At 43.2% G+C, this 72,089-nt stretch overlaps 3 protein-coding genes, 1 long non-coding RNA gene and 2 pseudogenes across 5 annotated transcripts; 2 read left to right on the top strand and 4 right to left on the bottom strand.

Moving 5' to 3' along the window:
• Positions 1 to 1,462: 1,462 nt before the first annotated feature.
• On the bottom strand, positions 1,463 to 5,496 carry LOC129861144 (vesicular inhibitory amino acid transporter-like). The gene is made up of 2 exons (XM_055932307.1): positions 4,505 to 5,496; positions 1,463 to 3,551 (listed from the first exon to the last, which is right to left on the bottom strand). Exons 1-2 carry the CDS (start codon positions 4,901 to 4,903, stop codon positions 2,364 to 2,366), a joined length of 1,587 nt encoding a protein of 528 aa, XP_055788282.1. The 5' UTR covers positions 4,904 to 5,496; the 3' UTR covers positions 1,463 to 2,363.
• A 5,259-nt stretch (positions 5,497 to 10,755) lies between these two features.
• Positions 10,756 to 11,427, top strand: LOC129861145 (actin-related protein 5-like; annotated as a pseudogene).
• Positions 11,428 to 11,761: 334 nt separating this feature from the next.
• Positions 11,762 to 13,469, top strand: LOC129861147 (actin-related protein 5-like; annotated as a pseudogene).
• A 71-nt stretch (positions 13,470 to 13,540) lies between these two features.
• On the bottom strand, positions 13,541 to 15,016 carry LOC129861148 (uncharacterized). Of its 2 annotated transcripts, XR_008760514.1 has the most exons (3): positions 14,121 to 14,962; positions 13,848 to 13,946; positions 13,541 to 13,752 (listed from the first exon to the last, which is right to left on the bottom strand). It is a non-coding gene; the product is annotated as an uncharacterized LOC129861148 (long non-coding RNA). The 2 variants fall into 2 exon arrangements; XR_008760513.1 differs by having other exon boundaries at positions 13,848 to 15,016.
• A 21,805-nt stretch (positions 15,017 to 36,821) lies between these two features.
• Positions 36,822 to 39,738, bottom strand: LOC129861493 (B-cell receptor CD22-like). The gene has a single exon (XM_055932875.1). The coding sequence runs from the start codon at positions 39,546 to 39,548 to the stop codon at positions 37,797 to 37,799; it is 1,752 nt and encodes a 583-aa protein (XP_055788850.1). The 5' UTR covers positions 39,549 to 39,738; the 3' UTR covers positions 36,822 to 37,796.
• A 3,696-nt stretch (positions 39,739 to 43,434) lies between these two features.
• LOC129861149 (NADH dehydrogenase [ubiquinone] 1 alpha subcomplex subunit 4-like 2) lies at positions 43,435 to 45,820 on the bottom strand. Its single transcript, XM_055932308.1, has 4 exons — positions 45,507 to 45,820; positions 44,399 to 44,484; positions 44,019 to 44,079; positions 43,435 to 43,816 (listed from the first exon to the last, which is right to left on the bottom strand). The coding sequence occupies exons 1-4, from the start codon at positions 45,546 to 45,548 to the stop codon at positions 43,760 to 43,762; spliced, it is 246 nt and encodes an 81-aa protein (XP_055788283.1). The 5' UTR covers positions 45,549 to 45,820; the 3' UTR covers positions 43,435 to 43,759.
• Between the last annotated feature and the right edge of the window lie 26,269 nt (positions 45,821 to 72,089).

The following is a 72,089-nucleotide window of genomic DNA, read 5'->3' on the forward strand; positions in this document are numbered from 1 at the left end:
CAAGTGGCTCAGGTAGTGCAGTTCATCCAGGATGGCACATCAATGCGAGCTGTGGCAAAAAGGTTTGCTGTGTCTGTCAGCGTAGTGTTCCAGAGCATGGAGGCTCTACCAGGAGACAGGCCAGTACATCAGGAGACGTGGAGGAGGCCGTAGGAGGGCAACAACCCAGCAGCAGGACCGCTACCTCCGCCTTTGTGCCAGGAGGTGCACTGCCAGAGCCCTGCAAAATGACCTCCAGCAGGCCACAAATGTGCATGTGTCTGCTCAAACGGTCAGAAACAGACTCCATGAGGGTGGTATGAGGGCCCGACGTCCACAGGTGGGGGTTGTGCTTACAGCCCAACACCGTGCAGGACGTTTGGCATTTGCCAGAGAACACCAAGATTGGCATATTCGCCACTGGCGCTCTGTGCTCTTCACAGATGAAAGCAGGTTCACACTGAGCACATGAGCACATGTGACAGACGTGACAGAGTCTGGAGACGCCGTGGAGAACGTTCTGCTGCCTGCAACATCCTCCAGCATGACCGGTTTGGCGGTGGGTCAGTCATGGTGTGGGGTGGCATTTCTTTGTGGGGCCGCACAGCCCTCCATGTGCTCGCCAGAGGTAGCCTGACTGCCATTAGGTACCGAGATGAGATCCTCAGACCCCTTGTGAGACCATATGCTGACACATGCACATTTGTGGCCTGCTGGAGGTCATTTTGCAGGGCTCTGGCAGTGCACCTCCTTGCACAAAGGCGGAGGTAGCGGTCCTGCTGCTGGGTTGTTGCCCTCCTACGGCCTCCTCCACGTCTCCTGATGTACTGGCCTGTCTCCTGGTAGCGCCTCCATGCTCTGGACACTACGCTGACAGACACAGCAAACAGCTGCCACAGCTCGCATTGATGTGCCATCCTGGATGAACTGCACTACCATCTCATGCTACCACTAGAGTGAGAGCACCGCCTGCATTCAAAAGTGACCAAAACATCAGCCAGGAAGCATAGGAACTGAGAAGTGGTCTGTGGTCACCACCTGCAGAATCACTCCTTTTTTGGGGGTGTCTTGCTAATTGCCTATAATTTCCACCTTTTGTCTATTCCATTTGCACAACAGCATGTGAAATTTATTGTCAATCAGTGTTGCTTCCTAAGTGGACAGTTTGATTTCATAGAAGTGTGATTGACTTGGAGTTACATTGTGTTGTTTAAGTGTTCCCTTTATTTTTTTGAGCAGTGTATATTATTTTTACCTTTATTTTGACAGTGCTCATATGTCTCTTGGGCTGGCTATATAATTAAGTTAGTTGGGAATTAGAATGTATGAGGAGTCTAAATTTATAGGCAGATAATTCGCATGTGCAGGTGAGGTGAGTAAATCTATGATAATTTGCATAATACTACACACCACATCCGCATTCCTCATCCAGATTTCTGCTTCCATTTTAGTGAAAGACCCCCAAACAACCACTGACTATATATTCATCCATAAAAACCTACATTTTATTCACCCATAGATTATTTTTTTCGCACATACATGAGCATTCACAAATTCCAGATAGACATTTAATCCTTGGACAAAGATATGAATATAATGCATAAAATATTCGATTTTTTATCTATTAATTCAACACATATTCGTTTCTTACACAACATGATTAATTCCATGAAAGCACAATTAATACGTTCAACAGGTAGGGAGACTATACAGAAGACAGATGGTTTCATATAAACACATAGGAGCCACTTGCTTGCACTGCAATAATTCACTTAATCCATAATGACACGTGAAACACCAAAAACCAAATGTGTCGACAAGGAGTACGGTTGAAAACGAATCGAAATTTTCTGATTAAACCACTATATGAGTTCCTTGTATGTTTACCCTATAGCACCATCCAACGTGGGTGCCCGGAGCGTGATTTCTCTGGTATGTCGACAGAACCTGCATGAGATTATCTAATTCTAAAGCAGCTCGATAATAAAACACTCATTTACGTATTTAAAAAAAAAAAATCTTCATAAGGAAACCAATTATCAATGCAGATATCAAGACATCCACACACTAAGTTAGGCCTTATATACAGCTCATTTTCACATGCCTGACTTTGCCTGATCAGACCATGCATCATATTCAACGCTTCAGAGATGATCCATTTTCAAAGGACACTGCATTGCCCACTTCCTAATTAACATAACATTTCATTACTAAATACTGTACACTATGATTGTAAAGTCTATTATTGCACATTATCACGAAGGCAAAAAACAAAGTACACAATTACACAGTCTCCCTTTTGCTCGGTGAATCAGTCTGTCATTCAGCGCCAATGATCGATGAGATTATGACCTATGGGCTACAGAGGTAGAATGTATACATTCTTATTCCTCGACTCCATATTTGAATGCCTCAATGAGCCCCTCTACCGAGTGAATAAACCCAGAAATGCTGCATATGCCTCCTATAACGAATATGGCGACGTCGAAGAACACGTGGTGCCATAAGAGTTTCCTCCACATCAGTTTTAGATGAAAGAGAGCCGGGAGAAGGAAGCACAACCCGGCGCCGGTAAGACTCCCGGTTAGGCCCATGAGGAGTGCGAAGTGCGGGACAAAGATGGCCATGATCAACGTGAACACCACCAGGAGGCACCGGAGGCCCAGTCCCCAGGACTTAATCCGTCCTCCCGGCCCATAACAGTCAGGGAAAATAGCGCGCCCTCCATCCTGGAAAAATGACTTCTCCAGGACCTCTACAGCAGCGAAGAACGGCAGCGGATACGAAAGCAAGGCCTTGGCCACCAGGAACAGGTTGACCACCGCTCTGATGGTGGACGGCAGGTTGTCCGTAATAACCTCTTTGGTGGCATCTGCCCAAGTCAAGTAGGCCACCAGAGCGAACAGGCCCTTCAGAACGCAGGCTCCGATGTGGGTCCAGTCCATCATGCAGTGGAACTCCTTTGGCCTCTGCATGTTCCCCTCCAGCGAGGGCAGGAAGATCTGGGACGTGTAGCTGAAGACGATGATGCCGATGGAGATGGGAAACTTCTTGACATCGATATAGAACTTGACTTTGTCCCAGGCCCAGTCTCGGGCTCTGGAGAGGCAGTAGGCTATCACCATGATGTTGATGACAAAGTGCGCGATGGTGCAGAGTAAGCTGAACTTGGACACCGCCTTGAGGCTCTTGAGGAACGCGCAAGGCAGGAGGGCAGCCGTGGCGACTACAGACCAGGCCTTCTGCGAGACCGGCAGATTGGGGAAGCTGTTAACCATCAGGTTGCCGCTGACCACCACGTACAGGATACAGGTCATGACCAACTCAATGATCTGAGCAACGTTAACTATATGTCCGCCCAGAGACGGAAACCGTGGCTGGCAGCACGCGTTGGCGATGTCCACGTAGGAGTCCCTCACGCGCACCAGAATTCCATCCTCATTCTCTTCATACAGACACGCAATAAGAATCTTTCCGGTGTAACAACATACAACGGCGGCAAATATGATAAGAAAGAGTCCGAGGTATCCTCCGTGAAGAATGGCGTATGGTAACCCAAGGACGAACATCCCCTGTGGATACACAAGCACAGTTGAGTCGTAATGGAAATGGTCTTATCGAAGTGGCATGCCTCCCCACACCACACATGCAATAAATGAATCATATTTAAAGTTGCATAATAATAGCAAACGACATTCACATTTTCATAATCATACATGTGTGAAACCCCACATTTAACAACTGGTGTTGAGAGAAAAAAAAGCATGGGCAGGCCTCTGTTCATCTGTCAGGTGACTAGCGTCCCGGCACAGAATCTAATATTTCTAAGACATTTCCTCATCAATATTGGAGTTATTGTGTACAATCCACTGTAATAATAACATATACAATTTAGGAGACGCTGATATCCAAATCGACTTAGACATTCATGTATGACATTTTAATGTATGATCGGGTGGTCCCGGGAATCGAACATAATACCCTGGGTTACAAGCTCCATGCTCTACCAACTACAAAGGACCACTGTGAAATGTTATCAAGAATAACGATGTAGGCCTAATGGTGCCTGAGGCTAATCCAAACCATTTTAGCCTTGATTCATTCCAGACGGAGAGGCAACCGGGGGTCTGTTTTTTGCTGATAAGAAATAGGCTTGCATAATCTTGCATAAATCCCTATTTTCCTCTAAAATCTCAAATTATTATTATACACATGCTTAAAATTAAATAGACATTCTCTTCTGATTAAATGAAGGCACAGATATGCAGTTTTTATAAATAAAATATTTAGTACACACTTGTTCTAAACTAAGGATTGTGAAATATGAAACCATACAATAAGCCTATTCAAAGTCTATTTTTACATGTCAATTAAAACATTTCTAAAGTCATTTTAAGGTCTGTTTCAGTATTTTTGTAGGATGCAAATCGGTGTCCCTGAATGGGCGTATATTGCAAGCCTATCTTGACAATAGGCTTACATTGACATAGTGCCAATATGTTTGTGTTTCTTTGATTATTTCTACCTGAATGGCATTGGTGACGTTCCACCCCGCATCCCAAGTGGTAATTTTGGGTTTGTCCTCTAATGCCAACTCGTTACACGCCCCAGTGTTCTTGAGGGAGGAAGAGGATGGTGGACCGGTTCCGTCTCTCTGGTAGTGGCTGTCCCCCACCATCAACTCGTCTCCTCCGTCCATATCTCCCCCTTCTTCGTCACCCTGCATGATGTCCATCTGCATCCCCTGCCTGTAGTCAAAATCCAAGTCATCGCAGTCCACGAACCCCAGACCCTCTTCATCCGTAGCGGCCTGGAAGCCCAGCCTGGCAAACACTCCGCTTACCTTGGCCTGAGACTTATTGGACACTGTGTTGGCCGCATTGGTCAGCTTGTTGCCGATCTTGTGTCGAATTAAGTGAGCCATTGTTGTTAAATAAATGTGAATCTTCAGATATCAATTGGATCAAATATAGTTATTAGTTATTTTGGCTGTTGCTGCTGTGAGAGAAAGATAACCATGCCTGTTGCCAATACGTTTTGACGTTTCTCTTAACGGCTGTCCAACCGTTACATCCACATAGGCTCTCCTTAAAATCCCGTCTTTTGGTCTTGATTATCCATGTCACTCTCAAACCCCTCCTGACACTTTCTTGGCTTCAGAAGAAATTATGCAAAACAACTCCTCAAGTTGGTTCTTCTAAACTGCTGAATGTGATCGAATGTCCCTGTTTGTGACCTCTCCATTAAGTAGTCCGTTTTGGTTCGGATGTTGCAGTCAACTGTGGCGCAGCTGTGACAAGTGCAAACCACGAGCGATGGAATCTGTGTGTCACAGTCGGACTAAGCACGTATACTGCCAATGCAATGACTTGCTCAGCAGGCAAAAACCTCTCATGGTTCTGAAGCGGGGGTGTGTGAGAGCGCGTGTGTGAGAGCGAGAGAGACGCAGCCTACGACATAAGTATGACCCCCTTACTGGCGCAAATTCTCTGCAGTAGCCTAAGACCAAGGACAAAATTGTCAATTTATTCCGTTTAGCAAATTGCTTTGAGATTTTAGAGGGAGAAAGAGGTGTAGTATTTCGTTACCAGAGGCATGGATGCTAGCTCTTACGCTTTATTTATACAAACATATGTGTGCTTTATTCGATTAAGATCATTTTGCATATTGAATTAGACCTAATTCTATTTTTTATTTTTGATCGATCATTTGTTCCAATATTTTTCGTTAGGATATGATGACACTAAACATATTCAAGTCGTGTTGATCTGGCAGATGTATTATCAGTTTCATGAAGGTGTAGTTTATAATTGCAGACGCATATGTTCGCTGAAAAATGTGATTTAGACTGCCTACCATTCATAGGCCTATACCAATGTTTTTGTCTTTGTCTTTTTATTGCTAATGCAAAACTACATCGAGGTGTAAAATGGATAAATAAATATTACATATTTGAAGATCAAAATCGTAGCTCGAACCTAGCTGTGACATCAATAGCATATTATTTTGATTATTTCCGTTTGTTTTTTTAGTTTATTCGCTATAAGAATTAGGAGACAACGTTTTGTTTTATAGGCCCTTTGAGTATAGCCAACAATTACTCTTTTTTAAATTTGGTATAATATATATCAAAACAATCTTTAAAAAAATATATTCTTGTCTAATTTTTTCCCCGATTATTTTAATTGATTCGCGTATCTCTGTAGCCTAAGTCAATTTTTGTTCATGGGAGCAAATTCTTTAAATTCAGGTGATAAATTAGAGACCACAACCCGCATGCATCTTCATGAGAAATTCTACTAATTTCAGCATTGCAGAACCTGGGACAGCGACTGGAATTTGCGCATATTGGCTATAACCTTCAGTAACTGCCAAGTCATTTTTTTTAAATGTCCTCTGTTGTTTGACAAGCTATTTCCAACGTAGATCTATCTACACAACATTAGCAAATTCCTCATGATTAGATCAACTATACATCTGGCATGGAAACCAAACGTAGGCCTAAATAGTATAACATCTCATGTTGGTTGTCCTTGAAACGGCATGGCATTCTAGTCCTCATTAAACACATGCCCGTGTCATGTGCGTCTGCTTTAGAACTCCCAAATTACGATATGACATTCAAGAGCAGGAATGTGTTCGAAAATGCAGAAGAAAAAAAACACGGTAACATTTGATGCCTCCAACTGTAATCCCTAAGATGATAAGAGTCACCGTATCCTTTCTCTTCTAATCGGTTCCGACATGTCACGACGCATTTTAGTATTACTGTCATCAGGTTTTGGTGCCTGCGCATGCAAGGCATTTCTAACATTTCCTTCTGTCGGAATACATTATGAACATTAAAGGAAAGGCAGAAATACAGTTGACTCTTTTCACAGAGTGAGAATAGCACATGGACAGTGATGATAAATTAATTACAGAATAATGTATGTTAAATTGTGCATTGGTCGAAGACTAAATGAGACAAAAACGTGAAAGACGACGAGCACTCAACATTTTGCATCAACCCAGAGATAGAAAGTTCCTATATTTTCATGCTGGGCTTAGGTTGCTTTGCCAGCTGCCATTTGTGTTGAGGCATGCACAGTGTGTATGTATGTATGTATGTATGTATGTATGTGTGCTTGCATGCGTGTGTGTGTGAGGACAGTGAGGAAAGAATGTTCCCGGGAGAGTCCTTGGGGCATCTCAGTGACTAAACCTCCCTCCCCCATCGTGTGCAAAACCCTGGTCTTGGACAGAGGATAGGCTGCAAATGTTACACAAACACACACACATGCCCCCCTCCAAACTGGATTAAAATGAACAGCACTGCACCTTCATCATGAAACAGGGTTTTGAATTCCAGTGAAATGTACTTACTAATCTTCTGGACACAAAAATATGTTGTTCTCTATCTGTATTTGCACATTTGTAGCTTCATAAGAAATAGATTTTCAGACATATTATTGAGATGGCATCAAATTGCTTGCTGTGGTGACCAATTTAACTTTGGGTTACAGAGGCAAAGATTTATTCAGCAAAGATGAAAGAGGAATGTCTGAAGGGGGAGAGATACTGAAGGCCTATAACCTGCTAACATGCACCAACTGGGGGCAATAGACTCAGATAGTTGCCATGGCCACAATAATTGGTTGGCAAGACTCAAAGGAACACAGGTTGTCTGTCTGAAAGCCCCACTGGATGAAAAGGGAAGCCGCTCAAGCCAATCTAGAGCCCTAACAATGGGGAAGGGATCTAAGAAAATATAGCATCCTCGATTGAGAAAAAAACTGAGCATTTTATTTTAGAATTGAGAAATGTAATCTGCTGCTTATACTAAATGGTCCACAAGGACATGCAATTTACATAGGAATAGATAAATAAACAGACAATTTTGAAATCTTTCCTTGGATCCCCTATGAAACATGAACACAACTTACACATACAGACACTACACACCCAGGGATTCATGCAAAGTGACAGGTGCACAAACACATTAATAACTCTATGGCCCAAAAATATCTGTTATGCTTACAGGGCTTAAGACTGAAGAGAGTGGTAGTGACAGTCTCTGTGTGTGAGGGGGCGGGGTAGTGTTTAGGGGTTGCAGGGCGTTTGGTTTGCTGCTGTGGCTCTGGTATCAGGCAGTCTAGTGGTTAAAAGTCTTGGGCCAGTAACTAAAAGGTCGCTGGTTTGAATCCCGAGCCAACTAGTTGAAAAATCTGTCAATATGCCCTTGAGCAAGGCACTTAACCCTAGTTGCTCTGGTAAGAGCATCTGCTAAATTACTCAAATGTAAATATCAGAGGCAGCAGTAGGAATCTCAATGCAAACCTCCGCCTATTATGTAAACGGTGTTCCCTTCCCCTCATTCATTTATGTCACTGATAGTTGGAAGTTCTCTTTTTATTTCACCAGTCCTGCATGCAAAGATTCAAACTGACATTTCACCATTTAATCTCATGATCAGCACAGAGAGAGCTGCAGCAGGAAAGATGAGTCTTTTAGGTACTGGCAATCATAACATTGCTATTCTACTACCACAACTAAATTATAAGAATGATAATATTAACAGAGTAGTAACATGACAATAACCCAATAAATGTCTTAAGAGTCTTGCAGGAACACTTGAATATGGCAGCTGATGACAAGCTAATTAGGATCTCTCTACCCTGCTTCTACAAAATGGAGGAGCTACATCAAGGCAGTCCCAAAGCGCTTGTAGCCTAATTGTTTCTCTGTGGCTCATCACGGTATGACATGCACAACAAGCAAAGGTTCCCAGTGTTAGGGACAGAGGTACAATGTCACGTCTTGCCTTCTGGGAGCCTATGTGGGAGATGACCTAGATCTGCTTATTAACATTAGAGGTCCCCTGACTAGAGCTTTGTGCCTGAGCAGTGAACTGTGCCTCTGATTCAATGACACAGCATCAAGCTACAACATTCCCTGCTCCCAAATCTGTGCTAACCCGCCAATCAAGTCCCTGGACTGAAATAAATATGGAATGTATCCACCATTTGTTTGATTACACAGGGCATATGCCTGTTATCTCTAAATTAAAGTATTTTATGATGCATGAATGATCTGATTTGTAAGACACTTGAGCTTAATTCTGTGGTTTTGTAACAATGGTGGCACAGAAAATGCATAGGTGAATGCCAAGTACTCCTCTTATTGACTAGCTCATGATACACTATTGCTGAAAGGATGCAGCATGGAGGGCCCTGTGTTTTGGACAATCATGTCACATGACCTGGATTTGAACCTTTATTTAAACCTTTTCCATCAAACTGTCATTATTTATTTTTATGTCAGATGTTCCAGCACCACCCTCAGACAATTATTGCTTTAATTTTTGGTGTAATTCAAATTTCTGGAAAAAGCTTAAAATAAAAGGTTAAAGGTGAAATAAGCAGATATTGCTCTGCAATTTCCTGGTTGCTAACTTTCTAAAAGTTCACCTAATGTCAGTTTGTGACAAAAACCAATACATTGTGTAGACAATCATTGTACCATCTAAACCACTGTGAAATATATTTTCAATAACCAAAAATATTGTATTTTTCAGCTGTTTGAAGTTGGGTGTACAAAACTGAAAGTAAAAGACACAAAAACAAAACAGGAAGCATAGATATAGTGCACGTCAGAGGAGGCTGGTGGGATGAGCTATAGGAACATGGGCTCAATGTAATAGCTGGAATGGAATAAATGGAATGGTATCAAACATATGGAAACCACGTTTGGCTCCGTTCCATTTATTCCACTCCAGCCATTACAATGAGCCCACCCTCCTATAGATCCTCCCACCAGCCTCCACTGGCACACATAGAACAGATCTACCACTTCTTAGATTTACTTTCAATGAGTGACAGATCTATAACTCACATTTCTATGTGAATTTGGTTGTGGCGCCCAGAAAGTTTTAAAATCTAGGTCATGTGACATGGTAGCCCAAAACACAGGACCATAAATGGTGTTTCTGGTTATGGGCTGATACTCATATCAGAAGCGAAGAATGATAGATAATCTTCATTTGACCCCTTACTGACAGAGTGATAGGGGACAGACCGTTTGGTGGTGGAGTGTCTATTGAGTGTCAAAGGCACCCTATATATCACCAGCTGAGACTCCACTTTGCCCAGTCAATTGACAGCGATACTGTAAGTGTCAGACCAGAATAAATCTAGGCCTTTTCAGATATAGGGGTTGATAGGGATAGGATATCATATAACCATAATAATAGATTGATAGGAGTAGCTCACCATTTCTGCCTGGACTTAATTCAGAATGCCCAAAATATTAATTCATGCTTTGTTTGATGCATATTCATCTCAAATGCATGAGACCAGCTTTCATTGCCCCCTCTGTTGGCAAACACTCATTCATGGATGTGGTCTTTAATGCATTAGTCCTACTTTAAAAGGGTTCTGGGTATTACAGTAGGTTATCACACCCAGTCTGTACTAACATTAATATGTTCGTTGAAGAAATAAAAAATATTGTAGATAAAGCCATGCATCCGTATAAAAACAAAAATGGTAGTAAATGACACCGACAGATGCCGCCAGTAAATAGACTACAGAATGTATAAATACATAGTCCTAAAACAATAGTTGTTAGGGGATCTACTATAATAGAGGATGTAATATATACATATTTTAACATTGAACTACCTTCTCCTTAATAAAATTATTGTTACCTTGTAAAAATGTTCTGAGCATCCCGGAACTTTTGGATGCTCACACAAGCCTTCGAGTCGCCTGTATTTTGTAGTAACACCCTTTCAAAATGACTTCCAAAACAGACACAACTTGCAAAATATTTTAATTTCAAGACTACAAATCATCTCCCGACATTATTGTTTAAATTGCTGCCGAATGCTTACAATCAACACCGGTCCCGATGGTAATAGATAACGGCTATTTTCAAAGGAGGGCCGGTTGGGTTGAGCATGCAAAGGGGACTAACTACAGTAGGCGCTCCGCGGCTTCTGTTCAAATCATTGGCGGCGGGGAGCAGAGGGACAGCGCGCAGTGAATCCCAAATCCGTAATGACATCTCCAACCTCGAGCCCTTGCAATGGCTACTGAAAAGCCAGTTCGACCGAAATGTGGTTGTAAACTTCGAGATACAGGAGCTGATGTTCCATTCAGCCACCTCGGAGTTGGCGCTGATGTGAGGTGTTTATGTTGTTCCACATTTTCTTTGTTGCTTGTTCTGTTGACTGTTGTGCCTTCTCACTCTTGAAAACAATTTACGCGGACAAAGGTAGCTAACTAGATAGTTGTCCGTTCAGGCACATCTGATGTGGTTTCTCTCCCCCTGTTTCAGGGCAGTGTTGAACATCCGATAGTTCTCACAGAGGCGCCCTGCAACCCGCTGCACAGTCGACAGATGGTGTTAGTGCTGCTCTTTGAGTGCTACAGAGTCGCCAATGCAGTGGTGGGTGACTCAAGTTAAAGTCACCCAGTAAAATACTACTTCAGTAAAAGTCTAAAAGTATTTGGCTTTAAATATACTTAAGTATCAAAAGTAAAAGTATAAATAATTTAAAATGCCTTATAAAGCAAACCAGACAGCATCATTTTTTTTTTCTTTAAATTTGTTTTTACAGATAGCCAGGGGCATGCTCTAACTCACAGACATAATTTACAAACAAAGCAGGTGTTGAGTGAGTCCACCAGATCAGAGGCCGTAGGGATGACCAGGGATGTTCTCTTGATAAGTGTGTGAATGCACAACGCATCACCGGGGGCAAACTACCTGCCCTCCAGGACACCTACACCACCCGATGTCACAGGAAGGCCATAAAGATCATCAAGGACAACAACCACCCAAGCCACTGCCTGTTCACCCCGCTATCATCCAGAAGGCGAGGTCAGTACAGGTGCATCAAAGCAGGGACCGAGAGACTGAAAAACAGCTTCTATCTCAAGGCCATCAGACTGTTAATTAAACAGCCACCACTAACATTGAGTGGCTGCTGCCAACATACTGACTCAACTCCAGCCACTTTAATAATGGGAATTGATGGAAATTATGTAAAAATGTACCACTAGCCACTTTAAACAATGCCACTTAATATAATGTTTACATACCCTACATTACTCATCTCATATGTATATACTGTACTCTATATCATCTACTGCATCTTGCCATCTTTATGTAATACATGTATCACTAGCCACTTTAAACTATGCCACTTTATGTTTACATACCCTACATTACTCATCTCATATGTATATACTGTACTCTATACCATCTACTGCATCTTGCCTATGCCGTTCTGTACCATCACTCATTCATATATCTTTATGTACATATTCTTTATCCCTTTACACTTGTGTGTATAAGGTAGTAGTTGTGGAATTGTTAGGTTAGATTACTTGTTGGTTATTACTGCATTGTCGGAACTAGAAGCACAAGCATTTCGCTACACTCGCATTAACATCTGCTAACCATGTGTATGTGACAAATAAAATTTGATTTGATTTACACAATTTTCCTGTCCTGCTAAGCTTTCAAAATGGAGCGAGTACATTTGGGTGTCAAGGAAAATGTATGGAGTAAAAAGTAGAAGTTGTCAAAAATATAAATAGTAAACTAAAGTACAGATACCACAAAAAACGACGTAAGTATTTTTACTTAAGCACTTAACACCACTGCCCTCATGTATCCTATGGGGTGGATAGCCTGTACAGCGTATATTACAACACCCCCCCCCCCCCACACACACACACACACGGGCATTGTCATGTCCTCCAGCTACCACTGCGCTCACATACTACCTGTTATCAATGGAAGGTAGACACAGTAATATGAGGTTTTAGGTTACTCCACTCATACTCAACCAGGTAGCCAGATCTGTCTATTATTTTGCCAAATCCTCTAGTTTGTTTTCATGCTAGAGGAGTCGAGAAAAGAACCAACAGATGTCACTGCTATCTCACCAGATGTAACATGCTGTCCTCTGGTGTTTCCCCAGGCAGGATGCGTGTGAACGTGGGCGGGAGCCAGGCGGTGTCCTACCTCCAGCGTCTGTTCCAGCTGAAGTACACTGGTCACCTGGCGGCCGTCACCCTCTGCCTCAGAGAGCTGCTCCACAAACACAGCTACACAACCACAGACTACCACCAAGGTCTGCCTGCCATGGGGCCAGAGAGATGTATTGAGATTGTATGAAACAGTATGTGGTGCTTTGCTTTATATGTGATTCATTGCCTGACTCTCCTTCAGAGCTGGAGAAGTGGCGCAGTGCAGAGTTCTATGAGCAGGAGGTGCACCGCATGTAGCTGCCCTTCTCTGCCAAGGTTCTGGGCGGCGTGGTGATTGTGGAGGAGATGCAGGAGAGACGCGCCCAGCAGCTACGCATGCTGCAGGAGATAAACGCCTGGCGCAGGGAGGAGATGCTGCAGCAGGACCAAGAGCGTCTGGAGAAACTATTGGCCCCGCAGGCAAGAACCATTATCTTTTAACCACTTCGTCAACCATGACCCTTAACTGCTGTGCTATTCCACGGTCTAGGAATTACGCAGTCCAATTTCTCACTTAAAATGTACTCCTAACAAAAACATTGATTTCAAAGTTTAATAAACCGTACAACCCTATGCACAGGGACTATGTTTAACAATTTACACTGAACATTTTACAAAAACACATTTACTGGAAAACTATGCAGATGCAAAGTTTGGTAACATAATTTCGTTAAAATCTCCCTCAGTTTTTTTGTGTCCACGTTTTCCAAAAGCTCTTACATATCTGCTCCAAATTAGGATTCAATAATTCCTGCAGAAAGAATGGGGTGTCAGCTATGGCATGACACAATGACTTTGAAAAAATATCTGTTGGTTATTGAACTAAAGTAAGTGAGGTGGACTTACCGCAATTCCATTACCAGGTGTATCACGGGTCCCTGATCTGTACTCCACAGATATGCATAATTATGGATATGAATGTCATTCTCTTCATAGTGATGTATCCTGAATAGGTACACAAGGGAAAAAATATGCAATATCCAATTTGCATATTTGGGTATTATTGTACACAATGACTTATTTTAATGAGCTCTGTCCCCAAATAAAACCAAATTTGGTTGGTCAGGACCTAATAGCAGTTTGTTTCACAATTTTGAACATTAAAGTATGTAACAGTACTCTTCTTGCGTTGTGTACAATCAATCCTCGACACGAATTCCAACGTGTTGCACCAGTCATGGAGATTTATTCTGGTAGGAACAGCACAAAATTGCACGTCATGCAATGCACGGCTCACCATCCAACTCTGCACTCACGCACGCTGGTTTGGTGCTTGTTCACTGGGGCATGTAGTTACCAAAATAATACAATTACAATATACAATATAATATCTTTAACAATGTACCTGGTAGGAACAGCACAAAATTGCACGTCATGCAATGCACGGCTCACCATCCAACTCTGCACTCACGCACTGTACAAAATATATGAACCCCCCCCCACCACACAGTAAGTTGCTAGCTAGTACTGGCGGGAATTCTTTACAACCAAAATGCACAACCAATATTCTCCAAAAAACACTGCATCTTATGTGTGATGTTCGAATAACATTTACAAACAAATGTATATAAATTGTACACTTAAATCATCACTTGGGAGTATAAAAATCACTTTTGATGTACAGTGCTTTGCAACCAACAACTTACCGCTGGTTTGGTGCTTGTTCACTGGGACGATTCTAACTGAAACATCCTCCCTCGTAAGCAAACTACGCAAACCAGCCAATAAGATGCCATGTTGAGTAGGTGAAGGCAAGACAAAACTAACACCAAAAACCCATTGGCTTAACAATAAAGTGGCAAGGGGAATCACCAATAAAACCCTGTTACAAGTACAGCACATTATTCAACGGGTGGGTCTAATCCTGAATGCTGATTAGTTAAAAGCACATTTCAGCCGGTGTCTATTCCACAAATTACCACCGGCTAAATCTATGACGTTAAAATGCCTATTCATTCTGTTCCATTTGACTGCGCAATCCACTGTCTCGGTAACCCAGGCAGGGAAGTTATAAACTTGATCTCCACTATAAAAAAGAGACATTATCTCATATTTCTTTTCGACTAACATTTAGTTTTCAACAACAGAGATTTGTATAAACCCGTCTGTCTCTCCGACATTTGTAACATTGTTTCAATTTTCCTCCAACTGTCCCATAGTAATGAACGTGTAATGGTCGAGAGTCAGGACGAGAGAGAGGCAGGCAGCGTTTCTCAGCCATTAGAAATCATGAATCGGCTGGCATCATTTTTATGGATATATACAAAGAAATGTCAATTGGAAAAAGGTGAAACGAAGTGCAGCTAGTTTGCATTCTTTCCAGCTTCATTTTGAAATCGTTGTGTTAGCTGTGTTGTTTGCTAGCCCCTCTGAACAAGTGTCCTAATGAGAGAGCACATTTTCTATGCCAAGCGAAATCGTGCCTCATTAGCTCATTGTTATGGATGTATCCAAATGTCACTAGAAAACAGCTTAGAAAACAGCTTAACAAATGCAGCTACTGTTGTTATTCTGTCTGCACTGTTTGGCGTGACTGTAAATTAGCAGTAGTTGGCTAGCAAGCAAGGGAATAGAATGGAACATTTAGAATGAATGACTGGGTCGCGTCCATAGATACGGAACAAAAAGACTGAACGACTGGGTCGTCAAAAAGACTAAACGCTGGAATGCGCTTTTAACTAATCACCTTTTAGGATTAGACCCCAGCATTCAGGATTAGACCCCACGTTGTATAATGTGTATTATAAATTGGGTGTTTCCAGCCCTGAATGCTGATTGTCTGACAGCCGTGATATATTTAAAAAAATTAGGCCTGAGGGGGTGTGGTATATTGGCCAAGGGCTGTTCTTCGCACGACCCACTGCGGAGTGTCTGGATACAGCCCTTAGCCGTGGTATATTGGCCATATACCACAAACCCCCAGGTGCCTTATTGCTATTATAAACTGGTTACTAACTGAATGTGTTTTGTCATACCCGTGGTATACGTTTTGATATTTTTTATTTGACCTTTATTTAACTAGGCAAGTCAGTTAAGAACAAATTCTTATTTTCAATGACGGCCTAGGAACAGTGGGTTAACTGACTTGTTCAGAGGCAGAACGACAGATTTTTACCTTGTCAGCTTGGGGATTCGATCTTGCAACCATTCGGTTACTATTCCAACGCTCTAACCACTAGGCTACCCTGCAGCCCCAATATACCACGGCTGTCACCCAATCAGCATTCAGGCCTTGAACCACCCAGTTTATAACAGACCGTATGACAAAACATTTATTTGTACTGCTCTAATTATGTTGGTAACCAGTTTATAATAGCAATAAGGCACCTCTGGGGTTTGTGGTATATGGCCAATATACCACGGCTAAGGGCTGTGTCCCCTTAGCCGTGGTATATTGGCCATATACCATACCCCCTTGTGCCTTATTGCTATTATAAACGTATAATTCTATCCAAGATGGCGTAGCAGTCAGACGTCTTTGTCCTTCGTCTTGTCGTGTCCCATGTATATATCTTTTTATATATTTTTCTTTGTATATATTTATTCTAAACCTCAACTTCAAAATAGTCTCCTGCAACCCGCCTCACCCAATGTGGTGTGGATCTGTTTTTTCTAAAGTATTTTTATTTACCTCGGAACCGCAATCCCCCAACAGAATGCTAGCCAGCTCACTAGCTACTAGCTAGTAGTCAGCTAACCACTGCTAGCGGTCATCAGTTATCCTTTAGCTCGGAAAGCTCTCGCCAGTTTGTACAACGCGACTCAAATTAGAAGCAAGCACCAATTAGCCTGGAGCTAGCCCACGCTAGGCCCATTCTCCCAGCTAGCTGAAGAGGCCCACCAGCCACACCTTGTGCTACAATACCCGGACCCCTTCTACTGCCGGTACACGGCACGGAACCCCGCCGATCCTTCACGACTGGACTACCGACGTAATCTGCTCGAGGGGGTACTCAACTGGCCCCTACGTCGCGACGTCCCCTGAATGCCCATCTGCAAGCCCGCTAGCTGCGGCCCGCTAGCTGTCTAGAGCATATTGGACTGTTATCTGAATAGATCCATTGGCCAATTTCTTGGGCCGCTATACCTATTTTGCCAATTGGACTTGGACCCCTCTGCTACTCGGAACCCTACTTATCCATCACCACTGGTCTATCAACGTCACCACATGCGGAGCCTAAAACAGACTTTCCTCCATCGCGACGTCCCTCTAAGGCCCTTCTGCTAGCTTGCTAGCCCCGGCCTGCTAACTGTCTGAATCAGTGTGTCTCCAGCCAGCCCAACCACTCACTGGACCCCTATGATCACTCGGCTATGCATGCCTCTCCCTAATATCAATATGCCTTTTCCATTACTGTCCTGGTTAGTGATTGTTTTATTTCACTGTAGAGCCTCTAGCTCTGCTCAATATGCCTTAACCAACCATTTAGTTCCATCTCCCACATATGCGGTGACATCACCTGGTTTAAACGTCTCTAGAGGCAATCTCTCTCATCATCACTCAATGCCTAGGTTTACCTCCAATGTACTCACATCCGACCACCTTTGTCTGTTCATTATGTATTGAATCTATTCTATCGCGCCAAGAAACCTGCTCTTTTTACTCTGTTCCGAATGTACTAGACGACCAGTTCTGATAGCCTTTAGCCGTACCCTTATCCTACTCTGTTCCTCTGGTGATGTAGAGGTTAAACCAGGCCCTGCAGTGCCTAGCTCCACTCCTACTCCCCAGGTGCTCTCATTTGTTGACTTCTGTAACCGTAAAAGCATTGGTTTCATGCATGTTAACATTAGAAGCCTCCTCCCTAAGTTTGTTTTATTTACTGCTTTAGCACACTGCCAACTTGGATGTCCTAGCCTTGTGTGAATCCTGGCTTAGGAAGACCACCAAAAACGCAGAAAATTCCATCCCTAACTATAACATTTTCCGACAAGATAGAACTGCCAAACGGGGCGGTGTTGCAATCTACTGCAGAGTTCTGTTTTACTATCCAGGTCTGTACCCAAACAATTCGAGCTTCTACTTTTAAAAATCCACCTTTGCAGAAAAAAGTTTCTCACCATTGCCGCTTGCAATAGACCACCCTCTGCCTTCAGTTGTGCCCTGGACACCATATGTGAATTGATTGCCCCCCATCTATCTTCAGAGCTCTTGCTGCTAGGTGACCTAAACCGGGACATGCTTAATAACACCCCGGCCATCCTACAATCAAAGCTTGATGCCCTCAATCTCACACAAATGATCAATGAACCCACCAGGTACAACCCCAAATCCTTAAACACGGGCACCTTCATAGATATCATCCTAACCAACTTGCCCTCCAAATACACCTCTGCTGTTTTCAACCAAGATCTCAGCGATCACTGCCATATTGCCTGCATCCGTAATGGGTCTGCGGTCAAACAACCAACCCTCATCACTGTCAAATGCTCCCTAAAACACTTCAGGGAGCAGGCCTTTCTAAGCTACCTGGCCTGGGTATCCTGGAAGGATATTGACCTCATCCTGTCAGTAGAGGATGCCTGGTTATTCTTTAAAAGTGCCTTCCTCACCATCTTAAATAAGCATGCCCTGTTCAAAAAATTCAGAATCAGGAACAGATATAGCCCTTGGTTCTTTCCAGATCTGACTGCCCTTGACCAGCACAAAAACATCCTGTGGCGTACTGCATTAGCATCGAATAGCCCCCGTGATATGCAACTTTTCAAGGAAGTTAGGAACCAAAATACACAGGCAGTTAGGAAAACTAAGGCTAGCTTTTTCAAGCAGATATTTGCATCCTGTAGCACAAACTCAAAAAAGTTCTGGGATACTGTAAAGTCCATGGAGAATAAGAGCACCTCCTCCCAGCTGCGCACTGCACTGAGGCTAGGAAACACTGTCACCACCGATAAATCCACTATAATTGAGAATTTCAATAAGCCTTTTTCTACGGCTGGCCATGCTTTCCACCGGGCTACCTCGATCAACAGCCCTCCACCCCCCACAGCAACTCGCCCAAGCCTCCCCCATATCTCCTTCACCCAAATCCAGATCAAATCAAAATAAAATTTTATTTGTCACATACACATGGTTAGCAGATGTTAATGCGAGTGTAGCGAAACGCTTGTGCTTCTAGCTCCGACAATGCAGTAATAACCAACGAGTAATCTAACCTAACAATTTCACAACAGCTACCTTATACACACACGTGTAAAGGGATAAAGAATATGTACAAAAAGATATATGAATGAGTGATGGTACAGAACGGCATAGGCAAGATGCAGTAGATGGTATCGAGTACAGTATATACATATGAGATGAGTAATGTAGGGTATGTAAACATTATATTAAGTGGCATTGTTTAAAGTGGCTAGTGATACATTTTTTTACATTTATGGCAGCAGCCACTCAATGTTAGTGGTGGCTGTTTAATTAACAGTCTGATGGCCTTGAGATAGAAGCTGTTTTTCAGTCTCTCGGTCCCTGCTTTGATGCACCTGTACTGACCTCACCTTCTGGATGATAGCGGGGTGAACAGGCAGTGGCTTGGATGGTTGTTGACCTTGATGATCTTTATGGCCTTCCTGTGACGTCGGGTGGTGTAGGTGTCCTGGAGGGCAGGTAGTTTGCCCCCGGTGATGCGTTGTGCAGACCTCACTACCCTCTGGAGAGCCTTATGGTTGTGGGCGGAGCAGTTTCCGTACCAGGCGGTGATACAGCCCGACAGGATGCTCTCGATTGTGCATCTGTAAAAGTTTGTGAGTGCTTTTGGTGACAAGCCTAATTTCTTCAGCCTCCTGAGGTTGAAGAGGCGCTGCTGCGCCTTCTTCACCACGCTGTCTGTGTGGGTGGACCAATTCAGTTTGTCCGTGATGTGTACGCCGAGGAACTTAAAACTTTCTACCCTCTTCACCACTGTCCCGTCAATGTGGATAGGGGGTGCTCCCTCTGCTGTTTCCTGAAGTCCACGATCATCTCCTTTGTTTTGTTGACGTTGAGTGTGAGGTTATTTCCCTGACACCACACTCCGAGGGCCCTCACCTCCTCCCTGTAGTCCGTCTCGTTGTTGTTGGTAATCAAGCCTACCACTGTAGTGTCGTCTGCAAACTTGATGATTGAGTTGGAGGCGTGCATGGCCACGCAGTCGTGGGTGAACAGGGAGTACAGGAGAGGGCTCAGAACGCACCCTTGTCGGGCCCCAGTGTTGAGGATCAGCAGGGTGGAAATGTTGTTACCTACCCTCACCACCTGGGGGCGGCCCGTCAGGAAGTCCAGTACCCAGTTGCACAGGGCGGGGTCGAGACCCAGGGTCTCGAGCTTGATGACGAGTTTGGAGGGTACCATGGTGTTAAACGCTGAGCTGTAGTCAATGAACAGCATTCTCACATAGGTATTCCTCCTGTCCAGATGGGTTAGGGCAGTGTGCAGTGTGGTTGTGATTGCGTCGTCTGTGGACCTCTTGGGGCGGTAAGCAAATTGTAGTGGGTCTAGGATGTCAGGTAGGGTGGAGGTGGTATGGTCCTTGACTAGTCTCTCAAAGCACTTCATGATGACGGAAGTGAGTGCTACGGGGCGGTAATCGTTTAGCTCAGTTACCTTAGCTTTCTTGGGAACAGGAACAATTGTGGCCCTCTTGAAGCATGTGGGAACAGCAGACTGCAATAAGGATTGATTGAATTGACTGAATAGATAGCTGATGTTCTGAAAGAGCTGCAAAATCTGGACCCTTACAAATCAGCCGGGATAGACAATCTGGACTCTCTTTCTAAAATTATCTGCCGAAATTGTTGCAACCCCTATTTACTAGCCGGTTCAACCTCTCTTTTGTATTGCCTGCCGACTCTCTTCTCTGTATACATTAATGATGTCGCTCTTGCTGCTGGTAACTCTCTGATCCGCCTCTACGCAGATGACACCATTCTGTATACCTCTGGCCCTTCTTTGGACACTGTGTTAACTAACCTTCAGACGAACTTCAATGCCATTCAACTCTCCTTCCGTGGCCTCCAACTGCTCTTAAATGCAAGTAAAACTAAATGCATGCTCTTCAACCGATTGCTGCCCGCACCTGCCCGCCCATCCAGCATCACTACTCTGGACGGTTCTGACTTAGAATATGTGGACAACTACAAATACCTAGGTGTCTGGTTAGACTGTAAACTCTCCTTCCAGACCCACATTAAACACCTTCAATCCAAAATTAAATCTAGAATCGGGTTCCTATTTCGCAACAAAGCATCCTTCGCTCATGTTGCCAAACATACCCTCGTATAACTGACCATCCTAGCGATCCTCGACTTCGGCGATGTCATTTACACTCTACTCAACAAATTGGATGCAGTCTATCACAGTGTCCTCCGTTTTGTCACCAAAGCCCCATATACTACCCACCACTGCAACCTGTACGCTCTCGTTGGCTGGCCCTCGCTTTATACTCGTCACCAAACCCACTGGCTCCAGGTCATCTACAAGTCTCTGCTAGGTAAAGCCCCGCCTTATCTCAGATCACTGGTCACCGTAGCAGCACCCACCTGTAGCATGCGCTCCAGCAGGTATATCTCACTGGTCACCCCCAAAGCCAATTGTCACGCCCTGGCCTTAGTATTCTTTGTTTTCTTTATTATTTTAGTTAGGTCAGGGTGTGACATGGGGAATGTTTGTGTTTTGTTGGTTTTGGGTGTTTTTTATGGTAAAGGGGTTGTTGTGTAGTATATGGGTTTGTGTGGAGTTCAGGTGTCTAGCGTTGTCTATGTATGTTTAGTTGTCTAGGAGAGTCTATGGTTACCTGAATGAGTTCCCAATTAGAGACAGCTGATTTCGGTTGTCTCTGATTGGGAGCCTTATTTAGGGTAGCCATAGGCTCTCATTGGTTGTGGGTAATTGTCTATGTAAAACGTTTGTAGCCTGTGTGTGTATGTGCACAACGTTATTTAGCTTCACGGTCGTTTTCTTGTTTTGGTTTGTATTAAGTGTTTCGTGTTTATTTTTCGTCATCTTTTAAAATAAAAGGAGATGGCTTATTTTCCAAGTGCTGCGTATTGGTCCGTCAATCCTCCACACGATCGTGACAGAATTACCCACCATAGGACCAAGCGGCATGGAAAGCGGCAACAGGACCTACCTACACAGGATTCATGGACATGGGAGGAGATACTGGATGGTAAGGGGCCGTGGGCTCAACCGGGAGAATATCGCCTTCCTCGTGAAGAGCTGGAGGCAGCTAAAGCCGAGAGGAGGCGATATGAGGAGGCAGCACGGAGACAAGGCTGGAGACCCGTGAGTACAACCCAAAAATTTCTTGGGGGGGGCCTTAAAGGGAGCGTGGCGAAGTCAGGTAGGAAACCTGCGCCTACTCCCTGTACTTACCGTGGAGAGCGGGAGTACGGGCAGACACCGTGTTACGCAGTTGAGCGCACGGTGTCTCCTGTACGCGTGCATAGCCCGGTTCGGTACATTTCAGCTCCACGTATCGGCCGGGCTAGACTGAGCGTTGAGCCGTATGTCATGAAGCCGGCCCAACGCATCTGGTCACCAGTGCGTCTCCTCGGGCCGGCGTACATGGCACCAGCCTTACGCATGGTGTCCCCGGTTCGCCTACATAGGCCGGTGCGGGTTATTCCACCTCCCCGCACTGGTCAGGCGACGGGGAGCATACAACCAGGTAAGGTTGGGCAGGCTCGGCGTTCAAGGGAGCCAGTACGCCTGCACGGTCCGGTATTTCCGGCGCCACCTCCCCGCCCCAACCCAGTACCACCAGTGCCTCCTCCACGCACTAGCTATATGGTGCGTGTCTCCAGCCCTTTACCACCAGTGTCTAAACCACGCACCAAGCCTCCTGTGTGTCCCCAGAGTCCTGTGCGTCCTGTTGCTGCTCCCCGCACTAGCCCTGAGATGCGTGTCCCCAGCCCGGTGCCACCAGTCCCGGCACCACGCACCAGGCCTACAGTGCGCCTCAGCCGGCAGGAGTCTACCGTCTGCACAGCGATGACTGAACTGCCCGTCTCCCCAGCGCCATCTGAGCCATCCGTCTCCCCAGCGCCATCTGAGCCATCCGTCTCCCCAGCGCCATCTGAGCCATCCGTCTGCAATGAGCCTGCAAAGCCGCCCGTCTGCCATGAGCCTGCAAAGCCGCCCGTCTGCCATGAGCCTACTGAGCCGTCCGCCAGACAGGAGCCGCTAGAGCCGCCAGCCAGACAGGAGCCGCTAGAGCCGTCCGTCAGACAGGATCTGCCAGAGCCGCCAACCAGACAGGATCTGCCAGAGCCGCCAACCAGACAGGATCTGCCAGAGCCGCCAATCAGACAGGAGCAGCCAGATCAGTCAGCCAGCCATGAGCAGCCAGATCCGTCAGCCAGCCATGAGCAGCCAGATCCGTCAGCTAGCCATGAGCAGCCAGATCCGTCAGCTAGCCATGAGCAGCCAGATCCGTCAGCTAGCCATGAGCAGCCAGATCCGTCAGCTAGCCATGAGCAGCCAGATCCGTCAGCTAGCCATGAGCAGCCAGATCCGTCAGCTAGCCATGAGCAGCCAGATCCGTCAGCTAGCCATGAGCAGCCAGATCCGTCAGCTAGCCATGAGCAGCCAGATCCGTCAGCCAGCCATGAGCAGCCAGATCCGTCAGCCAGCCATGAGCAGCCAGATCCGTCAGCCAGCCATGAGCAGCCAGATCCGTCAGCCAGCCATGAGCAGCCAGATCCGTCAGCTAGCCATGAGCAGCCAGATCCGTCAGCCAGCCATGAGCAGCCAGATCCGTCAGCTAGCCATGGGCCGTCCCTCAGTCCGGAGCTGCAGTCCCTCAGTCCGGAGCTGCCATTCCTCAGTCCGGAGCTGCCATTCCTCAGTCCGGAGCTGCCCCTTACCCTGGTGCTGCCCCTTACCCTGGTGCTGCCCCTTACCCTGGTGCTGCCCCTTACCCTGGTGCTGCCCCTTACCCTGGTACTGCCCCTTACCCTGGTACTGCCCCTTACCCTGGTGCTGCCCCTTACCCTGGTACTGCCCCTTACCCTGGTACTGCCCCTTAGTCCGGAACTGCCCCTTAATGCAGTGTGGTTAATGTGGAGGGGGGTCATCTGGAGGAAGCTAAGGAGGCGGTTAGGGACTGTGGTGACGTGGGGACCACGACCAGAGCCGGAGCCGCCACCATGGATGGAAGCCCACCCAGACCCTCCCCTAGACTGTGTAATGGTGCGCCCGGAGTTCGCACCTTAAGGGGGGGGTTATGTCACGCCCTGGCCTTAGTATTCTTTGTTTTCTTTATTATTTTAGTTAGGTCAGGGTGTGACATGGGGAATGTTTGTGTTTTGTTGGTTTTGGGTGTTTTTTATGGTAAAGGGGTTGTTGTGTAGTATATGGGTTTGTGTGGAGTTCAGGTGTCTAGCGTTGTCTATGTATGTTTAGTTGTCTAGGAGAGTCTATGGTTACCTGAATGAGTTCCCAATTAGAGACAGCTGATTTCGGTTGTCTCTGATTGGGAGCCTTATTTAGGGTAGCCATAGGCTCTCATTGGTTGTGGGTAATTGTCTATGTAAAACGTTTGTAGCCTGTGTGTGTATGTGCACAACGTTATTTAGCTTCACGGTCGTTTTCTTGTTTTGGTTTGTATTAAGTGTTTCGTGTTTATTTTTCGTCATCTTTTAAAATAAAAGGAGATGGCTTATTTTCCAAGTGCTGCGTATTGGTCCGTCAATCCTCCACACGATCGTGACACCAATTCCTACTTTGGCCACCTTTCCTTCCAGTTCTCTGCTGCCAATGACTGGAACGAACTGCAAAAAAAAAAAAAAAAAAATCACTGAAGCTAGAGACTCATATCTCCCTAAGTAGCTTTAAGCACCAGCTATCAGAGCAGCTCACAGATCACTGCACCTGTACATAGCCCATCTGTAAATAGCCCATCCAACTACCTCATCCACATACTGTATTTATTTATCTTGCTCCTTTGCACCCCAGTAGCTCTACTTGCACATCTACCATTCCAGTGTTTAATTGCTATATTGTAATTACTTTGCCACCATGGCCTATTTATTGCCTTACCTCTTATCCTACCTCATTTGCACATACTGTATATAAACTTTCTACTGTATGTTTGTTTAGTCCATGTGTAACTCTGTGTTGTTGTGTGTCGAACTGCTTTGCTTTATCTTGGCCATTTCGCAGTTGCAAATGAGAACTTGTTCTCAACTAGCTTACCTGGTTAAATAAAGGTGAAAAAAATAAATAGATTATCTACCCGACATTATACAGTGCATTCGGAAAAGATTCAGACCCCTTGACTTTAAAATTATTTTGTAGATTGATAAGGGAAACAATCTACACACAATACCTCATAGTGACAAAGCAAAAACAGGTTTTTATAAATTTGATTGAAGATGAAAAATAGATACCTTATTTACATACAGTACCAGTCAAAGGTTTGGACACACCTACTCATTCAAGGGTCTATCTTTATTTTTATTGTTGTCTACATTGTATAACAATAGTGAAGACATCAAAACTATGAAATAACACATATGGAATCATGTATTAACCATAAAGTGTTAAACAAATCAAAATATATTTTATATTTGAGATTCTTCAAATAGCCACCCTTTGCACACTCTTGGCATTCTCTCAACCAGCTTCATGAGGTAGTCACCTGGAATGCATTTTAATTAACAGGTGTGCCTTCTTAAAAGTTCATTTGTGGAATTTCTTTCTTTTATACGTTTGAGCCGATCAGTTGTGTTGTGACGAGGTATAGAGAAGATAGCCCTATTTGGTAAAAGACCAAGTTCATATGTCAAGAACAGCTCAAATAAGCAAAGAGAAACAACAGTCCATCATTACTTTAAGACAAATTTCAAGAACTTTGAAAGTTTCTTCAAGTGTAGTCAAAGAAAACATCAAGCGCTATGATGAAACTGGCTCCCATGAGGACCGCCACAGGAATGGAAGACCCTCTGCTGCAGAGGATAAGTTTATTACAGTTATCAGCCTCAGAAATTGCAGCCCAAGTAAATGCTTCAGAGTTCAAATAACAAACACATCTCAACATCAACTGTTCAGAGGATACTGTGTGAAATCAGGCCTTCATGGTCGAATTGCTGCGAAAAAACCACTTCTAAAGGACACCAATAAGAAAAATAGACTTGCCAAGACTTGGGCCAAGAAACATGCACGATGGACATTAGACCGGTGGAAATCTGTCCTTTGGTCTGATGAGTCCAAATTAGATTTTTGGTTCCAACCACCGTGTCTTTGTGAGACAAAGTAGGTGAACGGATGATCTCCGCATGTGTGGTTCCCACCGTGAAGCATTGAGGAGGAGGTGGGATGGTGTAGGGGTGCTTTCTTGGTGACACTGTCAGTGATGTATTTAGAATTCAAGGCACACTTAACCAGCATAGCTACCACAGCATTCTGCAGCGATACGCCATCCCATCTGGTTTGCGCTTAGTGGGACGATCATTTGTTTTTGAACAGGACAATGACCCAACACACCTCCAAGCTCTGTAAGGGCTATTTGACATAGAGTGATGAGTGATGCATCAGATGACCTGGCCTCCACAATCACCCGACTTCAACCCAATTAAGATGGTTTGGGATGAGTTGGACCGCAGAGTGAAGGAAAAGCAACCAAGCTTCGTGGCTGTAATCACTGCCAAAGGTGTTTCAACAAAGTACTGAGTAAAGGGTCTGAATACTTATGTAAATTGCATATTTCTGTTTTATTTATCTTTGTATATAAATTTGCCTCAATTTCTAAAAACTTTTTGCTTTGTCATTAAGGGGTATTGTGTGTAGATTGAAAGGGGGGGGGGTATTTATTCAATTTTAGAATAAGGCTGTAATGTAACAAAATTGGGAAAAAGTCAAGGGGTCTGAATACTTTGACTGCTCTGTACATCAGTTAGTGCCTGTTTTTATTTTAATCAGAAACGAAGGCCCTGTTTTTTTAATCAATAACTTCATAATGTCAAAGTTGCAGATGCTCAAATATCATAACCCCCCAGAAACGCTAACCTCCCCTGTTATTGTAATGGTGAGAGGTTAGCATGTCTTGGGAGTGTCATCACTCATCATTATTCACAATTCATTCAGGACTATCCATAATCATGGTAGCATCCACATTACTGTAGAAGTGTTTCAAAAAGTCTATTTTTATTTAGATTAGGTAAAACCCAGTTATGTCAGCTCCACCGGTCACCATAGCAGCACCCACCCATAGCACGCGCTCAAGAAGGTAAATTTCAATGGTCACCCCCAAAGCCAATTCCTCGTTTTGGCCGCCTTTCTTTCCAGTTCTCTGCTGCCAATGACTGGAATGAATTGCAAAAAAAAAAAAATCACTGTAGCTGGAGACTCATATCTCCCTCACTAACTTTAAGCATCAGCTGTCAGAGCAGCTTACAGATCATTGCACCTGTACATAGCCCATCCAACTACCTCATCCCCATATTGTTATTTATTTAATTTGCTCGTTTGCACCCCAGTATCTCTACTTGCACATTCATCTTCTGCACATATATCACTCCAGTGTTTAATTGCTAAATTGTAATTACTTTGCCACTACGGCCTATTTATTGCCTTACCTCATTGCCACACACTGTATATAAACTTTTCTATTGTGTTATTAACTGTACGTTTGTTTATTCCATGTGTAACTCTGTGTTGTGTGTGTCGCACCGCTTTGCATTATCTTGGCCAGGTCGCAGTTGTAAATGAGAACTTGTTCTCAACTGGCCTACCTAGTTAAATAAAGGTGAAATAAAATAAACATTTAAATTGACTCCAAAATGACACTATTATTTACCATTAATTTCTATTGCACAAAAAATAATCTGAAACACAACCAAAACAAACAGAAAATGCATCCAACAAGTTTGTAGAGTCACAAGGTTGCGTGTTAGGAATATGGGACCCAATTACAAAACTTTTGACTAATTTTTGACTAATTTCATATACATAAGTGAATTTGTCCCAATACTTTGTCTCCTAAAATAGGGGGGGACTATGTACAAAAAGTGCTGTAATTTCAAACATGTCATTGTATGTTGTATGTGTGTGGCCGTGTGCGTGTGAAAAGGAGATGTTGGAGGACGGCTACCTGGAGCAGTTCCATAAGAACCTGGTACAGCTGAACATGCACTCTGCTGAGGAGCTGCAGTCCTACATTAACAAGCTTAGCCTGGTGGTGGATCAGGGCAGGCAGCGACTCTTACAGGTCATCATAGGGTCTAGCTACAATGAACGGAGCAAAGAGATCCTTGACAAAAACCTGCTCCAGAGCGCTCGGGACCTCAGACTGGGACGAAGGTTCACCTTCCAACAGGACAGCGACCCTAAGTACACAGCCAAGACAACGCAGAAGTTGATTCGGGACAAGTGTCTTAATGTCCTTGAGTGGCCCAGCCAGAGCTCGGACTTGAACCCGATCGAACATCTATGGAGAGACCTGAAAATAGCTGTGCAGCAGCGCTCCCCATCCAACCTGTCAGAACTTGAGGATCTGCAGAGAAGAATGGGAGAAACTCCCCAAATACAGGTGTGCCAAGCTTGTAGCGCCATACCCAAGAAGACTCGAGGCTGTAATCGCTGCCAAAGGTGCTTCAACAAAGTACTGAGTAAAGGGTCTGAAATCTTATGTAAATGTAATATTACATATATATTTTTTATAAATACATTTGCAAACATTTCTAAAACCTATTTTTGTTTTCTAATTATGGGGTATTGTGTGTAGATTAATGATGGGAAAATAACTATTTAATACATTTTCAAATAAGGCTTTAATGTAATAAAATGTGGAAAAAGTCAAGGGGTCTGAATACAACGTCAGCACAAGAACTGTTCGTCAGGAGTTTTATGAAATGGGTTTCCATGGCCGAGCAGCCGCGCACACTAGCCTAAGATCACCATGCGCAATGCCAAGCGTCGGCTGGAGTGGTGTAAAGCTTGCCGCCATTGGACTTTGGGGCAGTGGAAACGCGTTCTCTGGAGTGATGAACCATGCTTCACCATCTGGCAGTCCGATGGACAAATCTGGGTTTGGCGAATGCCAGGAGAACGCTACCTGCCTGAATGCATAGTGCCAAACGTAAAGTATGGTGGAGGAGGAATAATGGTCTGGAGCTGTTTTTCATGGTTTGGGCTAGGCACCTTTGTTCCAGTAAATGGAAATCTTAATGCTACAGCATACAATGACATTCTAGACAATTCTGTGCTTCCAACTTTGTGGCAACAGTTTGGGGAAGGCCCTTTCCTGTTTCAGCATGACAACGCCTCCATGCACAAAGTGAGGTCCATACAGAAATGGTTTGTCGAGATCGGTGTGGGAGAACTTGACTGGCCTGCAGAGCCCTGACCTCAACCCCATCGAACACTTTTGGGATGAATTAGAACGCCAACTGCGAGCCAGGCCTAATCGCCCAACATCAGTGCCCGACCTCACTAATGCTCGTGGCTGAATGGAAACAAGTCTCCGCAGCAATGTTCCAACATCTAGGGGAATGTCTTCCCAGAAGAGCGGAGGCTGTTATAGCTGCAAAGGAAGGACCAACTCCGTATTAATGTCCATGATTTTGGAATGAGATGTTCGACAAGCAGGTGTTAACATACTTTTGGTCATGTAGTGGTTAAGGTTGGGACAAAGGTAGGGCAATAATATTATATACCAGCAGTATAAATACTCAGTGACTTGTACAAGTTTTAATTTAAACAAACAATATGGTGATAAGGAGAGGGCCATATTACACTTACTTGAGCAGCATAGTCAACCCCTGTTCTGACTCTCTCCTCGAAATGTTGGTACCCTTCCCCAGATCTGTAGCTCAACACAATCCTATCTTGGCGCTCTACAGACGATTCCTTTAACCTCATGGCTTTGGTTTTTGCTCTGACGTGCACTGTTAACTGTGGGACTTTATATAGACTGGTGTGTGCCTTTCCAAATAATGTCCAATCAATTGAATTTAACACAGGTGGACTCTAATCAAGTTGTAGAAACATCTCAAGGATGATCAATGGAAACAGGATGCACCTGAGCTCAATTTCGAGTCTCATAGCAAAAGGTCTAAATAATTATGTAGATAAGGTATTTGTTTTTTAAACAAACATTTCTAAAAAAAAATATATATATATTAAAAAGTGTTTCTCTTTGTCATGATGGGGTATTGTGTGTAGATTGATGAGGAAAATGTTTTATTTAATCAAATGTAGAATAAGGCTGTAACATAAAAGGTGGAAAAAGTCAAGGGGTATGAATACTTTCCGAATGCACTGTATATCATGGTGCTGTGCATTTTGGGATTTCAAAGCAGCACAGATGATGGACCATTGGACCACTCCTATTGAATGGTTACTACAATAGACCTGTCTGAAGGCATTGGGCTGTTTGATTGTGTTAGTCCTTTTTATACTTCATCACATACATTTGTGGTTTTACTTGTGGCGTTTTTATAATGCAATCAAGCTTTGTTCAAGATTCATTCAAGGATATGTTGTACTTTTTTTTTTAAAACATCTAGATGCCACAAGCAGGCATTTGCTGTCAAATATCACAAAACCATGCTGTATATATAGCGACAATGTTCTGTGTAAGACTTGCAAGGTCCTCTTTATTGTTTGTGCTATCTAGATTAAAGAGGTGCAGTACAACATTATGCCACAAGGTGGTATTACTCCACAGCTTTTTTTGTTAAAGAGATAAACACAGCGGTGCTAGTCTGCCCCAGCAGGTTTGGAACCTGTCGAAGGAGGAGAATAACTGAGATATGATTGATTGAATGGTTGTGTAAACTTTTGTGGTTATTGTAAAGCTGGCAGCATCATAGGGCAACTCCATCTGTAAATACACTCATCACACAGGGCAAAGGCAGGAGGGCACAGCCAGCCATACATCTGTCTCAGCACAGGATTTACTGGCATTTGCAGACACTGAGTCTGACTTGGATGAACCCAACCCAATAAAGAGTCTAAATTCTGATCAGATGCATTAACAAGCCCTCATAATTATCCTAGAGGACTGATCTACGGTGGAGAGGAACAAGTGCAATCACATGTATATCTTCTCAGAACACACGATGAACAGCCTCAGAACCAAAGACGATGGTTAACTAGTTGTTCAACAGGAAGTATTATGACCTTTGCAGCCGTAGAACCACAAGTAAAATAAATGGTTATACAGCATGATAAACATCCAGTGATCATTTACTGTATAAAGCTTTCAGCCAGCTCCAAAGGGGACGACAGGGAGCATTTTTTACCCCATAGATAGACAATGGAGCAGTTCCAAAGGCAAACAAGACAATAATCACATCAACAGAGGAGTATGATGCAGCGCATCAAAACAAAACACTTGTTTCACTAAACTACTTGATATGACACAATAAAAAAATCTAATGTATAAAAGAGAGGGCATTCATTATATTTTCCAGAACACCACAGGCTTCTAACCAAATACAATTATCATATTTGACCACCTGACAAATGCACCATCATCACAATTGATAGAAAACATGTTTTTTTCCCAACAACACCACCCCAGCATGTCCTGCTGTGATCCGGAGGACAAAAATCCATATTAAACTGTGCAGATGCAATGAACGAAGGCTTCACCTTCAGGTCTGTGTGGGATGATGGTGAAGTGATGTTCTCATAATGATTTATGAACAATAAAAAGGAAGGAATGACTTATTCAGTATGCTGTTATTCTTCCATGTTTTATTTCTGTGATTTGCAGTACTAGTATAATGAGGGTACCTTCACCTTTTTAAAGGGGAAATTCACCCCAAAACACTTCTGGTCCCTTTATAACACTTGCCTGGCTGTTTGTCAGTACCCCAGACAGTTTAGGTCCATTGTTTTGAGTATTTAGAATTCTGTATTTTTATATCAAAATGCTGACTTTCCGAAATTACCTCAAATGCATTAAAAACTGTGTATTTATTGTTACGTAAACAGTGATTGGTGTCTCTGCATTGAATTGCCAAATACGTGTTTTTTAATTAAAAAACAAAGACCTACTTTGGGATAGCGCAAAGATATTCCATAAAGTCTAATCTGGTAGATACTGTTTGTGGTTCTAAAGTGGATAATTACAGGAGGGACGAAGGAGTGTATTATACTATTGGTCTTCAAGAAAGGAAATCAGAACGAAAGGAAGTAAACAAAGAGATGGTAGCTAGCGGTTAGTAATCTCTGAAGTAAAGTAAGGCAAATAACGTTAATAGTCGAGTAGCTGAGTGACATTGGCCAAAATGAAGTGCAATAATGTTTGGGTCAGATACAAATACACTACATATTTCAATTATTTTCATGACTGCGATGGAGCTTTGTGTCCGGCATGGCTGCAAGCTTTCCGACATCCTGCTTATGGTTTCGATAGACGCCTGAAGTAATTTACCAGCTGCGGTTGATCGTGTCCAGTGACCACGACTACAATGGGGACACCTGCTTGTCAAATATCTCATTCCAAAATCATGGGCATTAATACGGAGTTGGTCCTTCCTTTGCAGCTATAACAGCCTCCACTCTTCTGGGAAGACTTTCCACCAGATTTTGAAACATCGCTGCGAGGACTTGCTTCCATTCAGCCACAAGAGCGTTGGTGAGGTCGGGTACTTATGTTGGGCGATTAGGCCTGGCTCGCAGTTGGCATTCCGATTAATCTCAAAGGTCAGTGCTCTGTGCTGGCCAGTCAAGTTCTTCCACACTGATCTCAACAAACTATTTCTGTATGGACCTCACTTTGTGCATGGGGGCATTGTCATGCTGAAACAGGAAAGGGCCTTCCCCAAACTGTTGCCACAAAGTTGGAAGCACAGAATTGTCTAGAATGTCATTGTATGCTGTAGCATTAAGATTTCCATTCACTGGAACTAAGGGGCCTAGCCCAGACCATGAAAAACAGCCCAAGACCATTATTCCTCCTCCACCATACTTAACAGTTGGCACTATGCATTGGGGCATGTAGTGTTCTCCTGGCATCCGCCAAACCCAGATTCGTCCATTGGACTGGCAGATGGTGATGCGTGATTCACCACTCCAGAGGACACGTTTCCACTGCTCCAGAGTCCAATGGCGGCGAGCTTTACACCACTCAAGCAGACGCTTGGCATTGCGCATGGTGATCTTAAGCTTGTGTGTAGCTGCTCGGACATGGAAACCCATTTCATGAAGCTACCGACGAACAGTGCTGACGTTGCTTCCAGATGATTTTTACGCGCTTCAGCACTCGGAGGTCCCATGAGCTTGTGTGGCCTACCACTTCCCGGCTGAGCCGTTGTTGCTTCTAGATGTTTCCACTTAACAATAAAAGCACTTACAGTTGACCGGAGCAGTTCTTGCAGGGCAGACATTTGACAAACTAACTTGTTGGAAAGGTGACATCCTATGACTGCCACCTTGAAAGTCACTGAGCTCTTCGGTAAGGACATTCTACTGCTAATGTTTGTCTATGGAGATTGCATTGCTGTTTGCTTGATTTTAAACACCTGTCAGCAACGAGTGTGGCTGACATAGCCGAATCCACTAATTTGAAGGGGTGTTCACATACTTTTGTATATATAGTGTATGTTGCTAGCTAGCTAAGTTGCTAACACGTGTTGCTAGTCACCACAAAGTAATATATTATTTGTTTGCCATTCCTGGAACTAGTTGGTGGTGTTTTTAGCTTAGCTACTACTAATGGTTATGTTATCCTGTCCTACTGTTTTGCTTGTTTTTGCTTGTTTTACATATACATATGTATTTGGCCCTAGCTGGTGCATGAGTTGAAATGACAACAAACTAGCCCAACCTTTACATAAAAATATTTAGAATATCAGATCTTGCCCTGAAATGACATGTAATGACTGACCCTTTTATACCAGCCAACATCACCAATCGCTCTTTCTGTTTATCCAGTACCTGCCTGGGAGGGAATGGAAGAAAGAAAGGGTTGGTGGAACAGACATGAGGATAGGACAATCAACCATACTGTCTCAGATTTTATCGTTGTTCAATTTCTCACATCTTTTATCTTTGTATCCTTTTCATATTCTTTTCAATGTTCCTCCACTCATGCCTCCTCCATGGATGCAAGGAGAGACTAATTGGGACTAATTGAAATGTTTTGTTTTGTTAGTTATTCTGTTACACATCTTTCAGGAGATCCAAGAAGCCATGTGGAGTATTCCAAACAGGCCAAGGACTGGGTAGAGAAGAGTGTCGAAACAGAAGACATTCAACTTCAGAACCCAACTGGTCCAGCAGACTGTCAAGCGGCGGGAAGATAAACAGATCATATACAAAGACCCAGACTTCGAGGAGGTAGTGCCAAAACTTTTCAGCCTAACTTTGCAACTAACTTTAGCTATCCCTAATGATGGCAGTGTTATGTTGTGGAACGCCATCGATAACATGTCATGCAATCATGACTATTCTATTAATATTGCACGTGTCCACTCGTTCTAGACACGGTTTACCTAGCCAGCAAGTCATCATTGTCAGACAAACTTGAAGGGGACTACAATAGCCAGTTGCATTATGGGGTGTAGGCAGGCTACTCAGATACAGTTGATAGGCTATAGAGTACCACAGTATGAGTCATAATACCCATAAAACCTAGCAGTCAAACAGGGAAATGGGTCCAATAATTTTTCCATCATTCATTTTTCCCATAGGTGATTTTAGAAACACTTAAAATTGGGCTGTGTTTTGTGTAGGCTTACCCTGGTGTGACGTTTTGATAACTGTAAATCTCTCTAGGACAAGCCCGGACTTGAAACCGATCGAACATCTATGGAGAGACCTGAAAATAGCTGTGCGGTGGCACTCCCCATCCAACCTGACAGAGCTTGAGAAGGTCTGCAGAGAAGAATGGGAGAAACTCCCCAAATACAGGTGTGCCAAGCTTGTAGCGTCATACCCAAGAAGACCCGAGGCTGTAAACCAAGGGTGTCCAGTTCTCGAGGGCCTGATTGATGTCACACTTTTTCTCCATCCCTATGAAACACAGCTGATTAATCAAATTGCATTCTAAACTGAAGATCATGATTAGGTGATTATTGGAATCAGGTGTGTTAGCTGGAGCTGTGGCAAAACTATGACACCAATCAGGCCCTCAAGGACTGGAATTGCCCACCCTTGCTGCCAAAGGTTCTTCAACAAAGTACTGAGTAAAGGGTCTGAATACTTATGTAAATGTGATATTTCAGTTAAAAAACATTTAATACATTTGCAAAAATGTCTAAAAACCTGTTTTTGCTTTGTCATTATGGGGTATGTATGTAGATTGATGAGGAAAAAATACAATTTGATCTATTTTAGAATAAGTCTGTAACTGTGGAAAAAGTCAAGGGGTCTGAATACTTTCCGAATGACTAAAAAGTCCAAGAAGCTAGATATCATAAGTGCAGCTGAGAAATGTTTTGGGCTCCCAAGACTTCACGGCAGAAGCACTACAAGGACTAATGTAGCTAGGAAATGTTCCGCCCTCACAGGATGCTTCTGAGCCTGTGTTGAGACCTGATTACAATTAGGTTTTTACAGCAGATTGAATATGTTTAGTTAATTTCCTTTTTGGTAGTTTGTATGATATGTTATTTATTTTTACCCAAACGGGATCCTTATTATCCACCCGCACAGTAGGTGGTGGAATGCACATCTAATTGTTGCGAACGCCATTATACTATAGAGGAAGAAGAGCTTCCCATTTGGACCATCAGGTGTGGCACATCGTTTCCAGTTGATCCTGGGGATTCTGAAGAAAGTCTCCAACACACCAGGATGTGATGACAGATAAGAAATCGGAGTGTTTAGTTACATACACGCCATCTTCTGCTGCATCATATCGGAGTAAGCTGGTCCCATTCTCGACAGCTGAGAAATTCACTGTCTATTGGTAGAGGTTGCCATCTCCTGCAACTGCACCACCAGTCACAGTGCGTTCTGGGAAGAGCCTGTGTTTCCTCAACATCTGGTCGCTCTCGTCTCTCTCTAGCTCTTTTCTCTCTGTCAGCCCGCAAATGGAACAACTCAGTCTTAGTAAACTCTGGCTCAAACCAAACAGTCCCATTCTGAAAAAAGGCAGGTCTCCAATTCCCTCTTCGTTCTTCATCTGACAGTCTTTACTCTATTACATTTTGACGAGGGCAGCAAATACTGAGAGGGAGTGAAAACAGAAACATATTGTTTACAACCTTCAACCACGACCGCCTTGGAAGTCCCAAATCGCGACGCACATTCTTTTACTTCCTGGATTTCAATATGAAAATAACAAAATGCATTGGTAAATTGTGCCTACGGAAACAAGTTAGCTGAAAAATTGTACAGAGAAAGTCATTACGAGGACTATTGTGGTCATGGTAGGCCAGAGCAGTGTGTTTGGGAGGTATTTATGATGGACTTTAATGTTGCATGGGGTTTCTATAGGGAAGGCGCGGGTATTACCTACATCTAAATACTCAAACAATGGACCTAAAAAACTGTCTGGGGTACTGACAAACGGCCAGGCTAGTGTTTTATAAAGGGCCCAGAAGTGTTAAGGAAATTCTTCTTGCAAATCATGTAAACATTTTGAACAAACTATTATATTAATCTGACTATCCACAACACTCATATTATTGTGTGCGTGTAACCGTGTTCATTGATAGCAGTACTATTACCACTGTAGGTTACATCTCTGCTACTAATACTATCACTACTACAGATACTGAAACATCTACTATCTGTAGTACTAACCGAGATGGAGTCTCCCTGTATGTAAGAATACTACAGCCCCTGCCAAGCAGTCTGGATCTTTATATCACAGACAGTGCCCTTGTCCTGTAACTGCAGGGTTGCTAGTTCAAGTCCCATTTCAGCTGTCCCTTCTCAATTTGTGTAATACTTCTAAGACCCTGTGAACAAAACTTCAACTCTAGGTTGTCCACAGTGTCAGGAAATTGTCATGGTCCCCTGTTTGCTGGGGACTACCACACGTTTTTAATTATTTTATTACATTTAGTTAAGAAGCACAATTTAGACGGTATAAGAAAACGTTATTTCCCTTCAAACATTTTGTCAGACCCCTACCCCTCACAAACCCGTAAGCCCTGAGGTTACATGTCTATTATACACCGAGTGCACAAAACATTAGGAACACCTTCCTAATATTGAGATGCATCCCTCCACCTTTTGCCGTCAGAACAGCCTCAATTCATTGGGGTCATGGACTCTACAAGGTGTCAAAATAATTCCACAGGAATGCTGGCCCATGTTGACTCTAATGCTTCCCACAGTTTTGTCAAGTTGGCTGGGTGTCCATTGGGTGGTGGACACACGGGAAACTATTGAGTGTGAAAAACCCAGCAGTGTTGCAGTTCTTGACAGTCAAACTGGTGCGTGTGGCACCCATTACCATAACCTGTTCAAAGGCACTTGCATTTTTTGTCTTGCACATTCACCCTCTGAATGGAACACACACACAATCCATATCTAAATTGTCTCAAGTCTTAAACATCCCTCTTTAACCTCTCCTCCCCTTCATCTACACTGGTTGAAGCGTTACACAGGTGATATCAATAAGAGATCAAAGCTTTCATCTGGATTCACCTGGTCAGTCTGTCATTTGAAGAGCAGATGTTCCTAATGTTTCACAGATGCATTTTCCAAAAGCTTTTAATGCTTAAATATATCACCATACAAATCTATCATGAGTCACATCTTACACTTACACTACACTAGAATTGTTGCTGTATTGTCTTGTACAGCCATATGGTCACAGCAGGCTCTTTCCAATCTATACTTTATACATCAAAATATTGTGTGACCCTCCAAATAAACAAGGCAATGTTTTTAAATTCAGCTCAGTAGGATTACCGCGACCCAGTAGGAGGCCTGGGAAACGTTGGATAAGAGGATAAGAATGTACCTTCTTGTGTTCGGGTTTTGGGTTTGTTGACAGTGCTATAGATTGCAGATGGATCTTTAGCTGCGTGTGCTGCAGGATGGGTGGCAACACCTAGGCGATTGAATTCCAATGCAGCATACTGGACTTTATCCTGTTTCTCAGGGTTAGGCAGTTGGACAGTGGAGTAAAGAGGTTCTTCATGGTTTCTGGGGTGAGAGAAGTGGACATTGGCATAGATCCTGAAGTCCTCATCTGTGTCCGCATTCTGTGCTGCAGTAGGGGCTGTCCTCAAGATGGTTTCGTACAGGTGACTAGAGCCTCCCTGTCCATCCTCTGCTGTGTCCCGTGTGTCAGTTGATTTGGGAGCCCTCTTTCTGAACCACAGACAGCTAAATAGGAGAATGAGAACCAGAGCAACAACTGTGATTCCTACAGCTATGTTAATACTAGATGTTTGTTTTCCTGATACAATAATCAATCCAACTGTGGAGTTCTTAGCTCCCATTTCATTCTGTGCCTCACAGTAATATTCTCCACTGTCCTCAGGGCTGATGTTGATGATGCTATAGATCTGACGGGATTCTTTTGGTATGTTAATGTTCCTCTTGTACCAGGTGTATTTCTGAACTGGTGGGTCTGCATCACTGTGGCAGGTCAGAATCACTGAACTGCCCTCCACTATTTCACCAGAGGGACCGATTGACACTGAGATGTTCTTTGGTTTATATCTGACAGTTAGAGTCACTTCAGGAGAGTGGAGATCCTCATGACCTTTAACAGCACAGGAGTAGCTACCTGCATCCTCACTGCTGACTGGGCACAGGTGCAGGCTGTTGGAGTAGTTGTGGCTTTTTGGTATAGCCTGTCTGTTCTTATACCAAATGACGGCTGTGTTGTCACCCAGTCTACAGTTGGCTGTACATGTCAGTTTGGCCATTTCCCCCTCAGAGACAGACATAGGGTTAATCTCCAACAGGACATAAGTGACAGTCAGGTATACACCGGGTGAACTGATATATTTCCCTTCTGCAGTTACTAATCTGAATTTGTACTCAGCTGAGTCACTGTCTTTAAGGTCTTTGATTCTCAGGGTGCAATCGCTGTCCTCATTTCCATGGTACTCCAGACGATCCAAATAGTTTGGGTCCTTCTTCAGATCTTTAGGCTCCTTTGTAGACTTTCCTTGAGTAAACCAGAATGTGTCTCTGGGTATATGACCATGGGGATATGTGTAAGTGCAAGATATGTTCACTGATGACCCCTTCAAGGCACAGATACTCCTTTTGGCGTAAATCACTCTCCAACAGTTCTGACCCACGGCACACACTGCAGGAGAGCGGTGGTACTCGTAACCTTTTACAGCACAGGAGTAACTGTCTTCATCAGAACTCAAGATACTGTAATTTTGTGAGATATATTCATGTTGAGGATTTCCATTTTTGTACCAGATGTAGTCAGGATTGGGGTTGTCACTCAGAGTACAGGTGGTGCTGCAATTCAGTATCACCCATGATCCCTTTGTCACATAGGTAGTCACCTTCAGGTCTGTCACAGAAATGAATAAATCTTTCTGATATATCCAGCCGTGTATGTTGGTTTTAAATCCGAAGCAATACTCCGCTGTGTCATTCTCTCTAAGGTCTGTGATTCTCAGAGTGCAGTCACTGTGATTATTCCCAAGGTACACAACACGACCTGCAAACTCTGGTTGTTCCATGATGTTATAAGTATACCCCACTGTGACGTTCCACCATTTATACCATTCTGTTTCTATGATCTCATGACCACTGGGATATCTGTAAGTGCAGGAAACATCTACTGATAATCCCTTCAACGCACATATTGTTGTCCTGGTGAAAGTCACATCCCAGCCATACTGTCCCAGTACTCCTGAGAAACAAACACAGGAAAACTATCAAAATGAGCATGAAAATGTACCATATACACCAGAACAACGTAAAAACACTTCTTGTCCTGATCATCTTTTATGACATTTTAGATGTTTCTCAAAAGTGAAAACCCAAAATGATACTTTTGAGAAGTACTTTAGAGAAAAGTGAACGAGTATTGATAAAAATCTGTACCTGCCACAGATAACAGAAAAACCCCCAACACACTTCCTGCTGCTCTCAGGGCCATTGCTGCATTTCCCTCCCTGAGGTATCAAAAACATTGAAATAGTTTTACAAAACACTCTTTATAGCTAGCTGTTCAATACCTAAATGGTGGTGTAAATAATATCTTATTGAACATATAATAAGCACTGTAATACACATTATTGCTCTAAACCAGTTTTTTTTCTCACAGAAGCCAAATACGTTGTGCAACATCATACACATTTCACTGAATCATATGTAGATTTTTTAAATGTTCTTGACATTTTAAGAAATGTTAAGAAATAAACTAAATGTATTAAACTACAGTCCAGATGTATGTCTTACAATCAGATACCAAAACATACTAACAGAAAACTTTTAAGTGAAAGAATGTATCACATCAAATAGCATTACTGTGTCCAGAAGAATATGGTTAAAAACTCATGACAAGATCATTGGGAGAAAAATATATTTTAAGATATATTCAATCATACTTACAGAGGTGGAGAGGTCTGGTGAATGTAGAGCTCTCTGGCAGTGCGTGGAATGAAACGGAAGAGTAGGCGTGGGTTCTGTGGTTATATTAATTACCAAGATTTTTTTTTGACTAAACAACGATGCAAAACTGACTCAACTTTGATGCATTTCTTGTTTTTAATCCACCAACCAGAAGACAATGTATTTTAAAAACATTTTGATTAATATTAAATATAGTCTACACATTTTCATTATTTGGAACATAGTTCATAAATGTCCGTTTTGATCATTATAGGTCAAAGAGGTCTGTATTGCTTCTCTCTAATCTGCTCCTCCAGGGTGTAAGGACAACCACTTGGTTGACCTTTGACCCCAGTGTATGGACGGTGCCCGGGCGGAGTGGGTACTGGATCTTGTGTACATAAGCAGCAAAAATAACACCTGCCTAGATGACAAGAGTGCTCTCACCCCAGGAGGACTCAGGCTAGGTACGGCATTACATGAGAAGAACTTACTGTACTGTTGCATGTGTTAGTTTAGTGGTGTTCATTTACTAAAGGGACTAAACAATTTATAACCTCACTCCTCAATTGTTTTCTGTCAAGATGAAATTTATTGATTGCTGTACAGATGTAGGATCTTAATTTGAGTCAGTTTTCTACAGCAGGAAAATAATCCTGCTGATTTCGTAAGGGGAAATCAAGTCTGAAATTTCAAAGTGGAAATTACAAACTTCAGAAGCCTTTTTAAACATTGAATATACTACAAGTTTTAAATGTCCTGCATAGCAGGAAAGTTCTCGTGATCAAATGAATGTCCTACATCTGTAGGAGCCCCTGCCTTGACATCAAAGCAGTTCAAGGAATCAGACTTTGAGAATGTGGTGGAGTTTATGGATAAGGGGAGCCACATTGCCCAGGATGTGAAGAAGATCAATAAGAAGGGATATATGCACATAGCTGACACAGGCCATATGGACTGGCCAGACATAGCTTATTATCCCATTGCAAACTTGTTCCAAACTATAACACTTCAGTTCACTTTATTATGGGTTCAGCTTAGAGCAAGTCCAGAATGGGAGATAAAGGGAAAAGCTTGTGAAACTAAAACAGTTTGGAGAACCATTAAAACATTTAGAGAGAATGACAGTAATATAGAGTATAAAGACTCGACCACTCTGTAAGCTAGCCATGGTATATCCCTATCCTCCACAAGTAGCTTCCAGGACTGTAAGTCCTTCTTGCTGCAGGATCCAGGGACAGTGGCCCATATCACTGACCTGTGCCAGAGGGTGGAGGAGTTCACACGGCTATTCCCCATGCCTGGCTTCACTGAGAGAGACACAGGGAGACTGGACTTTAGGCCCAGGTTATTAACCCATCCTTCAGCCAGATAGTTAGTGCAGTAGTTGTGTAGATGAACAAAAGTACAATCATCTAATCTGTTAGTCTTTCCAGGAGAAGAACCTTTCTTCTAATTCTGCCAGACATTGATAGCTGCTATATTGTTCATAGGGAGATTTTTGTATTCCAATTTTACTCAATATTTTATCATATCAAGTTACTGATACTACATTGTAAATAGTGCAATTGTTGTTATATTCCTATTCACCACCTGATGTGTAGAGAATAGACAGAGATGTTTTCTCCTTCACATTTCTCTCTGTGTGAATTGAGCATGTGTATATGTCTTGTTTAGAAGAGAGGGAGAGAGGGGGCTCTTGAGATTTCCTAAACAGAGCAGCATTTCCTCTGAGCATTTCCTCTCGCTGTAGTCTAGTACTGTAGTAACGGACAAGGGGTTGCTAGTGTTGGAGCAAACAGAGCCCCTCCCCCTCTTAGAGCCCCTGTTAGAGATCCCCACACACATGAAATCAAAGTGAATATTAGTTTGTTAACCTAAACGTGTCAACCACTTTGTTTGTGGAATCTTCTGGTGGTTGTGAGAATATGACAAATTGAACGGCTAAATGTGTCTCTCTTGTCTGTTTTTCAATACTATCTCTTTCTCACTTTCCCAGATTCCTCCATTATTCATCAGGGAAACAGAGCCTTTTCATCTCCCTATTACTTCTTACTGCAATGCTTTATCCCAGTGCTGTTAAATGTCCCACAGGGCAGAATATAAGCCTGGGTGGAAGGGTTTGCAAATTCCCAGTCATGCCTGTTATGTGTCAATCATGTTGGATGGTCATTTGACATACGTGATATGTATAAGTGTGTTTGCCTGTTTGTGTTTGCATGTTTTGGTGCACAACTGCACATACAGAACATCCATACAGTGTGTGGTGTGTGTGTCCCTTCTCTCTATGTTCGTGCCAGAGGATTGTGCTTCCACAGTAACAGGCCACAGTCCAGCTGTCATAAAGGTCAGAGAAACTTTCAACTCTGCTGACAGAAAAACAAACATCTGCTCATCCTGCACTCAGCTCCATCTCTCCGCCAGTTTCTCACGACCTGACAACTCTGACGCACTCTCCTCTGTTTGGTTGTGTGTGTTTGTTTACTTTGTGGCTTTTCCCCCCTGTTTTGTGGCTTTTAACCGTCCTATGGGAACTAATTTGTTCCCTTGTGTTCTTTGCTACAAGGGTCATCAGCCTGCCTATTTTGTGGTTTTCCATCCATTCCAGTTAAACAGATCAAAGTGTTTTATTTGTGGAAATGAACCCCGTTGTATGTATACCTCTGGATCGTCTGAGTGAGGGTGATGGAAAGAGTGCCTGGAACAGTACAAGTGGGTACGTGTTGCCCTGTACGCTGTCATATGTCAAGGTGATGAAGGGTGTCTGTTTTTTGGCTAGCAGTGTCTGTTGTTGTGGAGATGAAAGGCACTGCACTCTCTAATCTCACAGCTGGATATGTGTACAGTGCAGTGCTCCGTTGTATGTGAGAAGAAAAAAACTAGAAAGAAACACCATATACCCAAAACAGCAGCTGACACTGTTACTGACTGATGGCCTATGTTCAGCTAGAGTTATGTTTTCAGCTTATCTCCCATTATGAATGTACACATAATTAGAAATTCACTCTCTAAATTCTAGAGACATTTTATTTGGACAACATTTCCATTCAGAAATTGAGCTTAATTTTTCTTTCATTTTGTGAAGAAATCTATGCACACTCTTGCCTGTTATCATAACGCACACCTTCGTTGTTAGATTTAGTGACTGACAAACTAACAATGAAGTGTTTATGATAAAACAAACAGACAAATTGATAGATTTGATCATCAACATTATGGATCAATCTCCAAATATTCGTATAGAAGCATTGAGAGAAGAATACTTCACAAATTTGAATTCTTCAGTGACGTTCTTCGGGCTGGAACTGGTGCCGTTAGGATAGAGGGAAGATACTCAGAATTGAGGTCCCTCCTTCTTCAGGTTCTTGTAGTCAGTATCGATGGCCACAAACTGGGGAAGAAGACAATTTGTCAGGATTTACATAATTCTCTTGGCTACTTATATTGATCAAAAAATATTAACTGATACTATTGATAGGCTACATTACTATTACATTGTTGTCAAGTCAAACAATAATTGAATAATATGTAGTAAACATACACTTTGTGGAGCTAAAGTGTGTTTATTGCTGACAGTGTTGGCGGTACAGTACCTTGTACTGGTAGGTAGGGTCAAGCTGATTCCACGGCTCAGGGTTGTTCTTCTTGTTCCAGCTGTACAGTGACACAGCAGTCAAAGCAGGCCGAAGTAGGACAAACACAAATGGGATCAGAGGGAACCGTGTTAGTCTGCCTGCGATCAACTATTCATGGGCCTGGCCTAGTTTACAAAAACTCGCAGCAGGATAGCCCTTAGCAGTGATATGGGAATTGATGCCCCATAACGGCACAAGAGGTGGGATTACCTCTTGTGCCTTATGATGTTAAAGGGAATTGGCATCCACTACTATATGTTTTAATTGGATAGTATTAAGAAATTGATTAAACCATATTGATTTAAAAATAAAATGGACAATAAGGGAAATGGTCTTACGTGACATGGGGCCCCTTTGCAAGACGGACCAAATACAAGGAGGCTCCTCCCATTCCCAACAAGATGAAGAAGAACTGGGGGATAAGCTATGAGAGAGTAAGAAGAAAGAGAGAGATAGCATGACCATTTCATTCACTTTGAGGCATAGAAATCTGAGCATGTCTACATAGCATTTGTCAATATAGTGTTCCAGTAACCAATGACCAGCTGATCAACCTTCAGAGAGACTCCTCATGTGGAACTTCTGCTTTCATACTATATACCAGTGTTTCCCAACTCCAGTCCTCGAGTACCCAAAACAGCACAAGTTTTTGTTGTAGCCCCGGACAAACTCACCTGATTCAACTCATCCAGGTTGAATCAGGTGAGTTTGCCCGGTTTCAAACTTTGATCACTTAGTTGTACTATTTTTTTTAACAAAGAGCGTGTCTGTTGCTCTCTCAAAAATTTGATATAGCTTTAATAAGCCTATGTGAATGTAGTCAAATAAATTCAGACCTAGTTAGTAAGTAGTTACTCAGACGTGACTCTGGAACGCTGTGGCGCTGTCCAAGTGCTGATCCTACTACACGGGGCTGTTAGGCTAACTGGCATCCCTTGGGTTGTCAAGTTTGTTTCGTAGCTTCCATTTAAACGAAAACCTGATGTAAATCCTTGACTATCTGCTGTTGAGGACATCTGAGATAATGTATGAGATGGTAATAGCTTTCTAACTACTTCGGTCATATCGCCAGTCATCTTTTTAAATAACACTGTCACTAAACAGATACACGAATAGCCTGTTTTCTGTGCCCCTCCTCTTTTAACAAACCATTCACCAACAACTTCAACACAAGACAAAACACATTTTCAACCCCCCAAACATGATGTGTCAAAATTCATTAGTGAAGCCTGTTCAGGGTTGGAACTTTTGTTTCATTTCAATTACCCTGATGACACAGCCTATAGGAAACAACGTATGTTTTACTTTGATCATTTCTTGATTCCATTGAGCAACAACTGGTAGCATATTACACACCGACAACAGAAATTATGAAACTTTCATGAAATATTATAGACTACTAACTCACTTGAGGTAATAATCCATAGAACAAAAATAAGTACTTACCCCTGGATGCTTCTTTACGTGTTCTATCGCTATTTTAAACATATCTGCTTACAGTTTCTCAACTTTTTTATTATTATATGATATTAATTTCAAGATTATTATATTAATTTTAAAAACAGTAATTTGAATTGTATTTCGTTTTTGCGGACGCGTTATGCAGACACCCAAAAACTTGTTTGAGACTATCCGAGATTAGCGTTGAATCCCAAACCAGCCCCTCGCCACTAACAACCACTGAGTTTATAAATGAACGCTACGAACTCGCTCCGAGGTCCGTTGTCACGTGTTGCCGACGTAACTCGGAGGGTGACTTCCAGAGAGTGGCGAGGAAAGCAATAAATCCATTAACTTCGGGACACACTCGTGACTTGAATGATGCAATTCCTGTTCTACATTCAAATAATAAAATGTTAAAATTGTTATTTTACAAGATATATACACTCTAAAAAGAAAAGGTCACTGGAGTATCCTTTAAAAAAAATATATATATTTACTAGGCAAGTCAGTTATGAACAAATTCTTATTTATAATTACGGCCTACCCCGGGCCAATTGTGCACCACCCTATGGGACTCCCAATCGCGGCCGGATGTGATACAGCCTGGATTCGAACCTCCCTGTAGTGACTCCTCTTGCACCAAAATGCAGTCCCTTAGACCGCTGCGCCACTCAGGAGGTCAAATTCATAAAGTTGAAACTGTGGGGGAACCCCTATAAGTTCTTCAAAGAACAAAGGATTCTTCAAATAACTAATTTTAATGGATCCTCGAAGAACCCTATGAATAACTTTTTGGGGTTCATTTTTAAGCTACCCCCCTCCCCTTTTATTATTATTAATAATACACATAACAATAAGAACAATAACACAATATTTTAGTTGTCAGTGTTTATTACGATTTTAGTGGCAAAGCAGAATAAAAAAATCTAAATATGAGGTAAAGTCCTAGCAGAGCCCCAAGTCCAATGGGTATATCCTCTGGTGTGGTAATGTTAACGTGTTGATGTTCTCCGTATCCATAGCCAGAATGATTTTGCAGTGCATGGTGATCGAACAGGTTTACTGTTATATTCATCAGAGGTGTAGGGAATCCAAAAAATAGTAATTATACAGATGGTTAACAAAACATGCACACAACAGTAATCATACCTTGGTTTTTGTGGTAAATGTGAATATAAAAACTGTTTTGATAATGGTTTTCATACACATACCTTGTCCATAATGTAGAGGCCTATGGGATATTCATTGAAGAGGTAAGGGAGGAGGATGGTAAATGTGATCTGCACAACGCACCAATACCAATTGACATACCTTTCTATGCCTCCTACTCTGTATACCTACAGACACAGACACAAAAATTAGCAGTTCAGTCATCTGCACCCAATATAGCCTACATATTCCCACTTCTTTGTTTATTTGATATGCATTAAATTGCCAATTTTCCGTTTTAGAAAGATTTGCACAAATATGAAAAGATATATGCTATCATCATCAAACAATATACATTTCGATCATACAAGGGACAAACCTTAGCTTAACTCTTACCTTAACCTGCTGTCCTTTCAAATTCAAATGTTTCAGTTGGGCAGTTAGGTTCCTGCAAGAACCCCCACCAACTAAGGAGGTTCCTCGATGAACCACACCTCCTAAGGTTCTTCAAATAACTTTGAGGATCTTAGAAGAACCCTTATTGAACCCCTAATTTTTAGAGTGTATCCTCAGTAAAAGTAAAAATGTTTATTTGGGAGGTATTTCATTAATTACATGTGTCAAGCATTGAAAACAGACAAACAAATATACTTGCCATACAATTAGGCATTTGCAGTGTCTCTATTTTTTGATTATCATACTCATTTCAAGATTATTATATTAATTTTGACAAAAGTAATTTGAATTCTATTTTGTTTTTGCGTACATGTTGCGTACGTTGCGTTATGCCGAATTGTTTGTTTGAGCGTGTTTGAGCAGAGGTGATGGTAACCAGGTAAAACTCCGGAACCTATTTGTAGCAAGGACCTTAAGGGTCGCCCTGACTTGGGCAAGTAAACTAAGCCGTCGGGCAAGTTAATCCCACTCTAATGTTGCCCCTAATCAAAACGAAACAAAACGGCCTAAACCCAGCCGTCAGAAAACACCGAAAATTTAACTTTTTTCAATGTGTCAATCACTCTCGAGTCATCTGGGACCCACGAGCAAAGCCCAAGGGACTACTAGGGGGGCACTTGAACATTCGTAGTGTCATTCCAAAAAGTGATCAAATTCAACATCTACTCACAGATTCCAACCTTGACTTTCTCTGCCTCTCAGAGACATGGCTCCATAAAAACTCTCCATCTGCTGCTTTGATTGTGCCTGGCTACAATGTTTTCAGGAGAGACAGGACTGAAGGAAGAAGAGGGGGTGTGATGATTTACATTAAAGAACATATCCGATGTAAACAAATTGAGTGGTCATGTGATAATGAACTAGAATGTATTGGCCTGAACATTACACTGTCTCCCCAAATGTCTTTTACCCTCATTGGAATGTATAGGCCACCTTCCACCAAAAGTGTGTTTTTTGATCAGTTTAATAACATGCTTAGGGGATGTGATTTTGGGAAAGAGGTCATCTTAATGGGAGATTTTAACATTAATTATGAAGACAAGTGTTGTAGGAAAACCCTCAAACGGATCACTAATACCTTTGACCTTACACAGCTAGTTAAAGGGCCAACCAGGGTGACTTGTTGCTCTAAAACACAGATTGATTTGGTGTTCAGTAATAAACCAGAGAGAGTGACTAAATCATTCAATATGGTTACTGGGCTATCTGATCATAATCTGACACTTATAGCCAGAAAGCTGTCTAAGAGCAGGTTTAACCTCTCTACTGTTAGAAAGCCTGATCAACTAAGAATACCTAAGAGTGAATTAAGCTATTTTGAAAACGCAATTAAGGGAATTAACTGGAATGATCTCTTGTCCTATGCAGACGTGGAAGCTGATAGTCAAGTTTTTCTATCCACAATCCAGACTACATTAAATGGTTTCCTAAAGAAAATCAAATCCAAACCTGGCCAAAAGAGCACTCTTCCTTGGCTAAATGGAGAAATCTGGAAATTGATGAAAGAACAAGATTATTATCTAAAAATAGCCCTAAGATCCAAATTAGAGCATGACAGACGTAGGTTTACCATGTTGAGAAATAAGGTGATGAAAGAAATCAGACAGGCCAAGGCAAACTTTTTTATTAACATAATTGGTGAAGCAAAGGGAAATTCTAAACTGATCTGGAAGAATCTAAAAAAGTTAACAGGGAAAGACCATAGTAACACTACAAAAAGACTAGAAATCATGGTGAATAACAATCTAACACAGGATGCAGTCGAAATAGCAATAGCCTTCAATTCCTACTTTATTGACTCTGTCAGGGTACTGACACAGAACCCCTCCACTGGTTTCTTGGGCTCAGTGCTAGTAAATGATGCTCAACCTGTCTTCATCATAAGGGAGGTTTCTGAGTCAAAGGTGGACAAGGTGATTAGCTCACTAAAGAACTCTAAAGCCAAAGATGTGTTTGGGATGGACTCTACCTTTCTTAAAAACTACAAAGAGTCACTCATTGGCCCCATTACTAAGGTCACCAGCACATCTATTGGTCTCGGGGTGTTTCCAAGGGTATGGAAGTCGGCCATAATAACGGCCATCTTTAAATCGGGTGACCCTGCTGACGTGAGTAACTACAGGCCCATTAGTATACTACCTGTGGTGTCAAAGGTTGTTGAAAAGTGTGTAGCAGAACAACTGATTGCCCACCTCAACAACAGCCCCTTCACATTACATTCCATGCAGTTTGGCTTCAGAGCGAAACACTCCACAGAAACGGCCAACTGCTTTCTTCTGGAAAATGTGAAGTCCAAGATGGACAAAGGGGGCGTTGTTGGGGCTGTGTTTCTGGACCTAAGGAAGGCTTTTGATACTGTTAACCATGAGATTCTCATCACAAAATTGTCCAAGTTCAACTTTTCCCCCGATGCCTTGAGATGGATGAAATCATACCTTGAAGGCAGAACTCAGTGTGTCAGAGTGAGCAATGAGCTGTCGCCCACTCTTAGCTATGATGTGGGTGTGCCCCAAGGGTCAATACTGGGGCCCCTCCTGTTCAGCCTGTACATTAATGATCTGCCTTCTGTCTGTACTGGGTCTGAAGTTCAAATGTATGCAGATGATACAGTGATATATGTGCATGCAAAGAGCAAACAACAAGCTGCACAAGAACTCACTACTGTAATGGTCCAGGTTACAAAGTGGCTCAGTGACTCGTGTTTGCATCTCAATGTGAAAAAAACTGTTTGCATGTTCTTCACAAAGAGGGCAACAGATGCTACTGAGCCAGATGTCTATGTGTCAGGGGAGAAGCTCCAGGTGGTATCTGATTTTAAGTACCTTGGCATCATACTTGATTCCAACCTCTCTTTTAAAAAGCATGTGAAAAAGGTAATTCAAATAACCAAATTCAACCTAGCTAATTTCCGATTTATACGAAATTGTTTGACTACAGAGGTAGCAAAACTGTACTTCAAATCTATGATACTCCCCCACTTAACATACTGCTTGACTAGTTGGGCCCAAGCTTGCTGTACAACAGTAAGACCTATTCAGTCTGTCTACAAACAGGCTCTCAAAGTGCTTGATAGGAAGCCCAATAGCCATCATCACTGTCACATCCTCAGAAAGCATGAGCTCCTGAGTTGGGAAAATCTTGTGCAATACACTGATGCATGTCTTGTATTCAAGATTCTAAATGGCTTGGCTCCCCCTCCACTCAGTATTTTTGTTAAACAGAAAACCCAAACATATGGCAGCAGATCCACAAGGTCTGCCATGAGAGGTGACTGTGTAGTTCCCCTAAGGAAAAGCACCTTTAGTAAATCCGCTTTTTCTGTGAGAGCTTCCCATGTCTGGAATACACTGCCATCAGACACACATAACTGCACCACATATCACACTTTCACAAAATGCTTGAAGACATGGCTAAAGGTCAATCAGATTTGTGAACATGGTCCCTAGCTGTGTGTTGCCGCTTTCCATGTCTGTTGTCTGTAACTTGTGAGGTGTGGAAACACTTTGTTGCTTTTATGAATTTTGTCTTGCTGCTTTTTGTTCTATGTTGCTCTGCCTGTATGCTACGTCTTGCTTGTCCTATGTTGCTATGTCTGTATGCTATGTCTTGTTCTATGTTGCTATTGTCTATATTGTAATTGTTTTTAATAACCTGCCCAGGGACTGCGGTTGAAAATTAGCCGGCTGGCTAAAACCGGCACTTTTACTGAAACGTTGATTAATGTGCACTGTCCCTGTAAAAATAAAATAAACTCAAACTCAAGGAGATTGTTTTTCTGAAAACAACAAAACTGTAAGGAATTCCAGTATAGCCTAGCTAGTAGCTACACCTGGGCATTGCCAAAGCAGTAAAAAAAAATAAACTGCTACAAAGGAAGCTAACTTGGTCAGGGCGAGCAGAGTGAGAGCCACTTTATCCTATTGCTTCATGCCATTACACAGGCACAGAGATAACTCCTATTAGACAATATAACTAACATGGCTGAGTTTGCTTTACGATAGGTTGCATCATGTGGACCTACATGTGTATTAGAACAATCTAGCAACCTTTGTCATCACTATTTGTTCATTTGATGAATTCCAGTAGTTAATTTTGGATTAAAAAAGGCATAGGTAGCCTAGCCAGCAGAGGTTTGAATATAAACAAAATTTGATCATTCACATTTTCTCTTAACATAAATAAATTGGCTTGGGCTATAAAAACATTACATTACCGTTTATTTTCCCTTGACCAGATGGGACAGGGCGCATAGTAGGCTACAGTTGATCCGACTGATAGCCTACAACACAATATATAAACACATCTTACAAAACAGTATACCAAATAACAATACAAAACCTTTATACACAGGGGTATTTATAAATGTAGGCCTCAAAAAGCATTTAGGGTTTGCTTTGCTGATACAGTATGTCAGGTCACTAATGTTTATATGTACTGTAGGCTGTCGAAAGTGAGTTATTTTTTCCACTTGCTAAAATAACGCTAGTGGAAAGTGGAGAGCACAGTCTGTTTTCTATAGACGTGCGCATAGCCGCAGGAAGTAAGTGTGCTGAGGGTGCTGCAGCACCCACTGAAAAATCTGAATTTCAAAAACATTTTTCACATCTCTGCTTTGGCAATAAAAAAGGTACTTGTATAATTAAGAACAGTATCTTGCAGAATTCAATAGTTGGAATTGTAAGAGTTGTTGCCATGTCCCTTTCTCTGTGATTGTCATTCTAATGGAATCCAGAAAGAACAAAACCCTGTCCTGAAATATTTACATCAAAAGGTGCAAAGTTATGGGCAAAGACACCAAACACCCACATCAAACTAAAAAATGTTCTTAATCAAATAACATGAAAAACAACCACTTTTCGTACAGTATTAATTTACCATCCTCACAAACCACTTAATTTAAGTGTACATTACTGTATTGAAGCCTAAAGGCTGGTCAGTTAGGTTTGTACCTGTAGACTTTCCATCACCATGAAGAAAAACTATGCACAATACAGTAATTGCGTACATTGAATCATCAAGTGGTTTGTGATGATATGATGTGAAAATGTGGCTCAGGTGGTAGAGCATGGTGCTTGCAACTCTAGGGCTGTAAGTTTGATTCCCACAGAGGAGCAGTATGAACATTTATGCACTCACTACTGTAAGTTGCTCTGGATAAAAGCATTTACTGAAATGTAAAAGGCATGAATAGACCATTTCAGTTTAGAAATATGTTTCATTTGCAAAGTATTTCAAGAAACTGGAAAACAGACAGTATATCAAGCGCGTATTTTATATTCCACATGTATTATCAGATCAGCTGTTTTGTACTGATAAGTATCATACTCAAGTTACAAATGCTGGTGAACAATCAAATACAAATACATATAGTAATTTTTCTCTCTCACAAAAGTAGTGCACTGGGCCTTTACTAGTCCTGTATTAGTGGAAACATACAGACATTTTCACCGCTGGCAATGTTTTTTCGTTCCTGCATTGCCCACCTCCAAACTACTTCCCACTGCTATGTTTGTGCGTCGGTCAGCTGTTTATTCACCGGCACCCGCTAGCAATTGCTAATAACCCATCCACAACCTCCCGACTATATGTGATGAAGTGAAAATCTGTTGCCCGCACCCGCACCCGACCCTAAACCGCTAATAGCCTATAGTGCTGTAGACTACAGTCAGAGATGGCAGAACGATTTTTTTGGAATAGGTGTAGGATTTTTTTGTTGTTGCCTGATTTAAAAAGGTTATGTTTCTCCTTATAATTTCCGACATTTTGGTAGGCTATTTGTTAGTCAATGTGTCTATAATTAGACACATGCAGCTTCTCTTCTGTCGTTATATGTTGCCTAGTCTAAGAGTAAATAAACCCTTGCTCACCAGAATCATGTCATAAATCGATAGAATAAATGCTTCAATCTAGTTGACCCCAGTAAAGTTTTCTCTGTCATCTGCTTCTTTCGTGGAGCAAAGGCTTTTAGGGATCAGGAGAAAATGCAATAACAAACAAAATGGGCAAATGATGTCAGGTTGACTGGTTGTAAGGAAATAGAAAGCTGTGAAAACGACCCAACATGAAGATGTTCCTGATAAGATTTCAGTTTGGCTTGGTTGCATATTTTATGTGGTTGAAATAGGCAACTATCTGCTTTTATGATTCTGATAAAGATAGGACCTCAACAGAAAGTATCTAACTGAGCATTTGCGTTCTATCAAGATGCTGAAAGAAATCATATTATCCACTCCTGTCCCCAGGTCAAAATTTAAGCTACATTTGGTGTAATTGTACTGCAAGAAATGCTTAATTCTGCAGGAGTTAATATTGCGGCTATGTGAGGGGTTGTAGACCTACAGACAGTGTCCAGATTTCGGTTTCCATTTAACCCATCTGAACAGAATGTGTATAGCGCCTCACAATCATCACACATAACATAGCCAACACTGCTATCATTCTCTTTTAGCACTTCACCAAATCTTTCCCAAACATTACTTCTCAGGCTCTCCATTCTCTTTATTTTCATCTCTACATTTCGCAGCGTTTCTCTTATTCAATTAAACTCCAATATTGTCTTTTTTGCCGCCATGGATGGATTTTTCGTTAGAGGGTGTCACGCCCTGACCTTAGAGATCCTTTAAATTCTCTATTTGGTAGGCCAGGGTGTGACTAGGGTGGGAAATCTATGTTTGTATTTCTTTGTTGGCCGAGTATGGCTCCCAATCAGAGGCAGCTGTCTATTGTTGTCTCTGATTGGGGATCATACTTAGGCAGCCCTTTTTCCCACCTTCTGTTGTGGGATCTTGTCTTTTTTGTTGCATGTGTTTGCACTCCTAGCTTTACGTTCGTAGAGTTGTTTTATTGTTTTTGGTGGAACATTTAAAATGAAAGGAAATGTACGCCTACCACACTGCACCTTGGTCTCATTCCGACGACAGCCGTAACAGAGGGTGAATGGCACACATATACAATCCACAAGTGCCTTTGAACGGGGTATGGTAGTAGGTGCCAGGCGCACTGATTTAAGTGTGTCAAGAACACACTTAAATCAGTGTATTAAAGTATTCAAAAGTTTAGTATTTGGTCCCGTATTCTTAGCACGCAATGACAACATCAAGATTGTGACGACAAACTTATTGGATGCATTTGCAGTTTGTTTTGCCTGTGTTTCAAATTATGTTGTGCCCAATAGAAATTAATGATAAATCATTTATTGTGTCATTTTTATTTTAAATAGAATATAATGTGTTTCTGAACACTTCTACATTCATGTGGATGCAACCGTGATTACGGGTAATCATGAATGAATCGTGAACTCCAAATGTCAAATCCAAAAATGCTGGAGTATAGAGCCAAATTAAAAGTTTTAGCTTCACTGTCCAAATAATTTCTGTATCTAGGAGAGTGTAATCATGCATACTTACAGAGATGGACAGGTCTGGTCAATGTAGAGCTAATACTGCTGGTGCATGGAATGAAACAGCAGGGGAACAGTAGGCGTGGGGTCTGTGGCAAACACCAATTAAACATTTATGAAATGACAGAACTGGCATCCTTCACCTTTGATACATTTCTTGTTTTTACCCACCAACCCGAGTGGCACAGTGATCCAAGGCAGGGGTTGTAGTGACGCTAGGGGCGTCAATACAGACCCTGGTTCGATTTCAGGCTGTATCACAACCGGCCGTGATTGCGAGTCCCATATTGCGGTGCACAATTGGCCCAGCGTCTTCTGGTTTAGGGTTTGGTAGGTGTAGGCCTTCATTGTAAATAAGAATTTGTTCTTAACTGACTTGCCTAGTTAAATAGAGGACAACTTTATTTTAAAGCTTTATTTTGATTAATATAAAAATTAGTTTATATTTTTATTATCTAGGCCTACACATTTCCATAATTCAGCACATAGTTCATAAATGCCAGTTATGACAATAATAGGTCACAGAGGTCCTTACTGCTTGTCTCTCTAATCTGTTCCTCTAGGTGGTGCAGACAACCACCTCTTCCTGGTTGACCTTCGACCCCAGGGTGTGGACTGTGCCGGGCAACTCATAACTTCACTCCTCAATTGTTTTCTGTGCAGTAGTTGTGTAGATGAACAATTGACAAATACAATTATCTGTTTGAAAAATAGTTACTCATCGTCTTCCTCTGTCCTAAAAAGGATGGAGGAATAAGCTTATGACCTCTAATTCTGCAGACTTTGATAGATGCACTAGGGTTCATAATTCGATTTTTTATTCCGATGTTGGACAATATGATCTTGTCAAGTTATTAGTACAATTGTGATCATATTCCTATTAAAGGGGATATCAGCAGTTGCAACATCCATTTTTGGACTTATAAATTATTCTTTATATGTACCCATTGATTCTTGAAGACTGCACAGTAGCTTATAAATGCCCCATGAGCCTAGTTCAACTGCCGTACCCCATCAGAATCCAAAATATAAGCTTGTTTTACTCCAATGTCTGTAAACAAAGTAAATGTAAACAAACACTATATAGCCTCAAAACATGGTTAAATCTATCAATTTGATACAATGGATGGTCAGTCCTTCCATCCATAGCTTTGTATATGAATTTCACTGAAGTAGAGGCGGGGAGGACACTGTTATTGTTTCTACTGCTGATTGCCCCTTTAACCTATGTCATAATGTAATTGCCCTAAATGGGAAATAATTGTTATAGATTATTGCTTTTTCCTCCTTCTCTCTGTATAATATTGTTATGATATGGGGGGTAGCTAAGTTTAGCATGAGGCACATAGATAGACAACATACTACACTTCCACACCTCATCCCTAGGGGCAGCAGCAACCGGTTTAAGTGATGTGCTCTGCCGGGAGACATTTTTTTTATTTTATTTTTTATTTTTTTACCTTTATTTAACTAGGCAAGTCAGTTAAGAACAAATTCTTATTTTCAATGACAGCCTAACTGCCTGTTCAGGGGCAGAACGACAGATTTGTACCTTGTCAGCTCGGGGATTTGAACTTGCAACCTTCCGGTTACTAGTCCAACGCTCTAACCACTAGGCTACGCTGCCGCCCCATTGATAATTACTCAGGTGTGGGCCATAAGGATGATTGGCAGTCCGGGAGAAAGAGGATGCTAGAAGTCTCTCAGCCGGCCTTTATTTGTTTCTTTGTGTTAGTTAACCTCTTTCGTTGGGCATGCCTTTTTGTAGTTTGGTTTTTGTACATATTTATTTTGCCACCATGAACATATAAGTAATCTGCTTGGACTGGCCAACCGAGAGAGCAACATCAATGATTGCTGCTGGTGATTCTCTGATCCACCTCTACGCAGACGACACCATTCTGTATACATCTGGCCCTTCTTTGGACACTGTGTTAACCAACCTCCAAACAAGCTTCAATTCCATACAACACTCCTTCCGTGGTCTCCAACTGCTCTTAAATGCTAGTAAAACTAAATGCATACTCTTCAACCGATCGCTGCCCACCCAACTAGCATCACTACTCTGGACGGTTCTGACTTAGAATATGTGGACAACTACAAATACCTAGGTGTCTGGTTAGACTGTAAACTCTCCTTCCAGACTCACATTAAGCATCTCCAATCCAAAATTAAATCTAGAATCAGCTTCCTATTTTGCAACAAAGCCTCCTTCACTCATCCTGCCAAACATACCCTCGTAAAACTGACTATCCTACCGATCCTTGACTTGGCGACGTCATTTAGGGGCGGCAGGTAGCCTAGTGGTTGGAGCGTTGGACTAGTAACTGAAAGGTTGCAAGATTGAATCCCCGAGCTGACAAGGTAAAAAAACAAAAACGTTTTACCCCTGAACAAGGCAGTTAACCCACTGTTCCTAGGCCGGGGGCATGTTTACAGAGTCACCTCTCCAGTTCTGGCAGGGAAGGATGGCTGTTTATATAGCTGTGCCCTGTGGCACTGACCTGGTCCAAGCGTTCGTGGACAGAATATTGAGCCTGTCATCAGGCTTGAGAAATCAAATGACCACCTCTCTGGAACGCAGTCTTTTTGAAGATAAACCAAAAAATCTTGTTTTGTTGAACAGTAACATAGACACACAAACACACAAGCTCGCTGGCTGTGAACTGATAGATTTGTGAAGAAGTGTTGTATTGCTTATTTTATTTTATTTCACCTTTATTTAACTAGGTAAGCCAGTTGAGAACAAGTTCTCATTTACAACTGCGACCTGGCCAAGATGATGCAAAGCAGTGCGACACACACAACAACACAGAGTTACACATGGAATAAACAAAAGTACAGTCAATAACACAATAGAAAAATCTATATACAGTGTGTGCAAATGGTGTAAGGAGGTAAGGCAATAAATAGGCCAATAGTAGCGAAGTAATTACAATTTAGCAAATTAACACTGGAGTGATAGATGTGCAGATGATAACGTGCAAGTAGAAATACTGATGTGCAAAATAGCAAAAAAGTCAATAAAAACAGTATGGGGATGAGGTAGGTAGTTGGATGGGCTATTTACAGATGGGCTGTGTACAGCTGCAGCGATCGGTAAGCTGCTCAGATAGCTGATGCTTAAAGTTAGCGAGGGAGATATAAGTCTCTAACTTCAGCGATTTTTGAAATTTGTTCCAGTCATTGGCAGCAGAGAACTGGAAGGAAAGGCGGTCAAAGAGGTGTTGGCTTTGGGGATGACCAGTGAGATATACCTGCTGGAGCGTGTGCTACGGGTGGGTTTTGCTATGGTGACCAGTGAGCTGAGATAAGGCGGAGCTTTACCTAGCAAAGACTTATAGATGACCTGGAGCCAGTGGGTCTGGCGACGAATATGTAGCGAGGTCCAGCCGACGAGAGCATACAGGTCGCAGTGGTGGGTAGTATATGGGGCTTTGGTGACAAAACGGATGGCACTGTGATAGACTGCATCCAGTTTGCTGAGTAGAGTGATGGAGGCCGATTCTAGATGTAATTTTGGATTGGAGATGTTTAATGTGAGTCTGAAAGGAGAGTTTACTGTCTAGCCAGACACCTAGGTGTTTGTAGTTGTCCACATATTCTAAGTCAGAACCGTCCAGAGTAGTGATGCTAGTCGGGCGGGTGGGTGCGGGCAGCGATCGGTTGAACACCATGCATTTAGTTTTACTAGCATTTAAGAGCAGTTGGAGGCCATGGAATGAGTGTTGTATGGCATTGAAGCTCGTTTGGAGGTTTGTTAACACAGTGTCCAAAGAAGGGCCAGATGTATACAGAATGGTGTCATCTGCGTAGAGGTGGATCAGAGAATCACCCGCAGCAAGAGCGACATCATTGATATATACAGAGAAAAGATTCGGCCCAAGAACTGAACCCTGTGGCACCCCCATAGAGACTGCCAGAGGTCCAGTCAACAGGCCCTCCGATTTGACACAATGAACTGTATCTGAAAAGTAGTTGGTGAACCAGGTGAGGCAGTCATTTGAGAAACCAAGGCTGTTGAGACTGCCGATAAGAATACGGTGATTGACAGAGTCGAAAGCCTTGGCCAGGTCGACGAATACAGCTGCACAGTATTGTCTCTTATTGATGGCGGTTATGATATCGTTTAGGACCTTGAGCGTGGCTGAGGTGAACCCATGACCAGTTCGGAAACCAGATTGCACAGCGGAGAAGGTACGGTGGGATTCGAAATGGTCAGTGATCTGTTTGTTATCTTGGCTTTCGAAGACTTTAGAAAGGCAGGGCAGGATGGATATAGGTCTGTAACAGCTTGGGTCTAGAGTGTCACCCCCTTTGAAGAGGGGGTTGACCATGGCAGCATTCCAATCTTTAAGAATCTCAGACAATACGAAAGAGAGTTTGAACAGACTAGTAATAGGGGTTGCAACAATGGAAAGCGGATAATTTTAGAAAGAGAGGGTCCAGATTGTCTAGCCCAGGTTTTGCAGCTCTTTCAGAACATCTGCTATCGGGATTTGGGTGAAGGAGAAGCTGGGGAGGCTTGGGCAGTAGCTGCGGAGGGTGCGGAGCTGTTGGCCGGGGTTGGGGTAGCCAGGAGGAAAGCATGGCCAGCCATAGAGAAATACTTATTGAAATTCTCGATTATCGTGGATTTATCGGTGGTGACAGTGTTTCCTATCCTCAGTGCAGTGGGCAGCTGAGAGGAGGTGCTCTTATTCTCCATGGACTTTCCTGTGTCCAAGAACTTTTTGGAGTTAGAGCTAAAGGATGCAAATTTCTGTTTGAAAAAGCTAGCCTTTGCTTTCCTAACTGACTCTGTGTATTGGTTCCTGACTTCCCTGAAAAGTTTCAAATCGCGGGGACTATTCGATGCTAGTGCAGTATGCCACAGGATGTTTTTGTGCTGGTCGTGGGTAGTCAGGTCTGGAGTGTTCTTAGTTCTACATTTTTTGAAAGGGGCATGCTTATTTAAGATGGTGAGGAAATTACTTTTAAAGAACAACCAGGCATCCTCTACTGACGGGATGAGGTCAATATCCTTCCAGGATACCCGGGCCAGGTCGATTAGAAAGGCCTGCTCGCAAAAGTGTTTTTGGGAGCGTTTGACAGTGATGAGGGGTGGTCGTTTGACCGCGGACCCATAGCGGATGCAGGCAATGATGTAGTGATCACTGAGATCCTGATTGAAAACAGCAGAGGTGTATTTGGAGGGCAAATTGGTCAGGATGATATCTATGAGGGTGCCCATGTTTATGGATTTGGGGTTGTACCTGGTGGGTTCCTTGATAATTTGTGTGAGATTGAGGGCATCTAGCTTAGATTGTAGGACAGCCGGGGTGTTAAGCATATCCCAGTTTAGGTCACCTAACAGAACAAACTCTGAAGATATATGGGGGGCAATCAATTCACATATGGTGTCAAGGGCACAGCTGGGAGCTGATTGGGGTCTATAACAGGTGGCAACAGTGAGAGACTTATTTCGGAGGTTCTAATTTTTTAAATTAGAAGCTCGAACTGTTTGGGCATAGACCTGGAAAGTATGATAGAACTTTGCAGGCTATCTCTGCAGTAGATAGCAACTCCTCCCCCTTTGGCAGTTCTAACTTGACGGAAAATGTTATGTTTTTGAAGGGGTTGGTCAGTGACACATGTTTAATATTACATAAACATAACATGTCAAATGTGCCATGACTTAATGTGTTGTTTTTCCTCTCTTTCTGTCAGATAAAGGTAAAGGTACTGGATTGTTCTTACATCTACTACTAAAGTTAAAAAGCATTAGATTGGTGTAACATGTGCAAAGAAAGTTTCCTTCCACCATATTTTTTGCACCAGTCTAGGAAATTATCCTTTAAATCAAATTCACATTAGGATTGTTTTATAATTTAAACATAACCAAACCAATTTCCTGTGCAAAATATAAATGTTTTTATCAAACTGAAACTAAATAAAACTAGTGAATCAAGTCTGAAAACAAGCTGAAGCTAAACTGAAATTCAAATAAAAATCTATTACTAATAGAAATAAAAATGAATAATACATTACAAAACTATAATAACCTTGTTATGCACATATCAAATCTGGTTACGTCACCTTATGTATTAGCTAGGTCTAGATCTAAGGAGTGCAGCACAATCAGTAGGTTAGTTATTGGTTTTGTAACTATATGATTTTGTGTAGATGGAGGATGTGGCCTTCAGAGTTCATAAACAGAGAAGCATTTCCTCTGGCATTTCCTCTCACTGTAGACTAGTACTGTAGTAATGGACAAGGGGTTGCCAGAATTAGAGCAAACAGAGGATCTCTTAGAGCCCCTGTTAGAGAACACCACACACATGAACACAAAGTAAACATAAATTTTAGTTTGTTGACCAAAACGTGCCAACCATCTTATTTATGGAATCTTGTGGTGGTTGTGCTAATGACATAACTTGAAGTTCTCAATGTGTCTTGTCTCGTGACTTGTCTGTTTATTTAAAAAATTGTCTCCCTCTCCCAGATTCTTCTGTTGTTCATCAGGGAAAATAATGCTTTTCAGCTCTATTACTTTTTACTGCAATACTGTATGTAATACCCTGTTAAAACCATGTATTAGAAACACTACATTGTAGTACAGCCTTTGCTGCTGAGCCTATGTTGATTTGCATTGCATCAAATAAACGTCTTACTTTCATGTGAAAACTTCAAAAAGATGACCTGTCAATAATTTAAGAATCACGTTTGGTTGAGTTCTTTAGTGTGCTGTCCCCCTAATTATTTTCATATATTGTGATTGATTGCACTGATGTGGACTAGAGTATATAGCTCGCCATCATCGCTTCAACAAGTGCTAGCCTAGGTTTTGTCGGATCGGGAGCTCGATGGGATGGCCTTGTTCCGAGACAACCTGAGGACTTTCAATACTCGTTTCAATGTAACACATTGGGATTCGCTCTGGGAATCACTACTCGGAGAAGACCAATCACACAGCGTCTGTCGGAGAAAGACAGGTCGAGTGGTGAAAGAGGTGAGCACATTCCTTTTTATGGCGTCACTCGCGTCACTCGCACGTCCTTTGCTCATTCTCACTTCTCTTCCTTGCGAAGAACACTACTCCTTTGAAGCTGTCCTTAGCCCTACATGAGCCTTGTCTTTAGCCTGACATGAGCCCTGTCTTCAGCCCGACATGAGTCCTGTCTTCAGCCCGACATGAGCCCTGTCTTCAGCCCGACATGAGCCCTGTCTTCAACCCAACATGAGCCCTGTCTTCAGCCCGACATGAGTCCTGTATTCAGCCCGACATGAGTCCTGTCTTCAACTCAACATGAGCCCTGTCTTCAGCCCGACATGAGCCCTGTCTTCAACCCAACATGAGCCCTGTCTTCAGCCCGACATGAGTCCTGTATTCAGCCCGACATGAGTCCTGTCTTCAACTCAACATGAGCCCTGTCTTCAGCCTGACATGAGCCCTGTCTTCAACCCAACATGAGCCCTATCTTCAGCCCGACATGAGCCCTGTCTTCAACCCAACATGAGCCCTGTCTTCAACCTGACATGAGCCCTATCTTCAGCCCGACATGAGCCCTGTCTTCAACCCAACATGAGCCCTGTCTTCAACCCGACGTGAGCCCTGTCTTCAGCCCGACATGAGCCCTGTCTTCAACCCAACATGAGCCCTATCTTCAGCCCGACATGAGCCCTGTCTTCAACCCAACATGAGCCCTGTCTTCAGCCCGACATGAGCTCTGTCTTCAGCCCGACATGAGCCCTGTCTTCAGCCCGACATGAGCCCTGTCTTCAGCCCAACATGAGCCCTGTCTTCAACCCAACATGAGCCCTGTCTTCAGCCCGACATGAGCTCTGTCTTCAGCCCGACATGAGCCCTGTCTTCAGCCCAACATGAGCCCTGTCTTCAACCCAATATGAGCCCTGTCTTCAGCCCGACATGAGCCCTGTCTTCAGCCCAACATGAGCCCTGTCTTCAGCCCGACATGAGCTCTGTCTTCAGCCCGACATGAGCCCTGTCTTCAGCCCAACATGAGCCCTGTCTTCAACCCAACATGAGCCCTGTCTTCAGCCCGACATGAGTCCTGTCTTCAGCCCGACATGAGCCCTGTCTTCAACCCAACATGAGCCCTGTCTTCAGCCCGACATGAGTCCTGTCTTCAGCCCGACATGAGCCCTGTCTTCAACCCAACATGAGCCCTGTCTTCAGCCCGACATGGGTCCTGTCTTCAGCCCGACATGAGTCCTGTCTTCAACCCAACATGAGCCGTGTCTTCAACCCAACATGAGCCCTGTCTTCAGCCCGACATGAGCCCTGTCTTCAGCCCAACATGAGCCCTGTCTTCAACCCAACATGAGCCCTGTCTTCAGCCCGACATGAGTCCTGTCTTCAGCCCGACATGAGTCCTGTCTTCAGCCCGACATGAGCCCTGTCTTCAGCCCAACATGAGCCCTGTCTTCAGCCCGACATGAGCCCTGTCTTCAGCCCGACATGAGCCCTGTCTTCAACCCAACATGAGTCCTGTCTTCAGCCCGACATGAGCCCTGTCTTCAGCCCGACATGAGCCCTGTCTTCAGCCCAACATGAGCCCTGTCTTCAGCCCGACATGAGCCCTGTCTTCAGCCTGACTTGAGCCCTGTCTTCAGCCCAACATGAGCCCTGTCTTCAACCCGACATGAGTCCTGTCTTCAGCCTGACATGAGCCCTGTCTTCAACCCAACATGGGCCCTGTCTTCAACCCGACATGAGCCCTATCTTCAGCCCGACATGAGCCCTATCTTCAGCCCGACATGAGCCCTGTCTTCAACCCAACATGAGCCCTATCTTCAGCCCGACATGAGCCCTATCTTCAGCCCGACATGAGCCCTGTCTTCAGCCCGACATGAGTCCTGTCTTCAGCCCGACATGAGCCCTGTCTTCAACCCAACATGAGCCCTATCTTCAGCCCGACATGAGCCCTATCTTCAGCCCGACATGAGCCCTGTCTTCAGCCCGACATGAGTCCTGTCTTCAGCCCGACTTGAGCCCTGTCTTCAACCCAACACGAGCCCTGTCTTCAGCCCGACATGAGCCCTGTCTTCAGCCCGACACGAGCCCTGTCTTCAACCCGACATGAGCCCTGTCTTCAGCCCGACATGAGCCCTGTCTTCAACCCAACATGAGCCCTGTCTTCAGCCCGACATGAGCTCTGTCTTCAGCCCGACATGAGCCCTGTCTTCAGCCCAACATGAGCCCTGTCTTCAACCCAACATGAGCCCTGTCTTCAGCCCGACATGAGCCCTGTCTTCAGCCCAACATGAGCCCTGTCTTCAGCCTGACATGAGTCCTGTCTTCAGCCCGACATGAGCCCTGTCTTCCTGCTTAACTGTTTTCAGGCTAACCACTATCGCTGGCGAGCGTATGACCTCCACTCTTTTCCTTTGTGCTGACCAACTGACTGAAAGGAAAGTGTTTGCTTCGTGTATAATTAACTATTTTGCTTAGAGCCATAGGTAAACATTTTATTTTGATAACATTTCCATTCAGAAATTGACCATACTTTTTATTTAGACTTAACAAAAATATAAACACAACATGTAAAATGTTGGTTTCATGTTTCATGAGCTGAAATAAAAAATCCTAGACATTTTCCGGACATAAAAGGTCCCGTGTGGCTCAGTTGGTAGAGCATGGCGCTTGCAACGCCAGGGTTGTGGGTTCAATTCCGACGGGGGGACCAGGGTTCAATTCCCACGGGGGGACCATGATGAATATGTATGAACTGTCCAATTTGTAAGTCGCTCTGGATAAGAGCGTCTGCTAAATGACGTAAAATAAAAAAAGCTTATTTCTCTCAACCTTTGTGCACAAATTTGTTAACATCCCTGTTAGTGAGCATTTCTCCTTTGCCAAGATAATCCATCCATAAGACAGGTGTGGCATATCAAGAAGCTGATTAACTTCTTATGGCTGCAGGGGCAGTATTGAGTAGCTTGGATGAAAGGTGCACAGAGGTGCCCATAGAAAACTGCCTGCTCCTCAGTCCCAGTTGCTAATATATGCATATTATTATTCGTATTGGATAGAAAACACTCTGAAGTTTCTAAAACTGTTTGAATTATGTCTGTGAGTATAACAGAACTGGATTTTTTCTGAGGTGGCAGATTTTCAACCAAGCTCTCATTGAAATTACAGCGAGATATTGATGAGTTTTCACTTCCTACGGCTTCCACTAGATGTCAACAGTCCATAGAACTTTGTCTGATGACTCTAATGTGAAGGGGGGCCGAAGCAGACAGGAAATAGTCACCACTGCCACGAGCTGACCATGCTTTCACCATGCGCGTTCACATGAGGAGGACCTCCGTTCCATCGCTCATCTGAAGTCAATCTAATTCTCCGGTTGGAACGTTATTCAAGATGTATGTTAACAACATTCTAAAGATTGATTCAGTACATCGTTTGACATGTTTCCACTGACTGTTATGGAACTTTTGGACATTTCGTCATTTTATAGTGGACGCGCTTTGTGACTTTGGAATAGTTTACTAAACGCGCTAACCAAAGTAGCTAATTGTACATAAATAACGGACATTAACGAACAAATCAAGCATTTATTGTGGACCTGGGATTCCTAGGACTGCATTCTGATGAAGTTCATCAAAGGTAAGGAAACATTTATCATGTATTTTCTGGTTTCTGTTGACTCCAAAATGGCGGCTAATTTTATTATATTTCTGAGCGCCGTCTCAGATTATTGCATGGGTTGCTTTTTCCGTAAAGTTTTTTTGAAATCTGACACAGCGGTTGCATTGAGGAAAGGTATATCTATAATTCCATGTGTATAACTTGTATTATCATCTACATTTATGATGAGTATTTCTGTTGAAACGATGTGGCTATGTAAAATCACTTGATGTTTTTGGAACTAGTGAATGTAACGCTGTTACGCACGCCTCTGAGAAGAGGGAACGCAACTCCCTGCTACAACTCAACTCTCTGAAGTGCAAGAGGTATGGACTGTAGGTGCGAGTAAGGATGACACAAAAGCAGAATTTACCGTTTACTAGAATTTATTTTCTTACACGGTAATATGGGGAAAAGGGGCTGGACGGAACCAAAGCAAAGAAAGTAAATATCAAAGTTCCCCCTCTCCTATCTAACCTGCCTACCCACTTAACTTACCTAACTTAACACCGCCTGGTGCCCTAACCAAAATACAAGGGGGTGGTCCGCCCAGGTCTTACCTAGTGTGCTTAGACAGTAAATATACTACGGGTATATGTATGCCCGCGGGCCTCTTGCCTAAGCACTCCCAAAGTGCCTTCTCCTTCCCCCCTGGGAACAAACGAAACAGAGTAATTTTTAACGATTTCACAAACACTCACAAACACAGGACATAGAAAAACTGCTACCAACAACAACAGAACTGCTACCAACAACAACAGTACATACCACACTTTCTGATACACAACCAACACTATATCACAATCTAATTTTTCTCTCTCTCAATCTCCAAATCTCTACTCCTTATCTCAATCTTTTTACTCCCTCCTTTTCTCCTGGGCCGAACACTGGCTTTTATCTTCAGGTGGCAATGGTGATTAGAGTCAGCTGCTTCTTGACGAGGGGGCGGGGTCAGCTCCAATCACCAATTAGCCTGGGGTTGACCAATCAGCTGGTTGGGGAGTACTTCAGGAAGCCATCTCCTGAAACACACACTCAAATACAAACAGAACACAGAAACTGGGGAACGTAACACGCCCACCACAAAAATTGCAAACATACAGTTTGTAATAACAAAAACCAACGCTTCCCCAGTTAGTAAACCCGTGATAGAGCGTCAGCAACCACATTCGCTGAGCCCTTCATATAGGCTATCTGTACATTATATCCTTGTACAATCAGAGCCCACCGCATAAGGCGGCGGTTCTGATTGTACATTTGCTTTAAGAACACTAAAGGATTATGGTCCGTGAAGACCATTACAGGCAAAGGCACTGGATCCCACATATACTTCAAAGAACTGTAAGGCTAGCAATAAAGCTAGCGTCTCTTGTTCAATTGTGGAGTACCTTGACTGACACGAGTTGAACTTACGGGAAAAGAAACTGACGGGCCGATCCACTCCAGCTTCATCTTCCTGTAAGAGAACCGCACCCACCCCCACTATACTAGCGTCAACCGCCAACTTAAAAGGTTTGTCAAAGTTGGGGGCGGCAAGCACTGGGGCACTACAAAGTAGCGCTTTAGCGGACTCAAACGCATGGTTACAGTCCTTGGACCACCTAAATGGTACCTTGGGACTAAGCAGAGATGAAAGGGGAGCTACTACCGTCGAGAAATTCTTACGGAATGTACGATAGTACCCTACCATCCCTAGGAATCTGCGCAACTGGCGTCGAGTCGTGGGAGCAGGAAAAGCAACAATTGCCTCCACCTTGCCAGATACTGGGCGCACTTGACCTCGTCCCACTTGTTTCCCTAAGTAAGTCACCGTAGCCTTCCCAAACTCACACTTGCGAAGACTGGTGTCTCCTTTTTGACATTCAATCACCTTCTCAGGGGTGACGGACAAAAGGATGTCATGTAATTGGGGTGCGATTTCGCAGTCCCCTTCCTTAGTTTTTACAGGAGTAAAAACTGTCGGACTTGCAGAAGGAATACTCGGTGCATTGTCTTCTACTTCAATATTCTCAAAAATGGAACTAGCCAAATCCACCACATCTCCAAGCTTGCGAGATTGTGCCCTCGTTAACACACAAGCAGGAAAAACATGTGGAAATGCTTGAACCAATTTCTCATCTGCAATTTTGATTTCTGGGTTGTCTACTACCTCTAACACAGGAGTAACGTTACCACCAGCAATATCATTCCCTAATAGCAATGTGACTCCTTTTACTGGCAGTGTAGACACTACACCAACACGGAAACGTCCTGATACCAAGTCTGACACTAAGTGGACCCAGTGTAATGGTACAGGTACTGTTTTTGTCTCTATCCCCTGTAATATAACATGTGAGCCACAATACGTTTCAGGAGACCAGGGTAAAGCATCAGTAATGATTACTGACTGCGCCGCCCCGGTGTCTCGTAAGATTTTAATTGGCTTTTGATCAGCTTGTTCTCCAGTTAAGGAAACACAACCGGCAGAAATAAACGGAGCATAAACAGGATCCGGTTTCTCAAATGCTGAATCAATACCTCGGACCAACGGACGAGCCAAAGACTTGACTAAACCCAAACTCTTCCTTTTTGGGGACGGTGACTGGGACTGTTTCGGTTTATTTTTCAAAACTGGGCAGTCCGCAATCACGTGACCCTTTTGGTGACAGTAAAAACATTCACGGATCTCATGAAAAGGCTTGTCAGAGGAAAAGCGACCTGAATGAGGCACTGATGACGTAATCAGTCTACCTTCAAAACGAGGTGCACCAAAGACAGTCTTGTGTGTCAAAGCGTACTCATCTGCCAACACTGCTGCCTGGGCCAATGTCACCACTTTCTGTTCATTTAAATGAACTACAAGTCTATCAGGGAGGTTGTTTTTAAAATCCTCCAACAGCATCAACTCCCGAATATCAGCAAAGGTGTTAGCTTTGCTGGCTGAACACCATCGATTAAACAGAGACTCTTTGTCCCTAGCAAACTCAACAAAAGTACGGTGAGAGGGTTTCTTGTGGTTCCTGAAGCGCTGTCTATAAGCTTCAGGCACCAACTCATAAGCCCGCAACACGGTATTTTTAACTGTTTCGTAATGTAAACTGTCTTCCAGGGAGAGAGCAGCTACTACTTCCTGGGCTTTCCCAGACAATTTACATTGCAACAGGAGCGGCCAAACCTCGAGTGGCCAATGCAGCGCAGCGGCCACACGCTCAAACGCAGAGAAATAGGAATCAACTTCCGACTCTCGGAATGGTGGGACTAAAGCGATATTTTTACTTACATCAAAGTGGGCTTGATGATGAGCAGCTTTTGGAGTCGTACCGGAGCCAGCTTCTAGCTCCAGTTGTCGGATCCTCACCTCCTTGTCGGCTTCTATTTTCCTAATTTCAAGATCGAAATGCATTTGTCTCTCTTTATCTTTTTGCTCCATTTCTAACCGAGCCAGCCTCACCTTCAGCCTAGCGGTCCCGTCTGAACGACCTGAAGCAGAAGATAAAGGATCGAATCGAGGCAATGTAAAGGGGGTACGAGCAACCCCTTCCTCTGCCCTGTCCTCCGACTTGGCATCGGAAAGTCTACCCGTCTCCTCTCCTTGCAATGAGAGAATTCTTTCTCTCACTAAACCCTCCCTGACTAGCACCAAAAGCTCAGCCTTTAGGGCTTTCTCAGGGATAACAAATCCATAATGGTCAGCTATAGCTATAAGGTCTACTTTTCGAAACCTCACCAAACAATCAATAGAGGGCGCTTCAATGAACTTGGAGATGGCTGAGGCAGCCATCTTGTACACAACAATCTACTGAAAACACAAACTAAACAAGTCATCCAAACTCACAACCCACCATCACACCTCAATCACTAACCACAGAGAGCTCAGTGCAGCAGGGTCCGGTGGGTTTAATGGAATCCCGGATGAGCCCCCATTATGTTACGCACGCCTCTGAGAAGAGGGAACGCAACTCCCTGCTACAACTCAACTCTCTGAAGTGCAAGAGGTATGGACTGTAGGTGCGAGTAAGGATGACACAAAAGCAGAATTTACCGTTTACTAGAATTTATTTTCTTACACGGTAATATGGGGAAAAGGGGCTGGACGGAACCAAAGCAAAGAAAGTAAATATCAAAGTTCCCCCTCTCCTATCTAACCTGCCTACCCACTTAACTTACCTAACTTAACACCGCCTGGTGCCCTAACCAAAATACAAGGGGGTGGTCCGCCCAGGTCTTACCTAGTGTGCTTAGACAGTAAATATACTACGGGTATATGTATGCCCGCGGGCCTCTTGCCTAAGCACTCCCAAAGTGCCTTCTCCTTCCCCCCTGGGAACAAACGAAACAGGGTAATTTTTAACGATTTCACAAACACTCACAAACACAGGACATAGAAAAACTGCTACCAACAACAACAGAACTGCTACCAACAACAACAGTACATACCACACTTTCTGATACACAACCAACACTATATCACAATCTAATTTTTCTCTCTCTCAATCTCCAAATCTCTACTCCTTATCTCAATCTTTTTACTCCCTCCTTTTCTCCTGGGCCGAACACTGGCTTTTATCTTCAGGTGGCAATGGTGATTAGAGTCAGCTGCTTCTTGACGAGGGGGCGGGGTCAGCTCCAATCACCAATTAGCCTGGGGTTGACCAATCAGCTGGTTGGGGAGTACTTCAGGAAGCCATCTCCTGAAACACACACTCAAATACAAACAGAACACAGAAACTGGGGAACGTAACACGCCCACCACAAAAATTGCAAACATACAGTTTGTAATAACAAAAACCAACGCTTCCCCAGTTAGTAAACCCGTGATAGAGCGTCAGCAACCACATTCGCTGAGCCCTTCATATAGGCTATCTGTACATTATATCCTTGTACAATCAGAGCCCACCGCATAAGGCGGCGGTTCTGATTGTACATTTGCTTTAAGAACACTAAAGGATTATGGTCCGTGAAGACCATTACAGGCAAAGGCACTGGATCCCACATATACTTCAAAGAACTGTAAGGCTAGCAATAAAGCTAGCGTCTCTTGTTCAATTGTGGAGTACCTTGACTGACACGAGTTGAACTTACGGGAAAAGAAACTGACGGGCCGATCCACTCCAGCTTCATCTTCCTGTAAGAGAACCGCACCCACCCCCACTATACTAGCGTCAACCGCCAACTTAAAAGGTTTGTCAAAGTTGGGGGCGGCAAGCACTGGGGCACTACAAAGTAGCGCTTTAGCGGACTCAAACGCATGGTTACAGTCCTTGGACCACCTAAATGGTACCTTGGGACTAAGCAGAGATGAAAGGGGAGCTACTACCGTCGAGAAATTCTTACGGAATGTACGATAGTACCCTACCATCCCTAGGAATCTGCGCAACTGGCGTCGAGTCGTGGGAGCAGGAAAAGCAACAATTGCCTCCACCTTGCCAGATACTGGGCGCACTTGACCTCGTCCCACTTGTTTCCCTAAGTAAGTCACCGTAGCCTTCCCAAACTCACACTTGCGAAGACTGGTGTCTCCTTTTTGACATTCAATCACCTTCTCAGGGGTGACGGACAAAAGGATGTCATGTAATTGGGGTGCGATTTCGCAGTCCCCTTCCTTAGTTTTTACAGGAGTAAAAACTGTCGGACTTGCAGAAGGAATACTCGGTGCATTGTCTTCTACTTCAATATTCTCAAAAATGGAACTAGCCAAATCCACCACATCTCCAAGCTTGCGAGATTGTGCCCTCGTTAACACACAAGCAGGAAAAACATGTGGAAATGCTTGAACCAATTTCTCATCTGCAATTTTGATTTCTGGGTTGTCTACTACCTCTAACACAGGAGTAACGTTACCACCAGCAATATCATTCCCTAATAGCAATGTGACTCCTTTTACTGGCAGTGTAGACACTACACCAACACGGAAACGTCCTGATACCAAGTCTGACACTAAGTGGACCCAGTGTAATGGTACAGGTACTGTTTTTGTCTCTATCCCCTGTAATATAACATGTGAGCCACAATACGTTTCAGGAGACCAGGGTAAAGCATCAGTAATGATTACTGACTGCGCCGCCCCGGTGTCTCGTAAGATTTTAATTGGCTTTTGATCAGCTTGTTCTCCAGTTAAGGAAACACAACCGGCAGAAATAAACGGAGCATAAACAGGATCCGGTTTCTCAAATGCTGAATCAATACCTCGGACCAACGGACGAGCCAAAGACTTGACTAAACCCAAACTCTTCCTTTTTGGGGACGGTGACTGGGACTGTTTCGGTTTATTTTTCAAAACTGGGCAGTCCGCAATCACGTGACCCTTTTGGTGACAGTAAAAACATTCACGGATCTCATGAAAAGGCTTGTCAGAGGAAAAGCGACCTGAATGAGGCACTGATGACGTAATCAGTCTACCTTCAAAACGAGGTGCACCAAAGACAGTCTTGTGTGTCAAAGCGTACTCATCTGCCAACACTGCTGCCTGGGCCAATGTCACCACTTTCTGTTCATTTAAATGAACTACAAGTCTATCAGGGAGGTTGTTTTTAAAATCCTCCAACAGCATCAACTCCCGAATATCAGCAAAGGTGTTAGCTTTGCTGGCTGAACACCATCGATTAAACAGAGACTCTTTGTCCCTAGCAAACTCAACAAAAGTACGGTGAGAGGGTTTCTTGTGGTTCCTGAAGCGCTGTCTATAAGCTTCAGGCACCAACTCATAAGCCCGCAACACGGTATTTTTAACTGTTTCGTAATGTAAACTGTCTTCCAGGGAGAGAGCAGCTACTACTTCCTGGGCTTTCCCAGACAATTTACATTGCAACAGGAGCGGCCAAACCTCGAGTGGCCAATGCAGCGCAGCGGCCACACGCTCAAACGCAGAGAAATAGGAATCAACTTCCGACTCTCGGAATGGTGGGACTAAAGCGATATTTTTACTTACATCAAAGTGGGCTTGATGATGAGCAGCTTTTGGAGTCGT

Source organism: Salvelinus fontinalis, chromosome 8 (assembly GCF_029448725.1).
Source record: "Salvelinus fontinalis isolate EN_2023a chromosome 8, ASM2944872v1, whole genome shotgun sequence".
Classification (NCBI taxonomy): Eukaryota; Metazoa; Chordata; class Actinopteri; order Salmoniformes; family Salmonidae; genus Salvelinus; species Salvelinus fontinalis.

What these genes read in the sequence shown, in the direction of transcription:
- LOC129861493 (XM_055932875.1), bottom strand. Translation starts at nt 39,548, where the DNA reads ATGGAACAACCAGAGTTTGCAGGTCGTGTTGTGTACCTTGGGAATAAT.
- LOC129861149 (XM_055932308.1), bottom strand. Translation starts at nt 45,548, where the DNA reads ATGTTTAAAATAGCGATAGAACACGTAAAGAAGCATCCAGGG. An exon ending in ACGTAAAGAAGCATCCAGGG is followed by an intron (nt 44,485 to 45,506) that starts GTAAGTACTTAT and finishes ACTCTCTCATAG; the next exon opens with CTTATCCCCCAGTTCTTCTT. An exon ending in GCAAAGGGGCCCCATGTCAC is followed by an intron (nt 44,080 to 44,398) that starts GTAAGACCATTT and finishes GTCACTGTACAG; the next exon opens with CTGGAACAAGAAGAACAACC.
- LOC129861144 (XM_055932307.1), bottom strand. Translation starts at nt 4,903, where the DNA reads ATGGCTCACTTAATTCGACACAAGATCGGCAACAAGCTGACCAATGCG. An exon ending in ACGTCACCAATGCCATTCAG is followed by an intron (nt 3,552 to 4,504) that starts GTAGAAATAATC and finishes GTGTATCCACAG; the next exon opens with GGGATGTTCGTCCTTGGGTT.